Raw genomic sequence first — 72,089 nt, forward strand, 5'->3', positions numbered from 1 at the left:
ATTAGTTAGAGAAAAAAAAATTAATTGCACAGTTTAACCATCATAGAGTGAAAGTGTATAATTTGCATGTGTTTTAAGTCCTGTCAGTTAAACAGGGCGCGCTTGACAGGGCATATACAAGAACGAGCAAAGAGAGAGAGAGCGAGCCCCGGCCGCGCGCGCGCACTCAGAGCGCTGTCTGTTCTCTCCTGGTTCTCTCTCTCTCCCTCGCGCATATTAATCAAAATCAATTAATACGATGGTGTCGGGAAAAAAACTCTCCAGTGAATACAAGATTCCCCGTACTTTTTGACAGGGCGGCCATAGATTTTTTGCAGCTCAAGTCGGCGGCGTTGTGAACGTACAGTCAGCCGCCAGCTGCAGACCAACACACACTGCAGTGCTTCACGAAACTCCCTGCCAACTCCGAGAGGACAAAAAAAAAAAAAAAAAAAAACTCGGTCTATCGCTGCTTTATCGCCAGGTAGCTTAGGGGTAGGACTATTAATCATTTTGAAAGAAGCACTTTATTTTCATAACTTGTTATTCTTTAAGTTACTGAGTCTGACTGAGAAATATAGATGTTTTTTTGTCTTCACCGGTTGTGTTCTACATGATATTTGTGGTAAACTGCAACTTTATGGGAAATGCATCTATTTTCAACCATTTTGTATTATGAAGAAGCACTTTTTTTTGTTCCAACTTATTTTATAGCTATATGAGTAGCAATTGAGAACCAGACAATGTTTTTGATAAAAGGCACTTTCCTGAGAATTTAACTTAATAAATGTGAAAAAGACACTTTAATGTCTCCGTTTGTCATTCTGTATAGCAAAGCAGATGAGAGTAGATCATGATCAGAAACCCGATTAGAAATCATTATGGATAAAATCGAATCGTTTTGAATCGAAAATCTTTTTGAATCGAAAATCGATTTTGAATCGAATCGTGGCCTCAAGAATCGGAATCGAATCGAATCGTGAGATGGTAAAAGATTCCCACCCCTATGGACAAATGAGACGGATTAAAATACCAGGTGTATACAGGTATGTTTCTCACATATACCTCATGTACCAGGTGTAAACAGGGCCTAAAGGATGAGAGAGGACCAGGCCTGGACTTTATGTTGGTGCTTTATTTTATATATTCGGCAGTTGTCCGTGAGAGGCTGCCACTTTACTTTCATTTTGTTCTTTACATTAATTTTTTTATCCCACCTCCTTGTCTAAGCCTTTAACATGGTTACAGTGGCCTTTTTATCCTTCTATGGCTCCTCCGTGGGACTCGAGAGCGGTACGGCACCATCCTGCTTGCCTGAGTTACATTTTTGATGGTATACATTCAAAAAAAAAAAATAAATAAATAACAGGTTAGTAAATTACTTGTTTCTAAGGCCCCAGGAGAATGGGATTTTTGTCTATATGGGGTTTTAGTTGGTTCAAAATTGTATCATAAATTTATAATAAGTTTTAGTGAAACCTTATTGATGAATCATGATTCCTGGAATATGTATATATATATATATATATCATTAGCCACAACTAGGTGATGTCACGTTAGCTAAATTCTGTAGCATAAAAAGTTGTCAAATTTTGCCAAGTACGATGTTGTCTTTTGTCAATATTGTAGGTATATTTGAAGCACTGCTCACATAAAAGTCACTTCCAAACATGACCAACTGGAACCCGTTGCACAATCGGTATTGGAAAATATTTCACCCTCTCAAAATTCCTGATCACCTGGATTCTTATTGAAAGGAATGGATTTTGCCTGTGATAATTCATTAAACAACAGTAAATATGACCGCACCGTTAGCCTCATGTTTTTAGGAATCCAAAAGCTTGACGTTGAACATAATACCCTCAAAAGGAAGCTTCCGTAGCCAAGTTATGATGTTAGTCCCTGTCCTGTTATCAACAACCTTTACTAGCAAAGCATTTGGAGTTTTATATTGGTGTGATTTATGTGGACTTGCGGCACATTAATGATGCTAGCAAGACTCACCCTTCATTCATATTCATGAACAACTGTGAGGAGAGGGTGAACAGAGGAAGGGGGAGGGGAATGCAGATTCTGCCAAAACTCTTGCAGGCACAATCCTAGAGAGCAACAATGCCAGTTTACCAGCCCACAACCAGGTGCCCACAAGTAGGATTGTCCAAGTGCTCGAGTCAGACCGAGACACAAAAAGACTACACTAATGAGTTTAACAGAGCTAAAAAATAAAAAAAATTAAGGCAGCACTCTATAACATGAAATACTGCAGTGACTACGTCAACGATTGTAATTTTCATTGCTTTTGAATTTATATTTACCAATGTTAAAGTATATGCATAATAATAAAAAACCTGACTATTGGTCTGATTCAGGGTAGACAGTATAAAGCTACATTGTGTAGGATTTTATCACATCTAGCGGTGAAATTATATATATGACTACCAACTGAATATTACTTTCTAGCCCCTCCCACTCCGAGGCCGTTTTAACTCCTACGGTGGCCGTGTTATTTCAAATCTGCCGGCAGTCGCGAGTAATCTCCCGCTCGCATTCGTCACGGTGCCACTGAGTGTAAAAACGCGAAAGGTGAAGCTTGAATTTCCAGGTATGTCCCTCTTTGGCTAATGTATTTACACGATGGAGGCGCAACATGGCTTCCGCCATTCGAGCGACTCACCCGTATGTATTATAAATGGCAGATTTACGCTTACGAGAATACTTGATTAGTTGGTAGAAGTAATTATACATTAATGAGCACATATAATTTTGAAAGAACAAAGTGGTTTTTGCTAAGAATCAACTTTATTTATTTATTTATTTATTTGATCAAAAATATAGTTAAAAACAATAATATTTTGAAAAATAAATTTTCAGCATTACTCCAGTGTTCAGTGCCACATGATCCTTCAGAAATCATTCTCAGTTTCTCATTTTGGCCTCAATAAATCTACTTCATATTATTATTAGTGTTGAAAATATTTGTAAACCGTGATAAAAAATAAATTTTTCAAATCTGGATTTAATCATAAAATAAATTAAGTTAAAGCATGCAAGTTAATCCCAATGGGCCCTGCAAACACAAACTCCCATCCAACTCTCTGTGCCCCATACGATGTCACTTCCTGACCCAGCTTAGTATCATCTATTTCAATGAAGGAACCACCAGAACTTCACTTCTTATTAACCATCATGTCCTGATCAATGAGCTGTAGTCCTAAAACAGCTGACACCTAATTACAGAGGTAGTGTGTGTGCGTGTGTGTGCGTGTGTGTGCGTGTGTGTGTGTGTGTGTGTGTGCGTGTGTGTGTGTGTGCGTGTGTGCGTGCGTGTGTGTGTGTGTGTGTGTGTGTGTGTGTGTGTGTGTGTGTGTGTGTGTGTGTGTGTGTTCGGCTGTAACAGCAGTCAGGTCAGTCAGGTAACCAGCGGTAATTAAACCTTGGAAGATATGTCTGTCCAGAGCAGCGAGGTGGGAGGTAAACTAGACAGTTCAAAATGAATGGTTAGCTTGTCTCCAGAGCCAGTCTAATTTGCTCCACCAGACAAATCAATAGAACAATTTCATCTCAGGCACTTGAGGAACAATGAACACAAAAAAATATATAATGAAACATAACAGCCACATCTTTGGGGAGGAGGCAGATTTACATCTTTTTATAAAGCCATCAGGAAAACAATCTGACAGGTTTACTGTCCTGAGTTCTAGGCGATTTTTACACAAATTCAGCTGAAATTGTAAGAGTTTCAAATGTTCATAGCATTCAGCAGAGGTCACCAATCAACACTGAACATTTAAGCCATATTTACTGAAGCTGTATTGGACTATGACAAGGTCCATGACATTTAGTTGCCAGACAAACAAATGAGATATACATTTTGCTGACAAATTTGTTGACTACCATTCCGTGCAAAATCCTAAACAAAGTTCTAGTTCCATGACATGTTGTCATGTTGGCTCTTTTATATTCACTGACATCTCCAGCCATCAGTTTGATTTCTCCAGGTCTCAGCACTTCAATGTGTGATCTGTGCCACAGGGTGAGGACATTCACAACTATTCATCCCGTTCAGTTTTTGAGCTTACAGTAAAACAGAATTGCACATCACACAGCAGTGCTGAAGTCAGCATCATGAAAGAGCATCCATTAAACCTAGTGTTCTGATTTCCAGCAGCCTTGGGGATTTCCCTACGTTTCTTCTCATCAAGCAATCATGCTGTAAAAGTAAAATAATTAGCTATCCAGCAAGTTATGAGTTTCCTTAGACCTTTTGAAATTGAAGGCATGAGAACGGCTGAAGACCTGGCTGAAACTCTCGCTGTATTATAAAAGGTCAAATGGAGTGTTTCACTCACTACTTGCTTCATATAGGAGAATAAGATGTTCTGGCAAGATCAAACATGAAACCATATAATTGGCCTATATATAAGCACCTATTGCTGTATAAACTAAAAACTATTTCATTTGTATGCTCACTTTTTTAGTGATTAAAAACTGTACAGTAATGAAACACTACTTCAGACAGACAGACAGACACACCTTGTTTCCCCGTCGCTTGTTTCCCAAATAATAATGATTTCATAATGTTAATGAGATGGAAAAAAACAGGAAGGCACAATTTAATGAATAATTTCTCTGCTTATTTTAATGCGGTGTGAATTACTTTTGCTCTGCACAGCTGCATCTGAGGGTTAGACATCCATGCATCATTTTATCAATCACTATCTGTCCTCACTTCAAAGAGGAACAATGAAAGATTTGTTCCTTTAAAAAGGTATTAATCTGGACAGGAACCAAGACATATGCAAATAAAATTACTTATTATACTGAGGGGCAAAAAACAATGATTTTTCATGGCGGAAAAACTTTGGGAAAAAAAAAAATCATATGCTGGTGTTTTGAGGGAAGAAGGAAGGCTGGCCAGCTTTACAGTACCTTACCTACTTTAATGTTCAAACTCTTCTCATAAAGAAAACATTTCTCACTTGAAGTTGACTCTTCTGCATCTCAATAGGTTCAAAGCACATACTTTCCCTTTTCTCTTTTGCTTGTATGTGCAAGCAGCCAGTTTGTTTGCCAAAGAAGGTTACAGTATGACCTTCTGTGCATTCTGCTGTGGGGAAGCAATCAAGTCGCAGCCAAATCAAATGTCCACCTGCGAATGAAGCATAATCAGGAATATACGCCTTCCAGTGAGAAGAAGGTCTCAAAGAGCACACGAAAATAGACTCAATTTGTGCATTCCATCTGAGAACAAGTAAGACTCATGAATACAATTCATCTTATCATGTTTCTATAATGTAGAGCAGGCTGTGAGGAACGAAATACAGTTAACCTGTGGCTGAGATCAGAGAGCACTTTGCCGGCTTTAACAATATAACTTTTAGTCAAACATCATTTGGATGGATGGATGGATGGATGAATGGATGGATGGATGGATGGATGGATGGATGGATGGATGGATGGATGGACGGACGGACGGACTTACAGAAGCCTAACAGACAAATTAATAGCTTATGTACTCTGGTTTATCCCATTTTGATGGTACATAGCGGTGAATAATTACATTAAGAAGGTAAGGACATAAAAAGTACGCTTTTAACAATGATCCCAGGGTGTAAAGCTGGTTATCTCAGCAGAGAAATTATACGTCATCGGAAACAACCGTATTAATCAGTTCTGCTTGACTGTGAGAGGTTACATGACCCTCATTCCCTATTGCTTTTCCTGTTGTCACTATTACATTAAAGCGGTTTAACATGCATGAAGAATAATCCACCCACCAAAGATGGTGAAAGGTGACAAGTAAGACCCCCACACCGCCTCCCAGATTTAGCTCCTCGCTCGATTCTCTCGGCCCCTTTCCGGCTCACTGAAGTGGGAAGAAACAAGGGTGCCACTTTGCCATCATAGAGCCCCAGCCCACCAGATGGCAGATGCCGGAGCCCCATGCAAGGCCAGCCCGCTCAATGAAACTTTATTGAGGAGATGGCCATACGAGGTGAATAAACGTCCATGGACAGGCTAATTAAAAGGGTCTTTTTCATTAGAGAAGTCCATCTGTTAGTAGCACAGGGCCCAGTGGAAGCTTCTGGTAAGGATATTCACACTAGCTGCCATTAAATCCCTGTATTAGCGTGTCGATTATATGGACTCCTCTTATGGGATTAGAGATACTGTATTTCATAACCTGGCTCCTTGCTGTTACCTGCACAAGTATCTTAGTTTAATTGTTCCTTCCAGTATTGTATTTTCCCTGATTAAAGTATAAAATTAAATTTAGGTCTGTAAGATTTTAGAAATTAATACTTTTATTCAGCAAGGAAGCATTAAATTGATTAAAAGTGACATTAAAGGCATTTAAATGGTAGTATACTGTATACAGTAAATCTGATTATAAAACTATGAATCTGAATATATATATATACAGTATATATATATATATATATATATATATTTACATATATATACATATATATATACATATACTGCATCCATATATATATCGCTGCACATTAGAATACATATAAAAGTAAAAATCTGCACTAATCATTGTAAACCTGGTTATATTTTAAAAACAATATCAATAGCAAATGATCAGAAATAATGCCAGACTTTGACTCATATGATAGTGAATGTTTGTGATATATTTTTCGTAAACAAAAAAAGACAGCTAGAGGAAGTGCCTTGCAGGCTAGACGTCATTAGAATGCAAGACACACTGAATCTGCCATCACAGCTGGTTGTTCTCGCCAACTTCTTTCCTTGTATGCAAACAATTTAATACTAATTTATTTCCTTTCACCATAAGACACTCAAGCTTTTGAAATCAACATTTCCCAAATGACCAGACCTACAAACTTCATAACAAGCCGAGTGCAGTTGTCTGATGCTAATCTCAAGCGCTCTGATTGACTGCATTCCAAACACTGATTATAGTGAAGTCATGTGTGCGGTCTGAAGGAGAAAAACGCTGCCGTTGAAAGCTGTAGCTGTCGCGCAACAACTGTTTTGTTCCCTGTAGTGTGAAGGTCACATATTTCACGACATATGGGGTTCATGGGTGTCTACGACAACAGAGAGTAAGCGACACACAAATCAAACTCCAGCAACCTAAGTCATAATGTTTTTCATGGTGTGAGGTTCTAAAACTCAAAACGTGAGCAACTGATGCTATATTTGCTCATGAGGCAATAATTCATCCCGAAATGAAAATTCTGTCATCATTAACCCACCCTCACGCCATTCTAAAACCATACAGCATTTTTTCGCTAACGGAAATGGAACATGCTAATTATTTTTCAAGGGTTTTTTGAGGTGAAAAACATGTTAAAAAATTATTACCTGCTTCTTCTGGTGTTGTCACACTCCAACATAAAAGGTGCATTTCCCGCCACCTACAGGACTGGAGTATGAAGCATGGAATGACATACCAGTGGCCACCATGATTTCTCCTTCTTGATTTATTATGGTGATTGATGTCCAACAAAAGGTTCATTACTGTCCCTTCCTGTTTAGGAGAGTGGATTTGAAAGAAAAACAATTCTTAGAAAAAATACATTATGTCTATTGAACTGCAGCCACAATTTAACTGTTAAAATTGCTTAAATATCAGGTTGCTTTTCACCAAAATCAAGTAAAAAGAAATTCTGCAAAAAATGCATGTAAAAATTAGACTGCTTGAATAGAACAGGATTTCATTCTCTAAAGGAAACATGAGTGGTGCTTGCCTATGCAAAGCTCGGCGCCACACTGAAAAATGTATAGTAAAAAGTAAACACTTCAAATAAATATATACTATCACACATATTTTCATATTCATATATGAAATGTGCAACTATGCAAACAATAATGTGAGATAAACGTTTATGAATATATTTTCAACTTTATGTGAACATGTGTTAACTGAATTTATTGAATTGTCAAAATGTAGTGAATGTTTGTCTTCATTACTACATACATGGTTCATGCATATTTAGCAGTAAAATGGAAAATATAACTTCTAAAGCACTAGTTTTTATATGGAATTATGTAATAGCACTATATTTTCCAGTATATTCCCATGTTTTTGTTTCTTAAGGGAGGAGTTTGTTCAGATCTCATTTAAGGATTTTGTTAAGTTTGTCCAAGGTTTTGCAATAAACAAACTGATTATAAGATTCGTATGTTAAAGATACACTTTTGGCCCTCAACAAACAAAAAACTAAATTGTATTGAGCGGAAGAACATTGTATTGGTTGTGCTTCGGCTCTGAGAGACTGTGCGGATGAATATGGTTATCATATTTGTCATAAAGCATTCACTTAGGTGGAAAGGACCAAAAGCTGACTAGCTGAATATATTACTGTAGAGCCATTAATAGACACGATATTTCCTTGAAAATATATTCCAGCACAGCGCTACAACAACCATAATAAAACAACCCTTCACAATGCCTTAAAATGAACTCTGTTTTAGAACTACATGCCAATTTATCTGTTCAAAAAAATACCTTACTTAGCCTACCTGTTGAGGAAAAACACCATCTCCGCGCCGCTTCAAATCCCCCGGTTCCCAAGCAATTTTGTTTTCTCTTTTCGGCGTTTTCCTTTTTTCAACGGATTTCTCCTCTTTTCTGCGTTTCCTTTTATTTTTTAAACGGGTTCGAGATTTAAGCGCCCAATCATGTCAACGGTCCGTGTATCATCCGATCATTTCATTTCCTATTTGGAATGGAATAACGAGAAATGAAAAAACAGCTCGTTTATTCGTTTTTTTGTTTATTTACCCTTGTGAAAAAGAAGTGTGCTTAATTGTATTGAAAGCGTACTTTTTTTGTGCTTAATATCATAAAAGTATACTTGTTGAAAAGTGCACTTGCAGATAATATAATATAGTTCAAATTAAATACCACTTAAGTGTACTTAAAGGGAATGCACTTTAATGACAATATTTCTTAACACACTTAAGTGCACTTTTTACAAATGCACTTTGTAATAATGTCTAATTAAGCTTAACTTAAAGTAAGTACACTTTCATCACAATATTTCTTAACACACTTAAGTGCACTTTTTACAAATGCACTTTGTAATAATGTCTGATTAAGTTTAACTTAAAGTAAGTACACTTTCATCACAATATTTCTTAACACACTTAAGTGCACTTTTTACAAATGCACTTTGTAATAATGTCTAATTAAGTGTAGCTTAAAGTAAGTACACTTTCATCACAATATTTCTTAACACACTTAAGTGCACTTTTTACAAATGCACTTTGTAATAATGTCTAATTAAGTGTAACTTAAAGTAAGTACACTTTCATCACAATATTTCTTAACACACTTAAGTGCACTTTTTACAAATGCACTTTGTAATAATGTCTAATTAAGTTTAACTTAAAGTAAGTACACTTTCATCACAATATTTATAAACACACTTAAGTGCACTTTTTACAAATGCACTTTGTTATAATGTCTAATTAAGTTTAACTTAAAGTAAGTACACTTTCATGACAATATTTCTAAACACACGTAAGTGCATGTTTTAAAAAGGCACGTTGTAATAATGTCTAATTAAGTTTTACTTAAACAGTTATTTTGATGTATTGACTAATATACTAAATAAAATAACAATTTTAATGGAAAATATGGAAAATAATTGTTTTTAATTTCAAAAACAATTTTTTGTTTGTTGTCCAAACAAACAAAGTGTGTTGTCCAAAATTATTTTGTTGATGTATTTTAAATGTGTTTAGTCTATAATATATTGTGTGCATTAATGCACTTGAAATGTATTTTTCCTCTAAACTGCAATACATTTGTTTATACAGTATACTCCAGTACAACTTATTGTTGACATTTTTATCACCAGCTTCTGCTCTATGAACTCAATTAAAAGTGTCAGTTTTCTACATAATATTTGACAATAAAATGTAATTTATGAGAGGAGTTCTTAATGTAATATTAATGTATTGTACTTTAAATCTGTGTAGAGAATACTTTTAATATCATTATGTTGATCTAAGTAAATTAAACACATTTAGTTGTGAGCAAAGTTAAACAAATCTAAACAAAATTAAATTGCATTTAAATTCAGTTAAAATACATTTAATTTAAATTAGACTACACTACACTATAAAAATGATTGACTTTTAGTTAGGTGAATGAATCCAGTTTTGTGAACTTACAGAGTCTAACAACACAATGAGTTTGAACAGAAATTAAAAAGCTGAAATATAACCATGCATGAAATATATTAACTTTATTTAATGCGCATGCGCCAGAAATACTACGTCACGATGACGCACTACTTCACTAGAGTTTGAAAAATGCACTGTTATGTTTCTGTAATCGCGATTCGTGAGGAAAGGAAACTGAAGCTGCGCAATCAGGAAGAGAACGCCACGTTTGATTACAGATGAGACGTTATACTGCAATAATGAGTCAAGTAAGTATATCTTGATGCTTTCTTTATTTTAAAATTTTCACCGTAACATGGCAGTTGTTATTGCGATTAAGAGTGTAACACATTACATTATTTTCATCGCAGACAGACGCTATAGACTCGGGAGGTGAATTAATCAGGTTTTCAATAATTTATCTATGATTGCATTCTAATAATTTCTTACATCATAATATGTTCGCGTGTGGGTGTGTTCGACGAATTTGGCTGCTGAAAAAATATATAATTTAATTAAACCGACTTTTTAAATCATTTAAACATTACTAAATGACAAATTTGCTAAATACAGATCCAATATTGTAACACTCGAAGACATTATATGCATTTAATACATATAATCAATGTTATAACCACCATAAATATTTAATATATCACTCTAGAAATAATGCTTGTAATGTAGCATTATTTTTTTATTTTTGCATTTGAAGAGTGAGTTGTTCAGTTACTATTTGTTTTGGAATATGTTATTTTTTTGTGCTTATCTGGAGTTACACGTTCATTTAGCAGGATCAGTTCATTTGTGATTGGAGATACAGTGCAAGCGGTGTGGAATCACAGGCCCTTATTGATGAGGTGATGTTAACGTTACATAATTTGTCATGAATTGTTGCACAGACAGCACACCCTGATCAAGCTGAAACACTGCTATCAAGTCACTTACTATCCCTATAGCTTTTAAATACTTTAAATCTTCTCCATTTGTAAGTAATAAATTCCCACCTGTGCATTTACAGATGCCCCTATAATCTTCATATATTTTACAGGTATCAAACCAAAGGAAGAGGGCCGCAGAATTGCTGTGTCAACCGTGGTACCAGTAAATACAGGAACATCCTTCATGAAGATGTGCGCGGTAAGCTGAAACTTACAAGCCAAGATGAGGAAACGTTTGCATGGGTCTTGGGTATGGAAGTAAAATAATGGCAAATGTTTTTGAAACAAAAAAAGCCTGTTGAATTGCACTACTTGAAAAAAAAAAATGCATTGCATTAACTATGCTTGCATTTTAATGCATTGTATTTTTAGGGCTTGCATTGGGTTGAAATTTAAGCTGTGAATATTTCGATTAAAAACATTTCAAACCCATTTTCATTATTAAAAATCCAATAATCCATATTCACCTTTAATATTTTACTTCAAAAATATTCAAATGATTTAAAAATACAACCTATAATATTTAACAGGTGATTTTCGGTCAAAAAAATGTTTCCGCTTCGCAAATTCAGTGGTTCGAATTGGACAGTAAATTCAACTTTAACATCCAGGAACTGCTAGCCTGGAAATCCAGACCCAAATCCAAAAGATTAAGGGTCTGGCATTGAGTAATATAAATCACCCAACTCGAGGGGCGGCACCAAGCATGTATTTGAAAATCTCACTGCACGCAATTGGATAATACTAGTACGACCAATCACAACTAAGCCCCATACGCCTAGCTACCAGCGGAGCTAACTGGTATATTAGAATCTTGCCGGCAAAACAGTAAAAACATCCTTCTTGCAAAGGAACGTTTCGAGCACCGTCTTCGGTTCCTCTTTTAGATTAAAGTCTAACTCTTGTTCATTGTAGCGGCCAAAGCTGTTTCAAACAACTGGTGTTCATCCACAGCCATCTTGCAATGTTACTAATGACGAATAATTTGTATCATTATTTTCGTCACCGACATTTTTTCACAGACGAAAACGAGACGATAACTAAATAAAAACCAGTTTTAAATGACGACAACTATGACGAAAATGTATTGACATTTGATTGGGGAATGAATAAACTGCTTCATCAGGGCAATACTAAATAAAAAGAGAACACAATTTTGTGTTATCCCTCTTATTACTATAATTATTAACATTTTGCAGATACTGCAAGGTGTATAACTTTAAAGCGCAACTGTATATCTATCACTTTCATTCAATTGAGCCAAATATAATAATGGACTGGATCTGTTTTTATAAACAATTGTTTTCCTTCTGTTTTTGTTTTCTTTCTTCAAGGTATTTTTTCTGACTTTCCTGCTTCTCTGGAACATTTCCATTCACATATACTCTGGAGAGCTTCTGGGACATAGACATAAACAGCACTTTCCAACAACTTCAAAACATTTGGTGACAAACGATTTTGGTTTTCTTGTTTTTATGCTGTTGGAGTTCTTCAGATTTTGTTTTGTTTTTTGTTTTTAGACAAACTTACATTCACTGTAATTGAGTAAGATTTTAGAAGAAACCATTTGGTCCTGTTGGTGCTAGTAAAGGTTTAAGAGCTTTAATATTTTTACTTTAATATTAAGTCTCATTTGCTAACATTAGTTTATACATTAGCAAAAATAAACTAACAATGAACAATTTATTTACTGTATTTATTCATCTTTGTTAATATTAGGTGTGTGTGCGTGTGTGTGTGTGTGTGTGTGTGTGTGTGTGTGTGTGTTTTTTTATGGGGACCAAATTCCAAATTACCCCAAAAGTAGTAGTACCAGTAAATTACATGGAAACAAAAACAATTTTATATATCATACAGAATGTTTTCTGAAAATGTAAAAATGCATAATGTTTTCTGTGATGTTTAGGTACCTTTGTATTTGAGGAAGAAAATGATTGTGCATATAAGCTTCATTGTCCTCCAGACTCTTTCTAAAGGAGTTAAAGTGTTGTAACTGTTTGTGTTTATGTATAGTGTTTCTTTTGATTGTAACTAGGTTATTAAGAGATTTTTTTTTTATTAAAATTTGAAATGTACTAAATGACAACTTTATTATATATTTTTTTTATTATAAATGTATTTAATTATATAACGAACGATGTACATGTATATTACATTAAAGTATATTTTAGTTCACATTAATTGCGTGTTAGTATATTGTGTAGTGCACTTAAAGTATATTTTAAAGACACTAGAAGCTGTAATGAAAGTAGATATAAAGTTGTATTAAAGTCCCACTTAAGTTGTTCCAAAAAATCACTCTTAATGGCAACTTATTGCATTTTATTTCAACTTAATATGTGATACATTTTAAATTAATTACACTTAATGTGCATTGAGTGCGCCCAAAACAATACATTTAATTCACACTTAAGTGTATTTTTAACTGACATTAAAGTATATTTTAGTTCACATTAATTGCGTGTCAGTATATTGTGTAGTGCACTTAAAGTATATTTTAAAGACATTAGAAGCAGTAATGAAAGTAGATATAAAGTTGTATTAAAGTCCCACTTAAGTTGTTCCAAAAAATCACTCTTAATGGCAACTTATTGCATTTTATTTCAACTTAATATGTGATACATTTGAAATTAATTACGCTTAATGTGCATTGAGTGCGCCCAAAACAATACATTTAATTCACACTTAAGTGTATTTTTAACTGACATTAAAGTATATTTTAGTTCACATTAATTGCGTGTCAGTATATTGTGTAGTGCACTTTAAGTATATTTTAAAGACACTAGAAGCAATTATGAAAGTAGATATAAAGTTGTATTAAAGTCCCACTTAAGTTGTTCCAAAAAATCACTCTTAATGGCAACTTATTGCATTTTATTTCAACTTAATATGTAATAAATTTGAAATTAATTATACTTAATGTGCATTAAGTGCGCCCAAAAGATTGCATTTAATTCACACTTAAGTGTATACTTTTAAAGTATATTATTTGTGTAATAAGTACACTTTATAAAAGTACACTAAAGTGCACTTTTTTTTCACAAGGGTAAAAAAACGAAAAATTAGATTTTGGCTCGATTTTTCATTTTTCGTTTGTGGTTTACAAATCGGTTTATGGGTTCGATATTTCGTCCGCGCATGTGGGCGGCGCTGAAACGCCCCTTTCATCTGATTGGTCAAACCGCTCCGCCTTCAGTACGAGCTTTTCTTTCTGTCGGCAGAATAAGAGTTAGTACGAGTGCGGCACTAACATTATTGCACTTTAATCAAATAATGTCTGAAACCACCACTCACTTTTAAGTTACTATGCACAATATTTGAAGCAGAAGTATGTTCCAGCGACCCCATTAATGTGAGCTACAGTAGGCTAGGCTATGACAGATTATTTTAGCATGATGTATTTCTCATTGATAAATACAGTGCAAATAGCCTAGTTCCGTCTCTTTGGATAAAAGGGAAGTGGAAATAAAAATCAACATAGGCCTATAGGTTGAATTGTAGGCTACCATATATGTCCTTAACATTAGATGTCCGTAGATCTATAACTGTTAGCTACGTCAGGGATAACGCAGTTTGTACAGTAATAAAATCATCATGGTTCCCATAAAACATGAAAACCCAACAACCCAATGGGATAATATCCTTGTTGTGTAAAACATCTGTTCATAATCCGTGATTATACCATTTCAATAGGCTACGAATAGCACCAGGAGGCGTCTGGAATAACTGCAATGATCAATCCGCATTTTTAAGACAGATAATTTTATAGGCTATAATATTCAGAATGTCCTCGTATAATGCCAACGACCGCTTCCTTTGAGAAATATAGCAGACCACCTTTTTTAAACTGTTATTTCAGATTATTTGTGCATAAATATTTGTGCATAAATGTCCGGACGGACAGATGGACCGACAGACAGACAGAAGTTTAAATGTGTTAGGCCTATATAAATGTAGCCACATATAACAAGTATTACAAACTACAATGGCCTAAACAGAACATGGCAAGCCATATAGCCTACTTAAAAGGAAAACAAATTTGCTGAGTAAAAACAGAGCTTGTGTTATTGAATCATATTTTTTCTAGTATATCTTAAAATATAGAGCTCATGACAAATAAAAGTTCCAGATGGACAAATTTAAACGCAAAAACCAGTGTGAATAACAACATCAAACTTTGCAAAGTTTGTCACGTCAAAGAGTGGCAAACTTTGAAGTAGGGTTCAAGTTTTAATTAGTTGTACAGCTTGAAGTATAAAGCTTCTTCGCATACACAGATATGGCCTATTTATGAATGAAATTCATGCATTTATTTGTCATTTAAACTGATGCAAACAGGAAAAGAGAGTAGAAAAGACATATTATCCTGTCGCCCCCTCTAGTGGAGAGCATTAACCATTACGGCCTTCATTGATAATGCAAGTCAATGGATTTTTTGGGAAAGTATGTCTGACCAGTTATAAATGATATAAGCGAGTCAGACCAGTCTGGAGGTCTGAGCTGAGTTTGGTGAAGCATTAAAGTGAAGTCAATTTCTCATAATAAATAATAATAATGTTTAAAATATGCTGCATGGCTTTCTCAAGTCAACATAATGAAGACAACTCAGAGAAACATCGACCAATTCAGAATGTAATAAAATCGTATTAGTTTTATAATAAAACTAATAACATTTTAAAGGTGCTGTGCTCTTCAACCGACATGATTTTAATCAATCCCAAACCCTGCTAATTTTGACAGTATTAACGTTCACTGATTTTAGCTTCTCTCTTTTCTTTCTCTTTATTTTCATGTGAACTGAGTAGGCTACACATGCTTACATTCATAAATATAAACTTTATTTCTATTCAATTTTTCAAAATTATTTAGGCTACATGTGTCACACACACACCAACCTGCCTTTTGATGTAAATAAAAGACGAGAATGGTAAATGTTACACACTATAATGGTGTTACATATAATAGTAGCCTACAGTTCAGCCTATTATTGATTTTTATTCTACTTCCCTTTTATCCAAAGAGACGGAACTAGGCTATTTGCACTATTTATCAATGAGAAATAAATACATCATGCTAAAATAATCTGTCATAGCCAGCCTAGTGTAGCTCACATTAATGGGGTCGCTGGAACATACTTCTGCTTTAAATATTGTGCATAGTAACTTAAAAGTGAGTGGTGGTTTCAGACATTATTTGATTAAAGTGCAATAATGTTAGTGACGCACTCGTACTAACTCTTATTCTGCCGACAGAAAGAAAAGCTCGTACTGAAGGCGGAGCGGTTTGACCAATCAGATGAAAGGGGCGTTTCAGCGCCGCCCACATGCGCGGACGAAATATCGAACCCATAAACCGATTTGTAAACCACAAACGAAAAATAAAAAATCGAGCCAAAATCGAATTTTTCGTTTTTTAAACTAAACAAAAAAACGAATAAACGAGCTGTTTTTTCATTTCTCGTTATTCCATTCCAAATAGGAAATGAAATGATCGGATGATACACGGACCGTCAACCTTTGTCGCTCGTTGTCACAACGAGCTCGAGCTCCCACAGCATACAACACACGTCAAAGTAACCGGAACAACTTTTCAAATAACGATATGACGAGACACGCACGGGCGAGTGACGTTATTAATTTCCCTTAAAAACAACCCCTTCTGTCTATACTTTTATAGATTTTAAAAAAAAGGAAGAAATATTTGATTGTTGTTAATATTATTATTATTATTATCCTTTAGCATCCTAACTTGTATGTTATGTTTCTCCTTTGAAGTAATCTTTTCTTGTAGGCCTTTTCTTGCTTTCTTGCTGAAATATTTAATAGGCTACTCAATTGTTTCATTATTTAAAAAAGAAAGCTTACCATACAGCTTACCATCAGGGTATGACAAAAGCATGTTTTGGAAGGATTGATGATGTAGGCCTATAAACTCATTATTTTATATATATATATATAAAATACATACACACACACACACACACACACATATGAAACAACAGAGAATGACCATAAAGATATGAGCATGTTTGCTTCAGGTTTGATTGGTTATAAGCCATTGTGTGGGCCTAATTAGCATGTCTTCCTCAGTGGTAGAGCTGCAGTTTCTATAGGGTCACCTCTCTCTGAATTCTCCTCCAGCAGTGATACTGTCTGACTGTATGCAGCAGCTCGGTTGGGGGGCGAGAGGACAGAAAGGATAATGAAGAGGATACACCAGCCTTGCCGGCTGCTGCCAGGTTGCTGTCAGCTCGGATCAGACCTGTGTCTGCCACACATCTCTATTACACAGATTGTGAGTGGTGGCTGGGTGAACGTTAGCATGCCAGCTAAGCTGACAGGTCCTCATCAATCCACACAAAGTCCATATCACACTTGACCAGCCACATTTTACACTAATAGAGTATTAATAATGACCTGACTTTAAATGGGCAGTTCACTGAAATATGAAACATTCTGTCATTTAATCAACTTCATGTTGCTTTAAATAGGCTATTTTTGTCTGGTTGGCTGTGAAGCTCCACAATAGACTTGGTATCATAAAAGTGGTCCATATGACTAGTGCACTTCATTACATGTCTTTTAAAGCATACAATGTCTAAACACTTTTTTACAACTCTATATTTCTAATAATTTGACGTGTTTCAAACCTAAAAGATTGTTCCTTTTTTTTTTTTTATCATGGACAGACTTATATGCCATTGACCCTTCTAAAGCCTGACAAAAATCATTAAAGCCATAAAAAAAACTCTTAAATAACTTCATTCTTCTTCTATGGAGTGTGTTGCACTGACTATGCAAACATATAAGTTCTCATATGAACACACCAGGTTTGAACATTCTAGCTGCCTTTTCCATTTGTGTGTTCCTATTCATTTAATAGTACAACTTAGGGCTGTAACGATTAATCGCGATTAATCGAAATCCAAAATAAAAGTTTGTGTTTACATAATATATGTGTGTGTATTGAATATAATTATTTTGTATATATTAATACACACACATGCATGTATTTATTTGAGAAATATTTGCATTTATATACTGCATATATTTTTATATGATTAATATTATATATAAATAGAACTATTTATATATAAATAACACATTTGTATTAAATATATACATGCATGTGTGTGTATTTATATATACAAAATAATTATACACAATACACACACATTTATTATGTAAACACAAACTTTTATTTTGGTTTTCGATTAATCGCGATTAATCGTTACAGCCCTAGTACACTGTAAAAAATGTGGCTGCGATTAGTTAAAATTTGTTGAGATAACTTAAATATCCAACTTAACCAAACTAAACTAAAGTTAACTAAACTTAATATTTTAAGTCAAGCTTGAACACATACTTTTTAAAGTTGAAACAATGTTGGATTCTAAGTTGTGCTAAATAATCGCAGCAATTTTTTTTACAGTGTACAACTACTTCTTTTATTTGATTTACTTATCAAAATTATGTTCGCTTGTAAACTCTTTTTGAATAAAACCTTCAGTGTAACCATATTTTCCAGTATAAGAAAGCACCATGCAAGAGAGCACCACATTCACAGTCCCATGGGAAGTCTCAGCTTACAGCAGTGTAGGACTGACCCGCTGGACAGTGATATGTGTGTTAGTTAGGGTCTGTCAATAGTTACAGCACCCCAGAAGCAACCCAAGGCAGGACGAGGCATGTGCGAGCATTAAATCTAACCCACACACTCGGGTAGTTTAAGGTCTCTTTCTGAACCAGCTTGTTTTAATTACTTAGAGTAAGTGGTAGCATTTGGCTGGGTTTATTGCTCTTCTTAAAAGAGCAGGCCCCTGCTTTCCAACGCGAACTCTGCCTGATTGCCAAGCTGTAAATCCCTAGTCTTGCAGCTCCTCTAACAATGCCCGGGCCGGCTTCTGTACCCCTTGACTGGAGGGCACTCGTAAATTCTCTTTTAATTTTCCAACTCGCAGAGACAATGGGTGGCACAAACAACCCCACAGTATCAAAGGCCAAAAAACAGTCTAGGACTGCATGTGGAAAAGGAAAGGGGAGGCAAGGAAACATATCCTAAGATGTCAATTGGAAGGGGGGTGGGGGATAATTCTATTCTTCATGACTTTGTATTTAGTCATTGGTATTATGAACTTTTCAAAAATAAAATAACTTTATGTATAGTTTGTTGTTTAACAATGTGAACTTTGTGAATGTCTAATGTGTATGTGTCTAATAATAACGTGAATGTGTATTCTACTGTGACTAATGTGAACTTTTGGATCCTCTATTCTGACAGATCCTTTTAATCTTTACTCAACCCAAGAAACATGATGCAGCGTAAAAAGTCAAGGTGTGGAAGAGAACTTTTTGGATGGAAGTGTAAATACTGCTCTGGCTAAATTAAACCATGAACCTATCATGTTAGGTGTAAACCAAAATAAATTATAGGGGGCATGATAATGTTTTCCTTGATCTACCTAAGCAATATAGGGATTGGTTTAGTTCCCTCGCAAATCAACTGTGCGTTTTTATGGGAGTGACCGATTGAGAGACCCTGTGTCATTAAGGTGCTGAAGGCTCTACTCATTAGAAATGACAAGAGGAAGTAAATCTAACAATCACTTGCTCTTGGTCTGTGCACTCTATATTACTGGGAGCACCAATAATGTCTCTCGGCTGGTAAAAGCACTTCACAACTTACATAAACAGTCCTTAAAAAATGAACATTGCGGCATCTTTTACATTTCCAAATGGCTTCTTTTCTTCCATGTAATAGAAAAAAGAGGACCATAAAAGTGGTTCATACAACTTGTGCGCTATATATTGTATATCATACAACTTGTGTGCAAATGTAAAAATATACTTCACTGTATAAATTAAACTAAGACAAGACTAAAGCTAAGACAGCGTGCGAATAAATTGAACTAAGACTAAAGCTAAGACAGCGTGCAAATACTAAACTGAGCTCTCGTTCATGTCTTCTTGCATTTGAGCATGTCAATTTCACACAAATTATGTAAAAAATACTAAATACTAAAAACGCGGCATTCTGGGCGTGTGCTTTGGATGTGTCCGCACAGCCGCACACAAAACTTTCCACAGAGTGTGCAAGTAAAGAAATGAGGTTCCTTTTGAGTCTTTTTGTGCTTGAATATTTAAATTGGAAAGGCTTAAACTTTTGTGACGATGCTGGCTCGTCAACTGTCCCGAGTGTCGTTCACGTTTGTTGACGTTCATGCATTGTTAGATTTCATAAAAATGTTATCGGCCAACTGGCAAGAGACACTGTTTTATATACTCGCCATCGCCGATTTTTACTCGCATTTGGCGCTTGGCGAGTGTTCATTTTAGGCCCTGCTTAAATCCCATCTAGGCAGGTGGTGCTAGGGGAGGTGGAGGGTTTCAGAGGAACTCTGATAGAGCGCTTCAAAACAAAGATATAAAAAAAGATTATTGGAGTAAATTTTACAGGAAAATAACCAGTTTTATACTTTCATGTTTAATTCAAGAGTTACTTAAACTTACTTTGTAATTGTTTGTGAAATTTAATAGCAATTTTAAAAAAAAAAAATCTAAAAAATTTATTTCACACTTCAAACTCAATTTAATATCTCGTAAACTGCATTTGACTGCTGTGGTTCCTCCTGACTTTTCCCTGAACTCCTCCTCATTGCATTGCCGTCACGTTCTATCCCCTGCAGGAGCGTCCAAAGGTTCTCATTTCAGCATCAGGGTCAAAATGGCCCTTTAAAACTGTAGACTCAGCAGTGTAGCACATCTCCCTACAGCAAATGCAGAATGTCTCCGTAATGACGGGTCCTTCTCTGATGGGTAGAGTTCAGGAGCTGTGGCCCTTTCTAAAAGCTGAGATCCCTTAGTGTGAGAGCTGGAAGGGTTTGAGAATTTGAAGTGGTAAGACACACACAGGCACCAGAGAAGTTTGCTACATAAGTGAATAATGCATGAGCATGAATAGATATAAACTCAACAGGAAATATGACATAAATGTGACAAATATGATTTCTACTATCTTGAGGGTACTATCATCTAGTACCTGCAGAAAATCCAGTAAAAAACAAGGAAATATTGTGTTCACATACACACTAGGATAGCTTTATGTGAACGTGTATGACAGCGTGTGTGTGTGTGTGTGTGTGTGTGTGTGTGTGTGTGTGTGTGTGTGTGTGTGTGTGTGTGTGTGTGTGTGTGTGTGTGTGTGTGTGTGTGTGTGTGTGTGTGTGTGTGTGTGTGTGTGTGGTTTGTAGGCACAGTTTTTTAGCATCTACCGTATATCTATTGTTTTCATGAGTGGCTGTCACCTTTTAGACTTTTGCATCAAATCCCATTCCCAACAGTACACAAATGCTTGCTATATTTTGCATAGCTGTACTTTTACATAAGCTAATAATAATAATTTAAGTTTTAATAAAAAAATAAAAAATTGTACAAAAAATTGTACTCTTAAGTTTGAGCAATACATGCTTACCTTTTCATGAATGAAGAGGATTTATTCGATAGTCTGTGCCACATGAAATAGTAAAAGTAAAGATATCTGGTTTAAAATCAGCCCAAGATTATATGTTTTGACATATAATCTGTAATAGTCTAAATTTAACATTATATCACAATAACATGATACAACAAAAAAATTGTTAACTCAAAATATGACATTTAGGGGACGTTTACACGACAGTGATGTACTATAAGCAGAAACATTATTCCTTTGTGTTTTTCGAATACAGACGACAAAGTTGTCAAAATGATCTCCATACACACAGATCCCCAAAAATGTATAAAAATGCTGTATTATTTATGCCAGGCCAGTTGTTGGAGATGTCTTGTAAAGAAACAATACCTCCCTATGGACTGAACACTTATACGCATGCGTATGATGTCACCGGTTTCACAAATTCACATTTTTGTACTTTACAGAGAGATGATAATGGTACCGTTTTCAAAAGTTAGCATTTTCAGGCCCCCAAAACGCGTTGTTGTATAAATTAACCATTAAAACATAAAAAAGTTAACTGTCTGGTTACCAAAATTCTTCAAAATATATTTATGTTCAACAGAAGAAAGAAACTCAGACAGGTTATTGATGACAAAATTAAAAATTTTGGGTGAACCATCCCTTTAACACAACTACCGGCATTTTCATTCAATCAGGACAAACACACACTTTAAAAACAAGTTCATTCAACTTGCACTATATTCCTGTATCTGAAGCCAAATGATAGCTTTGATGAGAGGTTTAGGTATTCGTGTTTGGAACGACATGAAGGTAAGACTAATGTAAGCCTGCATGATGACATTTTAAGTAAACTATTCCTTTAAATGTATTTTAAACAGATGAGACATAAGCTTTAAAGTATCAACAAAAATCCTGTGGTAATATGCCCAGAAACTATAGCCCTATAGTCACTCCCAGTTATGGTGATCATACCAGCAATAACTGACACAAAAATACACATCAGAGTCCCTGAATAAATTGTGTGTACATTTTAATCATTGTCATTGGAGTGATTTGGCGCTCTTTCCTGCTGTCAAAAAGCACTCAGGGCTCGCTAGGCTAAAGGCTACAGATTTGATTAGCGATACAGTGACCAGCTGCCGCAACACAATAGCCAAATCATTACTGTTGCTTTCAGTGGAATGAAGACAGAAAGGGTGAGGGAATTATGGGCCCAGGGAGATGTCAACATATGTACAATGGAACCTGCCAGCATTAGCATGCTGTGCGGCTTGGTTAAAGACCTGCGTTTTATTTTAAATGATGGCTTTGTGTCTTTTGCATGTGCAGTGTGCATTGAAAAATACCTGAACCATACACCACCTCTTTGTAGAAGAAAAACAAATTGTTATCTTAGATTGTTAGGTTGATAAATTGCGAGAGCTGTGCTTTTCGCAGTAATCGCCCCCATGGACGTGCGTTTGTGTGTACGCCCAATCAAATCGAGTATTCGTGTGCGGAAATCAGAGCAGGTGACGAGGTGACAGGACCATGTTGAACGCATGTGCATGTGTTTTTGTGTGAATCTGTGCTATGGTTTGCAGACACAGCTCATCACTTTCTATATATTTATCTCCAACACCTGTGGATTGCTGACATGTCCCTCATTCTTTATATAGTTCTGTGTCTCGCTGTGTTTACCAAGATGGGTAAACGAAAATGGGGGTGATTGATTTATAAACTAGAATTCCAGTGTGTTTTTAATAGCAGCTCGGCATTGGATTGGATTTCAGCTTTGTGTATATTAATACTCAACAGACTATTTACGATTTAATAAGGCTCAATGCTTAGAAACAGAACTAAACAACTTCTGGCAGATATATTATAGTTTAGTTTAGCCATAGGTTTGTCCTTGACATTTACCATATTTGAAAGGCATTTCATAATAATAGCCTATATATGTAAACATGGAACATAACACAAGTGTTCTTTATTTACAAAGAAAGCGTGAGGGATTCATTGTTGATATGATAATTAAATACATTCAGACACCAAAATCTGCACCGGTAATTTTAGTCTGAGTGTAACAGTCATGCTGCTTTGCAATGTGTCACAATGTTTTGTCCAATGACTGATGAGATTGCAGATCTGATAGCTAAGCAATGGACTTCAAGAAAAAGACTGCAAACATATAATAATATTTCAGCATTATATTTTATATACTCATATGATTTGATGAATGTTTGTATGTGAATAAAAGCCTAAATTCAGTCTGTTCATCATATAAAGTGATTGTCTCTTCAGACAACTTGGTCAAAGTAGGAGTTGCGTAGCTGTCAATGGAGGGACAGAAATCGTTCAGATTTCCATAAAAATATCTTAATTTGTGTTACGAAGATTAACGAAGGTCTTACATGTTTGGAACGACATGAGGGTGCGTAATTAATAACAGAACTTTAACATTTTCTTCATAAAATCTAATTGAGACTGTAATCAAGTTTTTTACTTGTGAAACACTAAAAAAGAAACATCTTAATGATTAAGTAAATATTCCAGACATATAGAAATAGACTATATAAGACAAAGACAAATAAGAAGGACATTTTTATTCACAAGAAAAACAGTGTTATCCCAAGCTGCCATATAATACATTTATACAGAGGGTCAGAAAATTCTTTACAAAACAAACAAAACAAAACAAAATAAAAGTTAGAAAATATGATTTGATATGAAACATGACGCAACATACATTGTCAGCTTTCATTCAAAAAAAAGTTTCAGTTTGGTGTCTTTTAAACCCATGTTCATAAAGTGTAGTGAATGCCAGCATAATCAATACAAAATTCAAAGATGAAGAATAAAGTCTAGAAAAAAATACAAATCTCACGCAGCATCTTGAAAAAGGGCCTGAGAGTGTTTATAAAGGTAAATAAATCCAAGAAAAGGTTTTGATTTTCTTTAAATGTCAAATGAGATCTAAAGGTCATTCGTGGCCTTTGATAGACAAGTAACAGGAAAGTAATTCGGGAAGCTACAAAACACTGAATCACTTTTACCAGCAAAGTTCTGTAATGGCGTCTTTGACATCAGAGAAATGCAGGTGGTCTTTTACAGCAGTTATTAAACAGCAAAATGAGCACTGAGAATATTGATAACAGATCTTGTGAAGGCTAGCCATCGAGACAGTCATTTGTGCTAAATGCTTCCTGTTGCAGTTGCTGAGGTTGTTTGTTCAAGACCATGATTACATGGATGCATAGGTCTAAGGCTTGGATATACATCCACGGTGTAGTTAAAAAAACTGCGATGCATCATGAACTGGACTTTATTCATGTTTGAAGACATGGACTGACAGTCAATATTTTTATGACAGCATCAACGTTCCCTTAGTCTATAAAAAAAGGTGTATTTTAGCATCCAATATGCATCAAATAGCATCCAATATGCAATTGAGCGGGCCACAGTGTTTAAAATCTCATCAGATATTTTTATGGTTACTTTTAGGATGCTGTTATCTGAAAAGTTATGGAAAAGAGTCCTTCCAGTACCGCACGAATGTCACCTCACCCCATCTTTAATCACAACCACAGCTCTTTTAATGCAGCACACAGTGTGTCTACTGAGAAAGGCTGAGCTAGACATGTCAGGTTACACTGATGAATGCCCTTTGCCAAAGTGTCTATTTAAAGTAAACAAGAACAAGAGGCCAATCTGCATTTTAATAGATCGCACCTCTCTAGGATGAACACACATCCATCGCAGGCATAACAATGACACCGACTTGCATGTGTTTATGTGATAAGAACCAATAACAATGCTAAAGATTTTTGTGCTGTTCATTAAAATGCTTTAATGTACATTCAACGTGGCTTAGCATACGTAGTACCAATTCAAATCACCTATTGGATTCTCTGGGAAATAAATATGTTAAAGGTGCATATGCACCATTATCAGTACAGTTTGAAAGGTTTGGAGCCAAGGAAACCAAACCAAACACTTAAATGAAACCTGGCTTGCATCACATATGACTGTCAATTGCTGAGTGATACTGTGTTTCTTAAAAAAGACTTAAAAAGACCTTTGAAAGATAGAAAAACACTCCGACAGGAACTACAAATACAACATAAGGCTCAAAAGGTTTAATAACAATATGCTGACAGAGGTGATAGTTCAGGAGGCAAAGGCAAAGCATGGAAGTTCAGCTTATTGCTCTCCTTTTGCACCCAAAATTATATTTCACACACCGTAAGTTCATATAAATACACTATACAATGCAATAAAATAAAAAAATGGTTCGGCTTGAGTATGCTGGTCATAGCACTAGCACCAGTAGAAAAAATAATGATTGACAACAAATGTACAAAACAGTCATATGAAAAAGGCACTTTGTGGCGTGGTTGAATAACTCTTCGGTAAGTGAGAATGATTCTTCTTTTTCCTTTGGGTAAGGAAATGTGTCAAACGCATCAAAGCTTGTTGGCTTTCGTTTTAAGCAAGTCTATTCCATGTTTGTTATGAGGCACTGCATACAACCAGAACAGTTTTGTCTTCTCCAGAAGATAAGTTCCTACTTCATGCAGAATTCAGTGTTCCATCTTATTATGAAGGTCATCCTTAGATCCATGAGTTTTCTCGGAATCACTGGACCGGCTGCTACATTTCATTATCCTTCCTTTCAGACATCCAGGGTCCTGTCTTCCTCCACCTCTTTCTCATTTTCCACCGATCACCACATCACGTTCTTAAACCTCAACTTCTCGCGGCCCTTCCTGCACGTCAGATGCTACTCGAATATCGAAGCAGGTCACCATCATGACACGAGACTTGCATAGGTTGACGCAGTATTCCAGTTCAGCCGTAGCCTGCTCCAATGCCTCGAAGTACTCCTGCGACTCCTGATCCAAATCCTGATCCACCTCAACTGTGAAACAAACCAGAACACAGTTATTTCATGAAATGGACTGGAAGTATTTAGCATTAACTTTTACCTTTGTCTACTAGAAGCACTAACAGTCACAAGTTAGTGTGTCCAAACTAGTGTAAAGATATAATACTTACACTCTCCTATCCACTTGCTGGAATCCATCATTAGTCTAGACTTGGTGTCCTCCAACTCTTCTTTCAGAGTCTTATGCTTGTCTGTGAGATCTCTGATTTGCTGCTGTCGTTTCTCAAGAACCTTCAATTTAGTGTTAAAATACATCAGGCCCTGTGGACAGAAGTTGGACACGATGATTAAATTACAGTTCCATGCCACAGTCTTTTTTGACTGTAAGAATGAGGTGAAATCATTTTGGGCTTATCGAGTGAGACCGCATTTCACTGTGTTGTCAGGATTGGTTAGAAGAAGAAAAAATAGTACAATGCTGATTCCTTAAATTGCTTTAACCTTTCCATGACATTTGCTGCACAAAAGAACCATAGGATACAGAACTATAATAATACTGTGATATTTTTCAGGCATTGAAATGGAAGAATATAAGCTTTCTCACGTTACAGTCTGGTTCACTTATACAATCGAACAACATTTATTCCAATTATTGAATATGCCTCCTCAACATCCTGAATTGACTGTTGTAACAAAGAGGAAAAGGATGTAAGAATCTATACTAAGTGGAGATACACAACATACATGCACACCTATTATCCAATAATGCTACAATACCCAGGCACATGATTCCATTGCAATTCCAACTGGCCTTAAAAAAATACACTGACAGATAAATTGAAGATAATCTTCTTAAATCTATTTGATAACTTCACCCTGCTCATTTAATGATAGAAACGATAACAGATTATTTTACTACAGAATTTCTCTCCTGCAGTTTTACCCACAACTAATTAATTCCAGATAGTTAACTGCTTTTCATCCCTCCAGTGTTTCAAATGTAACCAAAAAAGTATTTCCTTTTCAGATGCAATCTTCTAGTAGCATACATGGAGAGGGTTATGCCCCAACATTATCATTATACTTTTAACAAGAAGCAAAAAGCCAAAACCTTCATTCGATGTATAGAGTTTGAATATGATCCATAAAGGATGTTACTCACCGAAAAATATTGTTCTTTAGATTAGACAATCTAACTCAACCTAGATCAAAGCAATCTTTGGGAAGCTACTAGTGAGAAAAAAATGGTATCTGACATCTCTGCTATGCACTGCGCAAACTTATAACACAATTAATCAATTTATATTTGAACTTTTCTCTGTAACATGTAAACGCATATCTCACATATTTTACATTCCCATGAGAAAAGACTAAAGTTAAATATAAATGGATCTCAGTTTCTAAAAAAACACCCAGAAATCCCATTCTAACCTCATCTGTCTTCTCCTGTCTTCGACGCTGAAGCCGCTCCACGTCATCAATTTCATACACTTTGATCTCAAAAGGCTCTTTCAATGGTCCGGACATAGGGGGAAGGTCCACCCACTGGCCTGTGGTCCCAGACTTCCCCAGGGAAGAGGTGTCCGGTAAGGGAGCTGGGATGAGGCGCCGCCTCTGGAGGCCTGATCCATGAAGAGACAAAGTAAATATGTGAAAACAGAAAAGTTTGAATGTAATTGGGACACAGAAACATTGCAAAACTAAAGGAGAAAAAAGAGTAGTTAAAAAGATGGATGGGTAAATAAAAATAAAGCAAGCTGTGTCTACATAAAATGCATAAAAGAAATAAAGTACAGATTGTATACCAGAGCTTTACAAATATACTGAGGAATACTAAGATGTGATAGCTATTTGTATGTGTAGGATGATGCAGGCTGGATGGAGATTCAAACCTACTAAACTACATGTGATGAGCAGCAGATGTTAGAATGAACTGTCTTAAATAGGCACGTATTTATACAATAAAACTGTAATAAAATGTCGCTGTTTCAAAGCCAGATTAGCTCTCAGAAAGAGTTGTGTGGACTTCAGTATAGCACAACTCATGACAGGCATATATAAAAAGTACAAAAGCAATATAACCTTATCAAACGCTTGATGTCTTTATAGAAAACAACAAGTGCTACTCACCATTTGACCTCTTCTTGGGTGCTTTGGAGATCCTTGTGCGACCAGAGGAGGACATCCCACTCTCACTCATAGAGTCATGGGCTGAAGAAGCACTTCCAGTAGCTTCACTGTCACGGATCATGCTTTCATATCCACTGCTCCCTCCACTATGGTAGAAAAGTGCAGTTCGTCCCATAGCAGGAGGCAACTCCCCACTTAATACACTACTGTTATCACTTCCATGCCCACTGCTGTAGCGCTGAGGTCTTCTTGGGGCTGTGATCTTACTATATGGAGATGGAAGAATGGGGATTGGGGTATGCTTGTCATCGTTAAGGTTCACTCCACTGTCATTGCCACTGTCTGAATCACCTGAGCCCCTTGTATGTTTCCCAGAAGTGTTGGCCAATGCCAACTCACTAACACGACTGTTTGCTGCCCTCATTGCTTGCTTGGTACCCATGATAGTTCCTCTTGTGGATTTACCATTACATCCTACTGTTGCTCGAGGTAATGCAGTTTTTCCTGAAGGTGGAAGATTGGCATTCCTTGTTGCAGGTGCCACAAGAGACTTAGTGGATGAGCTAAGGGCTTTGGAGTTGTTTGCAGATAATGTACGAGCTTTGTTCGCATTAGCAGGTATTGGTCTTGCATTAAGGCTGCCTTTGACAATTCCATTTTTTACAGTGCTTACTGGGTTTATACAAGAAGAAGGAGAGGTAGCAATTGGGGAAGAGGTGGAAACAGGTGATCCAAACCTACTGACGGACTTGCTTGACTTGCTATTGAGACTAGCACCACTGTTCTCTCGACTAAGAGCAGGTTTAGACCCCAAAGATGATAAACTGTCACATCTGTCTAGAGATATCTGGCTCCCATAAAGCTGTCCTGTATCACTTCTAACTCCTCTAGCTTTCAGACTGGAGGTTGCTTTTATCAAACTATGTTCTGCCTTTAAGTTAGATGCTCTTAAACTATTTGAATCACCCCTAGAGCAAATATCAATGTCATCCTCTAAACCTGTAGCCCTTGGTGCTAAAGACTTTCCTGCATCATAAGCAGACTTTAAGGCACTTGAGGGAAACAGGATTCGATTCTTTTGATCCAAACTGGATTTGCGAACTGGAGGTGGAGGTGGTGATACATTTCCAGGTTTTGACATACTCTCCTCTTGCTTGCTTGCTTTTCCACTTTTTCCTAAAGAGGAGAACTTCAAGCTGTTTGTTGAGGAAACAATATCTTGGGCAATCTTGACGTCAATGGACGGATGGATGACTGGAATTATCCCAAGCGTTGTAGCACCTCGTCTGAGCTGTGGCATCCTGCTTGGGGACTCCATTTTCCTGTTGTTGATGGTTTTTTCACATCCGTCCACCACCCTTTGGGACGGGTTTGACCCCAGTGTTTTGGGCATTCGAGGTACACTGCTGCTTGTGCCTGCTTTTCTTGCAGGAATTCCACTCATTCCATTTTTTACCAGTCTGGACGAAGAACTTGAACTAGAAGTTAAAGAAGACTCCAATGAGCTATCTACTCGGTTCCATGGATCTGGGATGCAGTCTTGCCTAGGTGGCTCACGTCTCCAGTTGCTACTGGAGCTGGTTCCACTGATACTGCTACTATGGGCTATAGATGAGGTAGGTTTTAATTTCCTGGAAAGACTACACTGGACAACTTGAGAGTCTTGAAAGGACTTGGGATCAGCTAAATGAATGGTATTTGCCTTTGCAAGTTTTGGCAAATTTTTGGCATATAGTTGTGGGGCCTCTGGAGAAGATGGGCAGTTGCTAAGTGAAAGTTTGCTTGATACAGCACTGTCGCTGTCCAAATCTGAGAAGCTACAGCCACTATCATTCAAAGAGTTCTTGGGTTGCTTTTGAGGGCTGCTTTGGAACATGCTTAGAGAATCAAGGTAGAAACTGCTGTCTAGACCAGTATGAGTACCTTGAGGGAGAAAGACATCTGCTGATTGGGCACCTTCACTCTCCAGAGTACAGACACTTACTTCACTGAGCCATGAAGTGATAGAAGAACCACGGCTGCCAAGCGAAGCAAATGTTTTATCCTGTAATGGAGCCACCATTTTTATGTTTGCTTCAGAGGTACCAACATTGCATGTATAGGCATCAAATTCATCATTGATGCTACTAATGATGCTTACTGGTCGTGACCCTGAGGCAAGGGCCTGTAATGAGCAATCACTATTGAAACTCACGATACTTGAGGGCCTCCCATTGTCCACAATGCTACCGATTGATAACTCTTCCACAAGAGTGAATACAAGCTCATCCTCTCCGTTTAGCTCCACTGGCTGTTTGAGGGTTACAGTTGTCCTCAATATGTCCTTCTCCATGCACCTCTCCCTAAGATTGGACCTCATTTCCCCAGGAGTCCTGGGATTAGGATGATGGACTTTAACAGGTGAGTTGCTATTTGAATCACCTCTTTTTTGATGGCTCATCCCAATTGGTGGTATCCTTGTGGCAGACTTTTCTTCAGTTTCACTACTGACCCTGCCGTAGTCTCTTTGTTGTGGCGGTGGGGGAGCAGGCTTGGGTAACTTTTTATTGAAAAAAACCTTTTCCCTAACCACGGGCTCTGAGTTTTGGGATACTATTGGTTTTCCTGGAGTACATAGGGATCCAGTGTCCATTTGCACCTTTTCACCATCTGCACTTGTCCTACACACACTCTCAGACATGTCTCTGAGATCTTTGTCTGATTGGGCACTTTGCAATTTGGGATGTTCTAATTTGTGTTTTGGACTGCTGGGCAGTTTATTGACCACATGAATTGACTTTTGGGATGTGCTGTCCTGTGTTGATGAGAGTGCTTTGGTAGGAGTCTTGGGAGAAACTGAAATACAACTAGAGCCTTCTTTCAACTTGGTTGCACTGCGGTCCATTTTAGGGCTTTCAGAATTTTCCCCAGATTCACCAACAAAGGCTGTAGGTTCCTCACTACCATCAATACATTCTAATCGCTCCTGAAGCTCAGCAAAGGTGTTACATTTGAAGTGATCATGGTCAACTGGCCCATCTCTCCCTCGTTGCTTACGGTTAAGAGAAGGGATGATAGGAACAAAGGCAGGCGGTCCTTCATTGTCACTAAGTTCTCGATCAGAGATGGAAGCACCACCAGGGCCAACATAAATTACAGTGTCGCATGATTGCTCGCTGCTTGAAGAATAGTCAGGATCACTGAGGAATGATGGTAGATCTGGGTCAAGGGCCACAGTCCGGGGATGGAAGGGCCGCAAATGTGGTGGTCGACGGATCCTTCCCTCATCACAGGAACTCTCCCCTCCAGAAGAACTTGATGCATACTTGACAAAGACAACACCAAAAAACAACTTTCTGTAAAAACTCTGGAACTCTGATGTAATGGTATTGTTGTAACCTTGTCAAAACTTATGCACAAACACATTTTGTTATGTCTAAGCAGCTGATGCATTGACTGTACTCTGAGGGCAAGTGTTATACAAATCCCAAGACAACAATATAACTGCTAAATTATATTATTAAAACCATTTAGCTGTTGCAGGACTACCTCAAGGTCAATACATCATGAGACTTTTTCTATGTCTCTTAACAGTGAAACTTATGATACTCAATTATAATCCTAATCATTGTTGCTGTTAATATTCACTAAACATATTTATGTTGTTATCTCTAAAAAGTTGATTTTGTTTGGTATAAAACATATATCAATTTTAAATCAAATTGAAATCTTCTAAGTAGAATATGCAATTATTATTACTACGAGTAGTCTTGAATTCTAGTTCTAAAAAGGTACCTTGGATTTCTTTTTCCTCATACGATGGATTCGGGAGGCCAGCTGAATGGTGGTAAGAGACTCAGCATAATTGGCAGGGGAGTCAGAGATGTGAGCAATCATGGTTGTCCTACAGTTGATGTTCCCCAGGGAATCTCGCAGTAACATTGTGAGCTTGCTATCCCTAGAAAAATAAATTTTCATTGTCAGCATAAACACAGGATGATAGATTGTCAGCAGAAAGTGAGCTGTTTACTCAAATACTGAAGGAGCCTGGCCGTTAAATGTTCTCTAAAAGTGCAGAACCATCGAAAGGTTCACTAAACTCTTCTGCCATGATATTAATCAAAAAGCTACAAAATGTCTATATTGCAATTCTTCCAAATGTGCATATGTTTTAGAAAGGCGAGAAATAAGGTACATGTGATCCTGAAAAGATATCAGTTTTTATTTCAAAAAGAGAAGCACGATCTATGAGCTCATCATCTATGATCTCAGCAAAATACAGATAAACAGCAGTGCATCAGTCAGACAATAAACCTGTCAACACAAAGATCACAGGTTCAAGCTTGTTGCTGGCATCTTTGATTATGTGTTCAAATGCTTCAGCATTACATATTCTTTGTAAACGTGACAGATCCAAGCACATATTCAGAATTACCATGAACATTCTGCTAATGGTCATACCTGCATAAGATATGTATTTGACATTATAAAAATACCTTATATTTTATGCAATATTCCACTTGGCTGTTATGCTAGTCAATTGTCATTATGTCAATTTGTCAATATTGATTACTAGTAGAAAAAATATATACTAAAGATATTGGCACCATATCTACATATTTTAAGCAACAGAACCCATTTCAATATCTTATTTACATTTTCTTACCTGTATGGAACGTGTTTGGCTCCGTTGGCCAAAGCCAGTATGACATTTCCCAAAGCAGTGAGAGAGAGACACAGACCACCTCCTGCGTCCCTACTCTTACAAAGCACCTTCTCACAGCTTCCCAAGTCAATCAGATGCAATCTGCTCCTACCACCAGACACTGGAGGGGAAAAAAAGAGAGAGAGAAAATGAGAGGTAATATCTCATTCGGTAAAAATACCAGATTAGCCATCCTAAAAATACAATGTCAACCCCACTCATTACTGATATCACTGACAGTTTGAGATGTTGCCAGTGTGGTTATACCACGCTGATGACACTCCCACACTGGGGTAGTGTCGGGCAGAGTGAGGAGTGGCAAATGCAGAGACATATTAATAAACACCCCCAGAGAAGACCTGCGACTGACAAGACTGTGTGTGATTTATTCATGAGTAAGTTGCACAGCCCACTATGATTCAAAGACAGATCAACCTGGCCTAGATAAACACCTATATTCATACTATGCACAACATGAGACATAAATACACATGTCTACTCATTCGCTGCCCTATGAATATAACAGACCATTGATATACACTTGGAGTAACAAAAGGTTAAATGCGTACACATCTGGGTGCTGTACAGATGAGGAACTGTTCCGATGATTATATCCTCAGCTATGTCTAGCAAATAACTACTAGTGAGAAACAGACATTGTTCATACACAATGGCAGAACACAGAATACAGAATGACAAAGGGTAAATTGACTGTACTTACACACTGCTATTACACAATATGTTATATAGAAATGTTAGACCTTGAAACACTATATCATTACGTTTGTGAAAAGCAGGAGGAACCTATTTACTCCATTCCTAGCCATTTTTGTCTACCCTTTGCAATTTTAAAATCAGCTTTTAAAATCAGAAGACTTGATGAAGCCATTCAAAGATGCCTCCATGGCAATTCCACTGTTAAAAGATAGTGACCAACACTGTATTTACCTATGCAAATTAGCACTGTGATGGCGTCGTGACAGGTACCTCTACTATGATTAGAGCTGTTAGCTGCTCATGAATTATTACTCTCTGTTAAAATTCCCATTAAAGTTTAATGAAGTGGTCAAGGCAGACATGATTGATTTCCCTCCTACCATGATGGAGCGAGAGGAAAATGGAAGGGATTCTGGTAACTCTCTGATTCGCCCTGTAATATCACAGCTATTACATTAATAAGCTTGAGATGCATTTTACCTTTCACTGGGTAAATGAGGAGGAGGAGGAGAAGACATTAGACTAGACTGAGTATAATCGATTTAGAACATGCAGAGGCTTCAAAAGTAGCAGCATCATTTCACACAGTGCAAACACAAGACTTACTTCCACCCTTGCCGGTCTTCTCCATGCGGTACTGATAGATGTGTAAGGTGAACAGCATGTGCGAGTTGCGCCGGTCTTCCTCATCTGCATCCGGCCGGTTAGTGCTACGTGCAGCGATGGCGGCGTCAAGAAACAGGGCGGCCTTCTCTGCAGTTGGAGCCCTTAATTCGCTCTGGTTCTGGAGCTGAAAGAGGAAAAGGATGTTGAAGTATATGTGTGAGTAAGTGTGGGGTTTATTCTGTCCACTTTCGACCACTTCCAGATGTAGTTGAAAACGCATTCATGTGGTCGAATGCGTTCGAACAGCCACAAAAGACCGCCTGCTCTCCCGTGTAAACATCCCGGGAAGCGCGGTAGCCAGACGGGATTTAAACTTTGTCTGCTGTAGACACCAAGTTTGGTTTGAAGACGTCCCAAGCTCAATGTTCTCTAACCATTCCTGATTTCTAACACACACTCACACACTAACTCAGTTCAGCGTGATCTTGCGGCTATCAGAGCAGAAATGAAAGCTGCTGCTCTCTGTACGTTTTTCCGTTGTCTTCGGTGCGTTCATATGTAAATTGCATGAGCTTACTTTGTCCATTAGTTCGAAAGATCTGAAAAAAAAACATATCCGCATTTACCCGCCCATAGATCCTTCCCTCAAAGAAACCAGGACAGAAGTGGTTGAAAGTGGAAAATAGAGATGAATTAAAACACCAGGTGTAAACGGGAATGTGTCGACCTCGTCTACTTGTGATCCGATCGCCCAAAACGCATCTTAATACCAGGTGTAAACAGGGCCTAAATTACCATACAATAGACATTTTAACAGTACAATACTGTAAATAGTTATGCTTTTGGATGTAAAATCTACTATGGAATATTTTACTATGGAATATTACAGTAATTTACAACATTTTTTTTTAACTAAAACATTACAGTAACAGGTTTTATTATGACTACATAAACCATAAAAGTCATTTTAAAGGCCAGATTTAATCTTAAAGTGTACATTTCAAACTGTACTATTTTTCAGTCTATTGTCATGTGGCTCATCCCTAGTTGGAGTTGACGAAGAAGGAGACCAAGATAACTGAACCTCTTTACACAGTTCTAGGCAATTAAATAGAGTCTCTGGGGCAATCAGAGAAACAAACACACCCATAGAGGGAGCAGGATTACTGATGAGAGAGAGTGGTGGATAAAGAGGGCAGAGGGCAGCATCTCTGATCCTCTGAAAGTCAGAAATAAGATGAAACGTGTGTTGGGCATATTTATGGTCTTCTTCAAGGAAACAAGCAATTAGGCTGAATTCTGGACAACTGGAAATTCTTTCTTGATTTTCCTGCGATGCTTAAATGTCTATATTTCAAAAAGCAGGCATCAAAAGCAGGTTCCTTTAGAAAAATAGCGGGCACTTTCCAGCAGTGCTCGCCAACAGCCTGTGGCCAACGAGCCGCTCTAAAACTAGAAAGAGAAGAGAATGCTGGGAGAAGTGATGGGCGTATAGGCCCACTCCCCAGATTTGAACTTCACAGGCCTCTAGGCAGTCTTTGATGTGCTGCTTCATATGGACCCCCAAAAAAACAACATCTGATGCCAACACCTGGCAGGGCTTTTAACTACCATCTACCTACCCCCAAACACTACCTACCCCCTCCCGATATTTACCCCCTTCCAGCGGAAGGTAGGAGGGGGAGGGTGAAACCGAGCAGCAGCTCACCCAGATGGATCCTGATGGTGCACTGAGTAAAAAGCACCACCACAACATCTGGCCTTTAATTTGAGATTTTGTGATTAAAATCATCTAAAAATATTCTGCAATAACTTCTACTGTTAAGTGAGGTGCAGTGAAAACGACTCAACTGACAGAACAAATATGATACAATGATCCCATTCCCCACTCGCTCTCCAAAAATAGACTCTCTACTGTCTCGTGAAATAAATATATTCAATATATGTTCATTACATTGCATACTTACTGAATACAATTATTAATTTATTTTAAAACAAAATCTTACTGACCTGAAACAGCATGTTGAATATATTTTGTTTTATAATTTTTATACTGTGAAATAATAAAGTATATAATATAAAAAATATATTTATATAGTAACATTGTAAATAATTATAAAATATTTTATTATAATATGACAATGATAAAATATATTTTATAAATGTAATTTATAAATGTTTGTATTATTGTTTATTTTTATTGTATGTATTTTTGTTACTGTTCAAAAGAATGGTGACAGTAAGCTTTTTTTTTGTACAGAAATGAAAACTTATTTAGCAAGAATGCATTAAAATGATCTATTAAGACAGAGGGAGGGAGAGAGAGAGAAAAAGATGATGTAAATACAATTTTATAGTATATTAAATATTAAAACATTACAATACAAAGATTTAAAATAGTAAAATATATAACAAAAACTAAAATTGACTAAATTTGCCAAAAAAAAACAACAACACAAAATTAAAATAGTTGATTATCCATTGACAAAGCTGTAAGTACAGTTTGGAAATGACAAAATGGACATGGTTTTTGGCAGTTATTATTATACTGTAAAAAATATATCTCCTCACATTTGCTTTCATTTATTTGTATTGTGTGTATATTGGCAGTATAATTGCCATTTCCCTCCCCTGCCCTCCACATGTTACCTTCAACCTATCGGCAGCCAATTGGAAACAACTGTTTATTTTCCCTTACTGTGTGTTAATACATAACAAGCAAGACTGGGAGTGCTTCATCAGGAACAAGCTGCCAAATTTGACATCAAGTTACTGACCTGTGTGCCACAGATGGGGTCCTCACGCAGGTAGACCCCAGGCGACTGGCCGTCCTGCAGACTGCCTGTGGGGACATCAGAAAGCAGGTCCTGCAGGCTCTCGTCCTTGCCGTAGATTTCCACGGCTGACACCCGTACCGAGAATCGCGTGCCCGTCTTCTCCTTGCGCTCGTTGATGAGCTTGAACAGCCAGGAGATGGCACAGGGCGCAATGCCAAGGCCCTGCATGGAGCTGTCTGTGCCAATCATGGTGTACGTCTTGCCTGGAGAGAGAGAGAGAGAGAGAGAAAGCTGTTGATTCTGCCAAGATGATGATGAGCACTCAATGAGCAGTTTCAAGTACAGGTATTTCTACTACTGATTTCATAACACATTATTAGTACTTGAATAGAATCTGATGAGTCTGAATTCGTAAATTTGTGAATTCTTTTTTGCTGTACCCTTACAGACACTTTATTATCATTTTTATTATTATTAGATAAAATCAAATCAAACCTGGTCTCAACAAATCTTACACCAATTGCGAATGATACATAACACTGCGTTTTGTCGATATATGTACATTTTCAACAATTTAGACCACTTCTATTATTGATTGCTATTAGGATGTAAAGAGAGTATAACAAAAAAACTGTACAACAAAAAGTGTTTATGAAAAACATTGCCTACCTTTATATTCTGTTTTATACAGTGTATGTCACATTATAGAAGTTAAAAAAACACCATGGTTTAGAGCATAATATATACATAAGAAAAATAGAGATGAATACTGTTCCATATGGACAGTCCAGGCTTTAAAAGAGTCATAAATAAAGCTTAAGCGCTGAGACCACATGTAGTAAATAATGGAGGAAGCCATTGAAATGTCTTACAACCATAATTGGCAATAGTACAGTCTACTGTGAGGGTCGATTAGTCAGCTTTTAATTACACTCTCTAGCCTCGGGCCTCTCATACAGACACAGACACACACACACAGACTTGACTTGAATGCCCCACACTTGCCATTTCTGAAAAGAAAAGCTTTTTTGATCTTCAGTCTTAATATTAGATATATAAGGGCCAGATTTACTAAAAGCTTGGTCCAGTGCAAACCCTGTTTTGGCGATAAAAAAATACTTTCAGGATTTACTAAAGACGCAGTCAAAAACTAGCGCTGGAAAGACGTGGACAGGGTTATTTTTGCGGCTGACCTCATTGCATATGTATTTGTAGGAGTTTCCCTTTCAGACGCAAAATATATGAGAGGAGAATATTTTTTTTTTTTTTTTTTTTTCCAACTTTTTTTATTGAGTAGATTTTATTTTAAAGGTGACAATTGTATAATTAACAATAAACATAACAAAATGGGACCGAGATGACACCTGTACTGTACCCGATCCCCTCCCCACCCAACCCATGAACTAACCCACCACAGGCCCATAAACGAAGACAGACATACAGACCCATGCATACCAACAGACATTCACCAATACAGGCACGTACAAAAAAAAATAAATAAAAAAATAATAATAATAAATTATATATATATATATGTACATACATACACATACTAAAATAATAAACAAGAATAAGTAGAAAAAGAGAGAGAAAATATATATATATATACACACACATAATAATAAAAAATAAATTAAAAAAATAATGAAAATATAAATGAAATAAAATAAATAATAATAATATTAATAATAATACTTAGAGCATTAAGTCATTAAGAAGTTAAAAAATAAAATGTAGGGATTCAGACCTCCAAATCAGGGGACAGGTTGAGGGAGTTAACATGCCTCAGGAACGGGTTCCACGTGCTCATAAATGCTGAGGTAGAGCCTTTCAAAGAGGATCTGAGCTTTTCCAATTTCAGATTGTCAAGCACTTCTTTAATCCAACGATCATGTGTGGGGGGGTAGGGAAGCTTCCAGTTGAGCAAAATCAGCCTTCGGGCTAGCAATGATGTAAATGCCAGGACCCGCTCCAGCGCAACAGGGAGGTCAATGTCGTGGGAAATGCCAAAAATGACTAACAAAGGGCTGGGAGGGATAGTGTGTTCGTAAGCTTTACTCAAGGTGTCAAAAAAATTAATCCAAAAAGTTGTCAGTTTAGGGCAGGACCAGAACATATGCGTATGATTGGCAGGGGACTGGTTACACCTGTTACAGGCGTCTCGGACATTAGGGTATATTTTGGACAATTTTGCATTTGTGTAATGAACTCTATGAAGGATCTTACACTGAATTAGACCATGACGGGCGCAAATGGAAGAAGAATGAACCATAACCTGAGCATGGTCCCATTGTTCGTCCGTAATAGCCATGTTCAATTCGCCCTCCCACGCAGCTTTTGAAAGGGCACCAGGGTATGCAGAGGTCGATCCTAGTGACTCGTACAATACAGAAATGCATTTTCTACGATTGGGGTCTGTTGCTAAGAGGGAGTCAGTCAGGGTTTCGGGGGGGCAGTTTGGAAATTGGGGAAATGTCTTCTTAACAAAGTCTCTAATCTGAAAAAAGCGGAAGAGGTGTGATTTTGGCAAGTTGTAAAGAGAGGAGAGCTCTGTGAATGATGCAAATATGCCATTCTTGTATAGGTCCTTAACGCTAATGATACCATTACTATGCCAGGCCCTGAATGCCAAGTCTGATTTTGAGGGGGTAAAGACATGATTTTGGAGCAGCGGTGTCAGGATGGAGGGGCCCTGTAAACCTAGGCACTTCCTAATCTGACTCCAGATCTTCAGCGAGAGGGATACAATCGGGCACAAGCCTGCAGGTCCTGAAGGCAAAGGAAGTTGGGAGCATAGGACCGACCGCAACGGAAAGCGTGCGCTTGATCGCTCCAAGTGTACCCAAGCAGGAGGTGAGGCATCCCCACCCATCCAGTATAAAAGTTTTTGTATGTTAGCTGCCCAATAGTATCGTCTAAAGTTGGGGAGGGCCAGGCCCCCCTCGGACTTAGGGGACTGTAAGATCGTTTTGCGGATCCTGGCAGGTTTGCCGCCCCACAGAAATTTGGATATTGCTGTATCCAGCTTGTCGAAAAAAGATTTGGGAATAAGTACCGGGATGTGCTGGAACAGATAGAGGAATTTGGGGAGGATAACCATCTTAATCAAATTTGCCCGGCCTACGAGGGAGAGTGGTAGGACCGCCCATCGGTCGAAATCACTTACAGTTTTTGCGACCAGAGGCACAAAATTTTTGCGGAACAAGTCAGACACGGCCGTTGTAATATGAACCCCCAAGTAGTTAAATCCGTCGTTACTCCACCTAAATGCCGATAGTGAGTGTGGGAGCTGCTTAGCCAATGAATTTATCGCCAAAAGCTCACTTTTCTGGTAGTTGAGCTTATATCCGGAGTACGTACCGAACCGTTCCAAAACATTCAAAATGACAGGGAGTGAGGTGACAGGATTAGAGATATACAGGAGCAGGTCATCCGCGTATAGTGAAACTTTATGAGTTACGCCAAAACGTGTGATGCCCTTGAAGCCTTCCTCCGCACGGAAGGAGAATATTTATATGAATCATGAGAGGTGATTTACTAAGGTTTGCACTCGTCAATTTACTGGTATTTGCGCCATTATTTACCACCCAAAAAAAGCAGTTCTTAAACCAGACGGTAATTTGTGGTAGATTGCGTTGGTCATTATGGAAATGATTCGGCTGCGTCTGTGTTCTTTCATTTGTGCGTTGTCAGTAGATCACACACAGAACGTTCCACTCCCATCTGCGCTTTTTTGGAGTTGCGCTCTCACGCTAAACTGCCGTTTGGTAAATCTGGCCCTTCTTGCCATCTGCGAAGTGCAAAATCAGTGGCTGTCATATTCAGTTAAATTCCAAACATTAAGAATAACTTACCGACTTTGACATGACCGAAGCAGAAAATACACCCATCAGCTCCGTTGACCACTGATTGAATAACTTCAGCCACAGTCCCTGAGCAAACTTCAGCCTGTGGGAAACAGTGGGACACTTAACACTCAGATCTGGTATTCTTATCAGTTAACACATCGTGGTGATGTGACATCAAGTCAGCTATGAATAAAGTCAACAGGGTCCAACATTTTGTGGTGGTATAGATGAAAACCATGTAGACATGCTAGATCAATGTAAAACAGTACGATACTGCAGTTTCCAATAATGCAAGTTACCAGCCGACTGGTTTTATTTACTCGCCAAAGTTAATTTGCTTGCTTGGTCAGAATTCATTTTACACCTAAGGGCCAGTTGCATAAACTTAGCCACGGTTAAGAAGGTGTCTTAAGAACTGTTTATTTAATCAACAGTGCACATCGTAGTCTTAATATTCAATGTTCTAATGGTTTTTAACATTCAGTTGAGCTGTGAAATGTAACCAAACCTCTCTTTTTTTTTGACAGAAGAGAGTACCTAATCTTTTCTCTGATCCGGAGATCATTGATTTTTTCACTAGCAAAAGAAAACCACAGAAAGCATCAACGAGGCAGCTCCTCATCACAGATTCATCAGACATGTGGGGCTTTACACTGGCTGCACTGTGCGGCCATAACGCTACAATCTGTTCCACTAGCCCAAGTCCCTGGAGACAATTTGGGACTGCAGCAATTTCCTCCCATACATCACAACACACACACATACACACATTCTCACAAAAGACAGAACAACAGCTCAGTGCTTTGCTAAGAAATATGTCCCCGTGCTCTCACTAAACCACACACACGCTAGATTTGGAGGATTTACAGTTACACGACTTCACTGGGCTGGTACTGAGATCTAAAAGCTTTCTGCCGGCCCTGAGTAAAGGAACTCATAATCGATAGGCTGGTGTCTATATCTTGCCTTGTGCATGTGAGTTTACTAAAAATCAGAGTATATCACAGTTCAGTTCCTAAACCCAGTGAATTGCTTTTCTGTCCTCTGTACACATAGGGAACTGCTCAAAAGCTTGCAAACTGAAACAGAACCTCAAAAATGCATGATTTGGAAGCCTATTCATAGGCAGCAGCTTCATTGAAGTACCACCAAAGACTTTATATACAGAAAGACAGTTCACTTCTATTATTTATGAATGGGAGAAAGTGCAACGTGCAATATGGTGGAATAAGTCCCGCCATCTAAAAAAAAGAGACAATCGCTGAATGGTAAAGTCACCGCGTCACTACAGCTGCTGTTACAAACTCAGGTTCCATGTCGAATAAAATAAATATATTTAGAAAATAAAAAAAGGAGCTCCAGTTTCTCTAGAAACAGTCTGTGTTCTGAGACGCACATTTAGGACTGCACATGCGCATTAGCTTGTTCCAGCCTGAAAAATGATTTGTTTTGTCATGATTCAAGCCTTTGAAAACAAAATTTATGAGACTGTTGCTGTCAGATTTTGTTGATGATTTCAAATATGAAATGTAAGTGTAAGTTTTAGAGAATTTGATGTTTACCCGTTCAAAAAGATAGGAGCTGCACTTGCATGCCCAAGAGGTGTTTCAAAGATGGTCTTAAAGAGACTTTGGTGTCACATAAACTAAGCTCCTTACATGAAGTGTAGAAGAGAGTAGTCTTGCAATTGATTCTAATAGAGTTTGCTGTTAGCATGTTGCTAAGCAAACAACACTCTACTTAAACATAAAAATACATTGCATGTACAAATATTGTGTGAAATTTGATTTCTTTTATTTGGTTTAACTTCTTTTTATTACTATTTTTCAGTATATAATTAAATGTATTGTTTATTAACATTTCTCTTAAGTTGTCTGTCATTTTGCATTTATTTTTTACTTAACATTGCAGTTCATGCCTTAACCCCAAATTATACTTCAGTTTGCATGTGTCGAGTGACTGTATTCGCACACACTGTCAAAGGGACTATATTTGAATGGTTAGGAATTCGGATGTACATATTCTCTAAGCGTTTGTTCCAAAACGTACGTATATTTTGGTCTTTAGAATTTGGCTTAAATCTAAGGTCTTCTAAGGTATCTTAAAAGCCACCACAATGTATCTGCCTGGCTTTGCTTATGATACATTTTGAAGCAGAACTTAGAATTTTTGGCTTTTCTTATGGCTCTTTACATAAGTGCTTCAATATGACAACCTTATTAGTCTTGAAGTGGCTCTTCGTCAAATCTGAATTGTTCACACTTAATCCTCTTCAAGTTTGTGTCTCCTAAAGTTTCTCTTCCCTATTTGTGTCCATTTGTTAGCCACTTATCTTAAGATGGATGCCATTGCAGCTTTGGAGAACAGATAATGAACTGTGAATGAGCTGCTAGATATGCAAGTCTGGAATTCAAACTATTTTCTATACTTAAAGAAACAGCTGTTGGGCTCATACTTTGAAGAACGGTGGTGTCTCAAAACAGGCCTTTTTGCGTTAAGCCCCATGCCCTGCAAAGAATGTGTGTGTGTGTGTGTGTGTGTGTGTGTGTGTGTGTGTGTGTGTGTGTGTGTGTGTGTGTGTGTGTGTGTGTGTGTGTGTGTGTGTGTGTGTGTGTGTGTGTGTGTGTGTTTCTCAAATATCTTCTTGACACTAACTAAATGTTTTCACTTCAAAACTCAAAGGGAAATGCAGACAAAATGATAGCATCTTCACAGTAGCTCTTACTTGAGAGGCATCTTGGGAAAAAACAGCATCAAAGGCAAACATCTTTGGGGCGGGCAGCACTGCTCGTCTATGCACTGAGGTGGGCTGTGTGTTGACTGAAGGATCGTAGAGGGTCAGTTGTTTCTTACGAGTGTCCACCTTCAGAAAGGACATGGACTCCGATGAATCCACAACCCCCAGAGATGGACAGATTCGCATCATCACTTTGACCTGGAAATGGTACATGGTGGAACAAACAGAAATGAGTAACGATAAAATGATAAGCAGAAGCAGAGAATTACAAACAGGCATGTTTTATAACAAAGGCAATGACGCTGTGATACAACATTGTAGGGCACATAAAGTGATCGATAGGTCAATGACAAGCAAGAGTGTCCAAAAAACAAACAAGGAAAACCCTACTTTAAAATGTATCTGCCACATTCTTAGAAATGTACTCATAAATACAATCTGTGTTTATAGTTTATTATTATAATTTTTTTTACTTTTCAAGAAAAGATTGAATTTAATTACTCTAAAAATGTCATGTGGTATAACTATCAGGTAAAAATCAATAACATATTTTCCCTTTATTTTTAAAATATATTTTTAAGCTGATTTTTCTTTTCAAACACCATTATGAATGAATAAAATAACATTGTTTTTGAGAAAGTATATGTATATTATATTGGTTGCACCACATGACTTTGATTTGGGAAATGTTGCTCCAAATATATATATATATATTATTATTTTTTACAAAAATCTAATTAAATTATGTGAATTTTAAGAAATTAACTATTAATATGATTATTTCTTAATATAAGTTTATCCTCACATTTTATACTTAATAAAAAAAAATTGTATTAATTTGTATACAGAAATGAAAAACTTGCTAATCATAGAATGTCTATTTAAGCCATTGACTTATGACTATATATTAATTAAATAAATAAATTGGCCATGACAAAAAAAGTGTCATTAACCCTGATATCACGAACAATATTGCCTTAGCACTTAGGACTGTGGAGTAGCTGTTACTGCTTCAACAACAACTCATTTTTCAAGTCAGACACAGCTGAAAAAAGGGAGGGAATTTTCGTCATATCATTATCGTATCATCACAGTTGACCACACACAGAGTAACCTAACAAACCAGCCATTAACAAATAGACTGCCTTCAGTAATGCTACACATTATCAAGATAGCATCACGGAGCACCTCTAAAACCATTTGCAGCAAATACAGTAAAGTAAAACAAACATACTGTAGGAGAACTTCATGCCCTTAATACAGCATTCAGAGCTGCACAAAGCCACAGTATTCCATGGGTGATTTGTAGCAGAGATATAATTACAACATTCGGGCTCCAGCGCTATGAAACAATGTCTGCACTGCTGATCCTATTCCACGGCACCCGGGGCCGAGCGGCATGCCTGCGCCACAGCGGCGGCCCTGCGCGAACTCCCCCTCACCGCTCCACAGGGGCCGATTACACTGATGGACATGTGCACGTGGTGAACGAATTACGCTGGCCGTGACATTGGAAATAGGCTTCCATATATGACTGGCCCCCGAATGGGGCCAGCCACTGAGACACCACAGAAATGTGGGCTTGGGTTGAACCGTTGAGTTTTACATTTGTTGGCAATTTGATACGTGACGAGATCCCTTTAGCGCGGCTGCTGGCTTCACACCTCCTAAACTCTGGTCTAGAAATGATGTCCCACAAGTTTCTGAGGCAATCCAAACAGCAATTAACTTGGTGTGTCAAAATCGACCAATAACTGGTGCTCTGCTATAATTCTGTGTGGAAAAGAACAATTAAAAAGAACAGTTTGAGGCATATACGATAGCTTTATGTGAGGAACAGACGAAAGGACGGGACACACCAATGAACGGTTGGTCGTCGCCAATGTCGAGCTGCCATTAAGTGTATGTCAGACTAGTTCAGGGTGATCTGCAGTGGTTGGACCACTGTCGTGGCTTTTTGGCCATAAAAACTGCCGACGGAGAGAGATCATTCTGGCTGTTTAGCTTAGTGAACCAGTGCACAAGAATTGCCGAAAGTAAGCAAACACAGGCCCTTATTTTTCTTCTCATCTTCATCTCATCTGTGATGAATCTGATCAAATCTGTCTGTGGTGTGAAAATGGTAAGCAAGTGTTGATTTGTTTACGGTTTGTATATCCACAGTCCTAGCTTTTCTGGTTTCCCTCCTTGAATGATTAATAGAGGTTTTTTCCCCCAAAACGAATAGAACTGAATTACTTTTTTCTTCTGCGTAACACAAAAGAAGATATTTCAGTTTTATTCTCAGTGTGTGTTTTTTTTCTTCTTTTGTCCATATAGTAGGGACCAATCTAGTTTGGACCCCATTGACTTTCATTATATAGACAAAAGGAGTTAACATTAATCAACACATTATATTTTGTATTCTGCAGAAGAAGAAAAAAGTAATAAAGAACAACATGAAGGTGAGTGCACCCGCAGCTCTCTGCACCCATTCAAACCTGGCATGTCACAATTGAGAGGCGTGAGGACCAATGGTATTTGGCATCAGTAAATGGGATTTGAGAGCTATGGGTGACGTATTTTCAGCTAATTTTTTTTTCTATTTCTCAAAGAAATCTATTGCGTGGCTTCTGAAACCTTGGAATATAGTGCAAAAGTCATGGAACCACTTTTATGCAGCTTCTGTTTCTTTTTTTTCAATTGATTTTTCTTTCTTTTTTTTGGTTAGAGCTTGAAAGCCACTGCTATTACGACACATGTCTTGCATCCTTCTGGACAATTTGGTCATTGTGCAAACAAAATGGTTACACAGACGGCTGGGCCATTATTCTAATGCCTGTAGCTTTTTATAGTTCTCCCAAAAGCTGCCAACAACTGGAGTCCATTCAGGCAGCATCGGATGCGTGTTTGCAGTAGTAGGAAAAGGAAGCTCATTAGTGAGGCTGGGATGTAATGAGTCCATTCTCAGTGGGTACTTATCAATCATTTCTGCAGGCTGCAGCTTCTGGCATGTTGTTCTACAATCATCTCTCAGAGCAGGTGGCATCTAATCTGGAGCAAATCCTCTTCATCACGATATATATATATATATATACTGTAATATGTTGCTAAAGACAAACCCTCTGGACAATGAGGAGGAGGACTGGTGCATGGATGCTGAACAACTTGCAACTATTGGCCAGGATCCCAATCCGAGATCTCAAACACACAATCTGTTCACCATCAGCAAAATAGCCAGTCGTTTTCTATTTTGGTACGACATGATAATAGACAGCCTTGACATTGATGTCTTTGCTCACCAGCCACTGTGGCTAGTGGTTTTCCAAAGTTAATAGCCACACAGCATTTTCACTGGCCACAATTTTGACATCGATTCCATGGGGAAAAGCTGCCATATAGATATTTTAAATATTATCTCATAATTTGGCAGCAGGTATATTAGGCTAGCCTGGCACCGCCCTCCTGCGTACTTCCGCTCGATTTCATTTCTCTTCAGTACTTAGTCTGGCCTCTCTCAAGAGAGAAACGTTAACTTCCTGGTAGGCGGGTACTCTTTTGAAGTTCAAAACTATTGGATCTGCCCTGAGTCACTCTGGATCTGTCACAACCAATCGCTAGCGTGTGGTCGTGACGTATGGCATGCGACGGAACTGGCCGGAAACAAGAACGAAGTTTTCAAACACTAACCGGGAAGACATTTCACTTCATTCCCTAACTTCAACAGAAACATTCTGTCCAAGGTCAACTTTAAGGACTTATGGCAATGGATGCGTGCCCGGCTGAAAGACTGGAGAGCTGTAGCACTTTAACTACTTCCTTGCATATTTTGTAACTTTGAACGTTGATGTACATGTTTAATTATTTAAGAGTAAATATTTAAACAATGTCTATACACTAAGTGTCCCTGTATATAATGTTACTTTATCGATTATAATTAGCAATCAATAATCTTACTCTGTGTGCAGGTGTATAATAAACGGCACTTTTTCTTATTACGTCTTATTTCTTATTTATAAAAAGGAGTTTGCAGAGTTTTATTTGACATTTATAGTTTATTAAAACACATTTTTTAAACATTTACAACATGTAAAACTGACAGAACAACCAGGTTCCTACAAAAGTACACAAGGAAATCAAAGCCATTTGTTGTTTAGCAGCCAGGGGCTTCCGAACACCAGGCTAAAGTTTCCGTCCAAAATGTCACGGTCATCGTGAACGCCGAGCTGAGCAGCACGAACTCCTTACTTTTCTGCCTCTTTCACTTGGTCCTCCATTAGTGCAACAAGAGGGGACACGACAACAACTATAGGCTTAGCATCCCTATCCTTCGCCTTACTGCTGCAACATACCGGACGCGAATAGCGCGTCCGGCGCGAGTGATTTCAATGTTAAGTCAATGCAAAGACGCGTTACACGCGTTTTACGCGCGTAACGCGTCTTTGCATTGACTTAACATTGAAATCACTCGCGCCTGACGCGCTATTCGCGTCCGGTGTGAACGCACCATTAGCCAACTCATTCACCACTAGCGGAGTGAGCTGGAAAATCAAACTTTTCCCGAACCCCGTGGGGAGGAGGGCCACAACATCATGGCCACCAACAAAACTCAGCAAACACTGTTCTTGCTCCGGTTTTAACTTCTGGATATTCTGCAGTGTTGCAACAACAGACCTAATGGCTTCGCTCGCATCTATCTCCGCAGCCATTACTGATCTACGACTCAAACTGGCGCTTACATCAACGTCATCGTTCTCAGCCACTCCCTCTGTTCGTTGATTGGCCCGAACAAAAAACAACTTCTGGAAACCTTAGAATATACAGCGAGACCAGACTAAGTACTGAAGAGAAATGAAATCGAGCGGAAGTACGTAGGAGGGCGGTGCCAGGCTAATATTAGGCTGCTGTCACATTAAGACCTGACTCACGTCATGGACACATTATACTGTTACACATGCTTTTACTTTCTCAACTGTTTACGCTCACTTAAAACATGACTGACTGTGTTTACATTCTGACATTATTGTGTGTGTATTTGGCTGTTTAAGTGCAATGAGCTGTGAAAATGGACTCAATTTAGTACTGAGAGGCGGTTTTATGTGACCACAAAATCAGCGGGAATGAGTAAATTTTTGCCCAATACACACAATCCCACTCCGAAATTCTAGCAATGTAACACCAGCAATATTCATCCGGAGCAAATTAAACTAATGAGTGAGGGGACGAGGGTTTGTGTGTCAACTTGATGTGGGAGAGATTTTTCAGTATCGATATGTAGCCTACATAGATTTCTATTTTTGACAACACTACATTGCTTTAGTTTATTATTTCAGATGTCTTTTATTTTTATTTTAAAAGACTCAATTGAAAACATTGATACATTACATATAAAATGCAGGTTTGTAAGGTGTTAATGTGTCAATAGATACTTTGTTTTTCAAAGATTTCATAAAAGACTAATAGTGAGAACTCCTAATCAACACTTGAATGGTGCAGTTAAAAGAGGAAGAGTGTCTGACCTTGCCCATGCCAGGGTTCTCCTTGGCCTTTGACCCCGCCCTGAGCAGACATGGTGGAGCAGGTGGAGGGGAAAACTGGAGGACAGAACTAAAGTTAGTAGGGTAGATGGAGGGCTCCTGGGGGTATACCAGTGGCGTCTGCTGCTTCTTCCTTTTGGATGACAGATTCAGCTTCTGAGCAGCCCTGGGACAACAGACAAAAATATGTCATGGATTAGGAGCTTATAATATTGAATGAATGATCAATGAGAGAACGTTTTTTGTATTACTTTTGTTCATTATTTTATAGTTTGAGAACAGACCATCATGCAATTCATGTCAGACCGATAACATTTGACCACCCATGTTCACAAAACAACATCTACTCAGCAACTATACCGTCCTGATGAACTCTGGCTGTATGTTGAGGTTATCCAATCATAACAGAGCTCATTCACATATAGAAATCTTAAAGATACAGTAGCAAAACAGCCTGTTGAATTCTAACGGTTGAGCAAAGGTTGTTTATAATAATAAATATTTTGGTGATTTAGTGCAAGAAAGAGACTATCAGAATTTATTGTAGATTCCAGCGATAAAAAAAAAATATGTACAAAGGTGTAGAATGAGGCATTCTTAGCATTAAAAAAAAAAGGTTCAACAAAGCAGTCCGCCTAAATCTCTCAATTCCAATCACTCTGCCAAAGGGGGTCCCATTAAAATTAAGTCAAAACTCTTTGTCACCACAGTGAAAAGTGATTTTCCAAGGAACCCTACACGTTTTCAGAAAATTCTTTTTCACTCAGACAGAAGAAATCATTTTGGTATTTTCCTGATTGATTTAATGGTAGAGCTTGACATTTAAAACTCAATGCTATAAAATCAGACCTGAAAGGTCAAAAGCCCCCTATCGCATTGCCAAAGTAAACACAGACCAGCTCCGTCTTTCTCCACAGGCAGCCTTCCTCCTCTTTATTTTACAACTAAATAGGCACACTGTGCACAGAAACCCTTGAAAAATGTCCTCTAAAACGTAAAACTGAAGTTAATGGGGTCAGCCCTGTAGTTAGCCTTAACATTAGCCATTTGCTAAGACTGGCTTTACAGTGACCCAGTTACAGTGTGGAAATTAATCTGAATATCCGTGTGAGATGTCACTGCCGGACTCCAGAAACAGTAGATGAAGTGCTAGTAATGTCTTTACCCAAGCAACAGCTACCTTCCCTACAAGCTATCGTAAGACTGAACTTGACAATTGTCCTGGTGATTGACTGAACCTATGAGTCAAAGTACAAAATGAGAGGAACAAATGAGTGTAAGTGGGGGGAAAGAGAAAGACTAGAAGTGAGGGAGAGAAAAGAAAAGTGAAAAACCAAAGGCTATCAAGTGACGTTTGGGGGCTTAGCTACCATTAAGTGGTACATTAAGGCTGTTCTCTTGGGCTGAAATGTAACAGTGGAGTATTAACTAAAGGAAAGCTGTCCACAGCGGTCTTTAACCATAACCAGACATAATCGCAATAAATGCAGAAATAATCAAAAGTGAAGTACAATAAAAATCACAATGCTAAGAGTACACATTATAGTAGCACATTGGAACTCAAATGTAATTGCTATGCCAGTCTTAATTTGTCATGCCTTACACATGTTTTGAATTGTATTAAAGAAGAGAAGAATAACACATCAGATAACCAAGTAAGATGTGACTACATGATGACTAATGTGACCATTAGGTGAATTACATGTAATGTTTGTAGTTATGTTGGTTAGAAAAGGTTTTGGAAAAAAACTTTTATGCCATTTTTAGGAAAAGTTTACATTTACTGATTGGGAGAAAAAGGTCATGTGGTGTAACCATCAAGTTATATGCAAGTTTCTTACATCTTGAATAATGTGACTGTACACATCTTAACCATTATTTTCACACACAAAAAAAATACCATGAATATAAGTTGCACCATTTGACATATTACAAACTAAGCTGACTTGAACTAAGGACAAATTATTTGATATTTTTAAGACACGGTTTAAACTTCTTTTTTCCCCAGAATGTTTCTGCAGGTTGGACACAAAAAAAAGAAGAAAAAATAATATTTTTTATAAATTAGTAGATACTATTATCTATTAAATACATTAATTAAGATACAAGGCACATGATTAACCCATTGTTCAAAGGTTTCCCATACAATTATGCACTTAATCTCAATTACTCCTACAATTCAAAAGTGATGGATTTAGAATTACTACGGAAATTATGGAATATTTGTGTGGTAGTAATGTTAGTATATCCCGTGATAAGATCAAATCAAATGAAAGTCAGGAAATGGGAAGGGCGAAAATAACACAAGGGGGACAGTGAAAATCTTTTTTTGGGGGGGGATACACAAGCCCTGATCATTAGTGTAGACTCTAGCTCTTTGGACATGCATGTGTGTGTCCAGTATTTCTGCCATTTCTACACCTTTTCTTTCTCTTCTCCTCTTTGCATCACTCCAGACCTCTAGAAGTGAAAAGCCCTGCCTTCCCCTTTCTCTCCCTTTATTTCTCAACCCCACCCCTTTTTTCTCTCACTCCGTCTGGCCCCCTGTATCAGCACAAGAGCGCACTCAGGGAACGGCTGATGAAATAATTATAACATCCACAAGGAATACAGGAGCAGCCCCTCCCGAGGGAACTGACGCCCACAAGAGGAAGAAATTGTGTGTGTGTGTGTGTGTGTGTGTGTGTGTGTGTGTGTGTGTGTGTGTGTACAGACGAAGGGGATTGAAGAAATGTGTGAGCGGAGCATTCAGAAGGCATTATGAGTGAAACACAGAGAAATGACAGAACGCAGGAATAAGAGTAAGCAACAGACAGAGAGAGAGAGAGTGAATCAGACACAGCAAGAGTTTTTGTGTGTGTGATGTAACATACAATGTTTTTCTTGTGGAATTATCTGCAAAAAACTGCTATAAATATATGAAATAAAAGAATATTCAATTGAATCGCTTATGATAAAATAAGAAATATAATCAAATCTAAACTAAAAAAGTTATTTGACTTAAGTGTAAGCTTAGAACAAGAAAGTATATATTGATAATCGTTTTGACCAAAACTGGGAAATCAAATGAAAAAAAAATTATATAAATTTTTTTTAAAAAATAGGCTGGAAATTTATTTAAAGAAATATAATTTTTTTACTAAATAAATAATTAATAAATACATATTTACCTTGCTTCAGGTAATGCTCAGGTATTTTTTAACCTTTTTTTTGGAGGGGGGGGTGGTCATTATGTTATACTATATTCAATCTTTGGGTAAATATTTGAACATTTGGGTGGTAAAAATGCAACCAATAAGTTGGAAATGTTTGAGATTAAATGCTTGTACAGTCATAAAGCACTACAATAACAGCTCAAGCATGCTCAGCACGCACACCTGTACACTAATGCTGAAATTAATTGCTTGTTGAAGCACACATGTTCTCTCTCTCTCTCTCTCTCTCTCTCTCTCTCTCTCTCTCTCTCTCTCTCTCTGAAAAAAACCCCTGCCACGGTTCATGAATGGAGAGCAGCTATAAAGCACACGTCCATGTGCTTGCACTTTCTACTTGTCCACCTGCTCAAACTCACTACAACACGCAATGCTAAACAAACATGCATTGACATGTCCCACATTTAAAGAGCAATCCATATCTCAAGTATGTATAAACAATCAGACAGCAGCCTTTGTAGAGTTTGGCAGGTGAGCTCAGGGGACGGAGCGAGAATTCCTGGCGTTAAGACGGGTGTGTTGCAACTGACATCTATGGGTCAAAACCCACTACACACACGAACACACAGAGAAAAATAGCTTTAAAAGTACTCACACTTCTTTCCAATCCATCATCTAATGTATTCACAACTCATTGCCAGAACGACGCAGGCGGGACGCATGAAAACAGTACTGTTTGTGTGTCCATTCCCACATTTTTCCATCAAAAAGGGGCAATTCAAAAACAAACTATTCATAAAGTCATTGCAAGTCGTTGTCCGTCGGTCACTGCCCATTCTCAATGCACAAACATCAGCAAATAAGTCATTACATTATCTCCAGAACTTTTCTTCTTGACGTTTGTCATTTAATTCCTCTTTACACCATCCAGCGAGCACTAAACCCTACTAGTACTTCTCTCTGTCCTAATCTCCCTAGAACACTCTGTGTCAGTTAGTCCACCTCTTGGGTCAGGCATCCTGGTCCCTTTAGTCATCTATCCCTGTGTTTCCCCGTCTCGCGGAGGAGAGGATTCGCCTCTTGCTGCCGGAGGAGTGCGGGCAGCTGCACTGCACTCAAACACACACGCACGTTTCCTCCCTCTCTCTTTCTTTACACAGTCCAGCCCCCTTTCACTCCCCACGGCCAGAAAAGGAATCAGAGCTTTGCGAACGCTCGCTCTCTCACTCACTCACTCACTCACTCACCCTCACACACACACATGCCCCTTACTGCATGAATTCTTCATGTGTGAAGGGGTCTCTTTTTTATTCTACCCCAGACTTCAAACAGATTTGCTTAGTATGTGCTGCATGCCTGTATCTATCTCTCTCTCTGTGTGTGTGTGTGTGTGTGTGTGTGTGTGTGTGTGTGTGTGTGTGTGTGTGTGTGTGTGTGTGTGTGTGTGTGTGTGTGTGTGTGTGTGTGTGTGTGTGTGTGTGTGTGTGTGTTTATGTGCTTTAGGTGTTTTGTATGTGTGGAGGATAATGAGTGTGTGTTGTTTTATGTGTGTGATTTAAATAATTAAATAATAAATAGATTTTTTTTTGTTACAATAAATAAATAAACATTCATTATTTGCTTTAAGGATATTCAGATTTTTTATTGGAAAAATTTTTTGACAGTGCATGTGTGTGTATCTGCCTTAGGTTTTTCAAATGTGTTTGGAGGGGAATGTTTATTGTTTTATGTGTGTGGTTAAAAAAATGATCTAGTAATCTTAAATAAAATGTTGTTAGTGCGTTTCCAGGGTGTTCTGGGCACTACAATATTGAACTATGTCAAGTTCTTTAAATGTAAGTGTATGTGTTTTTTCTCCCACTCGTTGTATTGTCTTTGATTCGCTTAGAACAGCAATAGCACACTTCTCTTAAGCAAGCCACACAATTTGAGGTACATTCACGCCTGTACCACAAACAATATGGGAGGAGTTGCACGCCGAAGGTTAATACTGAGCGTTAGTTGTTTGTTCAAATTAGCCTTAGCGAGCGCCGCTAACAAAAGGAGAATACAGGGCGAGAGGAAGTGTGTTTGTCCACGTCCTGCACCTGTGTTTCAGTGTGTGCTGAAAATCTCATTAAGTGTTTGCATTGTGACAAACATAATTGCTCTGACGGGTGGGATGAAGCTATTAATGATCACGAACCAGAAATAAGCACACAGCATATGCTAGGTGTGGCGTAGGAGAGCTTAGTGTGTTTAGGTGTAGAGGGGGGAACAAATTAAACATCTATGGGCGACCACCACTTTAAAATCATATTCCAGACACATACCGTGCTTAGAGATGCCCTTGGCCTGTGGGTAAGGGCAAGATGGGGGGAAAGCAGCAGCTGTAACAAGTCTAAGCTCTTTATGTGAGAGAGATCTATTCCCTAAACTGCTAATTTGAGCTGAGGAGCAGGAGTGAGACAGAGAGAGAGAGAGAAAAGGACAGACAATGTTTGAAAGAGACTCATTTTCCATCGGTCTGTAGCACGGCTTGCACACCACCGCCCCCCTAACACACTGCCCTACATATCTGCAGCGGACTCAGACTCCCACTGCCTCCCACTGCTAGCCAAGAGACGGGGACAATCAAAGCTCCCAAGGTGCACAGAATAGATGACTGGAATTATGTACTCTGATGACGCTTTAAAAGGAAAATCTGTCTTGCTGGAAAAATGTTCTTTGGCTTGAAAAGAAAAGAAAAAAAACAGTGGTGCAGAGAGCAACCGACAAAATGCTCTAAGATATATATATACACTCCAGATGCACAAAATGTATCCGCCAATACCGATAGCCGATTATTCAGAATGATATCTGCCGATAGTTTGATTTTCTCATGGAAAATCTCCCAAATAATGCTGCAAACTATACAGGGAACCCTCTCATTTGGTATGTTACTGTAATATTAGAGGTTAAAATGAACAACAGAGCTATTATATTTAATGGCTATTTATTTTCAGATATAATAATTACACTCAAATAAAAACTGAAATGTTTGTATACAACTATATAATGAACAGTAAATAAGCTCCTCTCTAGTGTTTTTTTAATAGCTAACTAACGAACTGTGAACATTGGATAACTTTCCTGAGGTAAATGCAACATTAAATCTGTTTTATTGACATCTTTCCGGGCTTGAAACACTGACAGAGCGATTACATGAGACAGGATTAATTTCTGTAAGTTGTACTGTATCTTTCAACATACCTTCTGATGTTCATGCATGTTTGTTTTTTCAAGATATAACTAGTATTAAAGAGGAAGAAAAGACTCGCTCTCCGCACTGCCGCTTGAACTGAGGTGCTACAGCGATCTGTCAACTCACATTTAAACCCTCAAAACATAATTTGTTATTTGAATTTCGTGATAAAATGGACAGAATTGGAAATATGAGAATGTTTCTTATCAGAAGTAACAAAGCACAAAGCTCTTTGCGATTATTGGATGGGAGGCACGCTGCAAATAATTTGGTGTAGGGAAAAAACGCAGAACTTCAACTGATTCATAGGGTCAAGAGCATGCACCATACTATATTTTGATCTTAATTTGAATTAATCAATACTTACAATGATCACAGTACTCATTTTGATTTCTGACGGTATTGAGTGATATTTTTTGAATATTACGAAACATTTGAAAGTAATTCCATGGTGCATGACGTCTTGTCCCAATACTCAAGAATCAGTGAAAGGCAAGATAAATCGGGTTCTTGACGTTCCTCTACAAATAGCATGGAAACATGCAAATGGCTAAAATAAATGGGATACATGGTTGTCAAGCAACATAAAAGGTGCTTTGAGCTTTTGTTGAAATCAGAATGGACTTGAGTGTGTGTGGACGTAGGGTTGCGGGCTGAGGAAGGGGATTTTGAGCGTGTGTGGATGTGTGAACCAATCCACGTATCATGCCTGGCTTGCTTATGTTCTGTTGTGAGAGCCAAAGCATTTGGCTGTTTGTCAATAATCTTTGCAGGCTGTCTGCCTTTCAGCTTTTGTCAAATTAGAAAGAGGAATTCCTCAAGCTGACCGAGTCATTAGCCTCGAGAGCCATTAGCTTGTTTGTAGGGATTTCAGTCTGTCTCACTGTTCGTCCAGATAGCCTTTGTAGCTAATTGCCATGTTGGCCCTATTTACCATCTCTGACATTTTCTTTTATAGTAACAAGGTCTTTTTTTCTTTCTCTTGACAAAGGATAACAAAGCTCCGGATGCTATGGATCACCGTGAATGATCTCAGACTACGTTACCAACGTTTCCATACCGATATCTCCAACTGTCATTCATCACTGTAAGATCAGCAGGTTGTTTACAGCAAACACATGTGCTTTTGATTCTTCTATGAGTTATCAAACTAAAAAAACTGCTCTGGGATCAATTAAGACAATGTTTTTAATACCTATCAAATAGTACGTGTGCTTTAGAAATACAAAGAAATAATCTAATAGTATTCCATAAACTCCAATAATCAATGAGAAACGATTCTATACCATTTTGCCAGCTTGAAATGATCTTCATTTTGAAACCAGAGCCAAAACATATTCAGTATGTGGATAAGTACTGGGAAAACAACAAATAATATCAGGTTATAGTCAGACAATGTTCTTCTCTTTTATCAATGAAGGTGCATTAACCCATTAATCACTTACTGAAGCATGTGCCAATCAAAGCTTCGCCATTTAACCTCTTCCTGTGATTAAGATATTATGACATTACTTCATGGGCATCGAAAGATGATGTCATCCTCTTTTACCCACAGCCACTGGCCTGAAACTAGATTTAGTAGTCAGGTCAAGAGGCTGAGAGTAGAAACCCATGTGTCACAGAGAGAGAGCTTTCAGCGTACAACAAGATCCATCTAGCTATTGCAACAGTTTACAGTACAGTAAGAGAGTGTATATGTGTATGTTGAGTTTAGTCAGGCTCTTAAAAAAAAAAAAAATTTCATTTAAAAGCCCAAACTAATCTGACTTTTGTTCTTGCAAAAAGGAAAGTAGCATGTACAAGATGCTCTTTTCCATACAATGAAAGTGAATGTTGACCACGACTGTTTCTATTCCCTAACCACTTCAATTGCATGGAAAAAAGCAGCAAGGACATTCTCTTAAACATATCCATTTGAGTTTCACACAAGAAAGCGAGTCATAAGAGTTTTAGTCTCGTACAGCCAGACCTTCAGACTGACAGCAGAAGGTATGGACTCCATCGCAGCTTCCATTGGCCAAGGACTGCCCAAGAGGACATTTGACTGACATGTAACACAACCAATCACAGTTCGTTTTGTTCCGCGCCATGTTTCCGAGTCCCTGAAATAACAGACCGGCTTCTAATAAATTAATTATAAATCTAATAAATTATAAATTCAAGAACGTTGTACAAGTTTACTGCAACAATGGAGCCTCAAATTTCACATACTTTAGGAAATCCAGCGTTTAGTTTATCCTGGTATGCGCTCATTGTCACAGTTGTAAACATAATGGCTTTCTTCTTCCATGAGGGGGGATTTCGGCTTTGTTTTCAGGCAGACTGTTAAGGTGATGATACACAGGGCAACTTTTTGAGCAATGTTGCTGGGCAATCTTGCAGAGCGATTATTGCTTGGGCACTTTCCCATTGAAAATGGGCAATTCATTTATATCTGGATCATTTAGATCGGTCGTGGGCCCTGTTTCTCATCTAGTTGCCCTTTGACGGGCAACTAGACAGCAACATTGCTCAACAAGTTGCCCTGTGTATCATCACCTTTAAAAAACGTGACACACACATTTCCCAGATAATGGTTTCCTGGATAATTCAACCAATCAGATTGACAACTTCGTCAATCCTGAAGTGTTTCCAGTTAAGTGTTTCATATGCATCAGACGATCAGCCAATGGTCCGTGGCTGAGACTATAAGAGTTTGGAACAATGAAAGAATGTTAATTTTTGGGTGAACTCTCCCTACAGTCTCTCATACTTACTTTAATTTTCACCTAATATTTAATACCGTTTAAAAGTATCTCCTAGCCATAATAGGAACCATAGATGCAACATAAGACATGTGAACAGGATTTCTTTAACCAAAGACATATGGAGTTGGTTATACAAGTAACCTGGAGTCTTAAGTTTCTTTCCCACGGAAGTGAGAAACGGTGTTGTGACAGAAGCAAATCCAGAAAGAGTATGTGAGAAAGTTTTGTGTTGGTCCACAGCTGCACATTGACTGAAATTATCAATCATTTGTATATTTAGAATACTTTCTCACATTATGTTTTAGAGGGTCAAATCACAAGTACAAAGCTTGTGTCACAAGTACATTGCTCTGTCTGCAGAAGACGTGTACAAAAGTAAGATAAGAATATTGATATGATATGGATATTCTTTTTTTATGAGCAGTAGGAGGGGGAGGGGGTAACCTCCATTACTAAACACTTCCTTGGGGCACTTATGACCTGAGGCTTCAGTCACCCGGTAACATTATCCCTCATTAAAACAGAGTGTACATGAGAGCATGCTGTGTGATATCTGTAAAATTGGAGCATTATGTCAATACAGATTTCACCACAGGGCAGCTTTGGCTGTTTGAGCTACTACTGTAAAATATAGCCAAATCACAATGCAGTGTAGCTCATAATTATTATAAGTCACTGAGATGTACAGTATAAAGTGATGGGCTACTGTGTTATTGCAATGCAGTGTAAATGAGATCAAATGCACTCTAGAGTTGCTTAGTCCTTAGCCTTGTGGAAATAATATATGCTATAAAAACTGGCCTGGTCACGATCATTAAATACATTTAGAGTTCAGGTTGATTGGGACATTTTTTCCAAGTCATCTCAATGGCAAAAAGTGCCCTATTAAAAATAATAAAACTACAGAAATTATTTTTACAACAGGCCAAAAATGTAGTCCGTAGATATTAATTTGTAAATAAAACAACAAAATCACAGAATATCAATGTTTCCAACATATGAACAGTCCACCAAGATTAAAAGAAAAGGATCCACACAACACTAAAATATTAAAAGAGGCATAAAAGTGAAGAGAGAGAGAGAGAGAGAGAGAGAGTGAAATCAAGAAAAAAGTAGGGACAAAGGACAATGTGGAAGGAGAATAAAAGCATAAAATTGCATCAAATGTGTTGAGAGCAAGAGAGAGACTGGAGAGACAGAATGATAGAGGAAGGGAGGGGGGGTTGAGTATGAGACACAGAGGTGAAAAACCAGAGAGCCAAAAAACAGAAAATGAGATGGAAATTAAAAAAGAAAGAGGGTGAGGACCTCCCGAGAGTGAAGAGAGACAGAACACATCCAGAAAGTGCGAAAGAGAGAGTCATCTCAAAGGTAGATAGCTCGAGTGCTCGAGTGATCAGTCTGGTCTTTGTGTTTTGGCTGGGAGCCAGTCAGCGGCTGTCTGAACGGAGGTAAATCATTTTTGAGCCCGAGAGTAGCACACTGAAAAATGATCGCTCAAGTCGGGTCGGGCTCAGCCAGGGATTGTCTCGTTCCCTCAGCGGGCCAGGGGTGGAAATCCCCAGCCAGACCCAAATAAATGAAGCAGTCTGAAAACGTTCTAATTAAAAAGAAAAAGGACAAGAAAATCCCCAGGAATTACTGAATTGGGAAATGCGGTGTTTCTTTAGACTGTATGTTTATATTTGCATGTTAATCCCTTTATCTATTTTATGCAAAGTAATTGAATGAACCCTTGCATTGTGTGAATTTTAAAGTGGAAAATTCTACACCAACTAGCTGGCCGACTTGATAAAATTTCCTTAAAAGCATTAAAGCAAATAGTTGCACCTGGGCTTTTCTCAAAATAAACTTCATGAGGTGCATTAGGGAATGCTTTTAACAGCATTGAAGGAGATCTCATGCACGCTGGTAATTGCAAACCTCTTTCCCTAAACCAACCTAAGCTGGTTTGCTCATCTACGTTGGTCTCCCAGCCTGGTCAGGCTACTTTGTCGGCTGCTTTCAGAAGGGTTTTGGGCACTTTTCAGCTGGTCAGGCCATGAGACCAACTGGCCACACAGTTAAACACCAGCTTGGCCAATCTGGTAAGATTCAACTAGATTTAACAGGCAGACCAAACTGATGTTTACTTATGCATACCTTACTACCAATCCCAATTTAACCCATATGCCTGTAGTTTTGTTAGCTTGTTAGTGTGTGTTTGGTTAGGATTAAGTCGAGAGTATACCTTGTCTGTCCAGATTACAGACAGTTCACATGACATAATTTTCACCATTAGCACAGTTCACTAATGTCCACGCACAGCTCTATATTTGTGTCTGCGTGTGCTCAACTGTGCACGAGTAGAAGCATTTCACATTACATTCAGTAAAATTAAGCGTTACCTTTTGGTCAAAAGTAATGTCCCAATGTTTAACTACCGTAGTAGCCTACTCTACAAGACTAGACTGTCATCCAATATGCTCTATTTAGCAAACATGTTCTTTTTATTAAGTGTTTACTGTAGGTTTACAGCCTATTGTGCATTCACTAGCATGCTTGGCTAGCAGATAGGTGCTAACGCTACAGTTCCTGCTTCCTGTGCTAGTTTTGTGGCTCATAAAACAGTAAAATAAAAATCAAAGTACCACCAAACATGTCCACAAAGTCAAGCCTATCACCTCCATTAATACCAACAGCAAAGAAAATAGAGCACGATTCTGTTTACAGTGCATGAAAAAAGGCCGCTAAAGCATTTTGAAGAGGGGCGAGCGAGTGAACGAGAGAAGCATTGTTGTATTTTTGCTGTTCCTAAATTACCCCCTCAATAGCATCCCTGAACAGACAGGATGTGTAGCTAATCCAGGCTTGGCTTGTTGTGACTTAGCCACGGTGGGGAGGCAGAATAGAAGCCATAAACGTGGCCAGGTTTTTTTTTTTGTTATTTAATGAGTTGCAGCGTTCAATCCCGAGCCCCTAGAGAAAAAGCTCTAAAGAAGCTAGTAATGGGGTTGTCATTTTTTGAAGATATTCTCTTTTTATTCATGCGAGGTGTAGCCTGGTTGCTCTTCCGGAGTTTGTTTAAAAGCACAGCAAGCTAACGTTTAAGGAAGATCAATTCCATTTTAGCAGAAAACTGACAGATAACCAAGACTCTCTCGCGTCTCTCTCGCGCACTCTCTCTCTCTCTCTCCCTGTTTACAAAGATTACCATCTACTTTCATCTCATCCGTGATACATCTCTCTATCTCTTCCCTTTGCACCGCCGGGATTTGTTCTACAGGTAGACAACCCGCAGCATCAGGTTTCACTAAAAGGGTGTAGAGGAAAAGGAATTTAATTACAGGACAAGTGCGTGGAATGGGATAATCCTGCCTACACACACTACAAAAAGCGCAACCCAAGTAAGGAAGGAGTCGGTGAAACTAGCTGACACCGCAAGGTTCGATCAGACACTTGACCAGACGTGCTCTTGACCAGGACCTTGAACTATGCTTGCGTGATTAAGATGTTTCAGCCATTTCAGACCTAAAACTAATTGCTTATAACTGACTTTTACAAATTACGGTCACTTTGCCCACTGGGTACAAACAAAAGCTTTGCAATGTCGGGTGGCCGAGTCAACAAGAGCATCCTACCGCTCCACCTTGCCTTAGCTCTCTTTCATTAATCACTGTCTGGCAGGGAGGACACCTAACGCTTATTTATTTGCACTCTTTTACTCTGAGGCTATTACAACAAACAACCCCGGTGGCTGCTGGGAATATCTGTGCATGATTAATCAGAGACAGCCTGGAACATCAGGGTTTAGAAATGAAGAGGGGAAAGAGAGAAAGAAAGAAGTGACCATGGAAGGTTAGAGGATAGGGGGAGAAACAGATGTTCAGGAAACAGGGGTGCGGAACGAAGGTTGTCTTTTGATTGTCGTGGGCTCGAGTTGACAATATGGAAGCAAAGGGAGTTTACAATTATAGGTTAAATTAAGGGCTGAGAGATAGTCATAGAAAATATTTATATATAAAAGTTCAATCTACTGTATATAAAATAATAATACAAATATATAAATAAAAAATTTCTATCCACTGGAAATGCGAAAAAAGAACTTGATGGATAAAATATGAGAGGAAAAAAACCTTGGTCATATTAGTGTGTGATGTTGTTGCGGCCATCCATCTCCCAGTGTATTCAATATGAATTATGGTGTTTTGCAATGTGGGTATTTTTTATTATAATTAAATTTCACCATTATTTTAAATGTACCATCTGTGTTTGATTTATAAATAATTAAACCATAAAGTGTGTCTATTATATGGGACTTTTTGTGTGCACTGCAGCAAAAATCAGGTTTTGATCAGTTTCTAGACCTCACGCAGAAGAAAAAGAAACAGTTCTGAATGTCAAACTGAAAAGATGCATTAACAATGTAAAAAAGAAAAGGAAAAAAAATAATTGCATATGCAAAGCATAACTTTGGCAACCCTAGTAAAAACATTTTTGGGTAAAGACAGGAGGCAGTGTAATCACCAAGGGACGTGAACATCCATCTATGCCATTTACATAATACATCCCATTCAAAAATGCAATAAATATGTCAATAGTCTTTATTGACTAATGATCATGTTGTCATAGACAGAAAGACGGATGCTTCCCTAACCATACAGGAAGAGAACCATACAGCTGCCGGGTTTATAAGACTAATAACATCATTCAATTGACTTCATATACCCACCAATGTATGAGAAGATTATTACATTCAGTGGTGACCTTCACACTGCAATATAATCATTACCATTGCAATGTGCATAGATGCGCTCTTAAACGGCAGGAATGCTATCAATCCATACCATGTGATGCATTATCACAGCTTATAGCCTTGCAACAGACAAAATCCAAGAAACTTGCCATTAAGAAACCCATAGGTTATAGCAATAACCCAAAGTATGTTCATTAATAACAGGCCCTAGACATAAGCTTTTATGAGCGCCCTCTGGTGCTAATGCAGGAATTCGGGTTATTGGTCCTAGCGACTTACTACTGAAATAGAGAGAGAGATAGCGCTAATGGGATTCTCAGCTCTCTGCAACAGGCTCTCACACATGCTGGGTCATGAACTGATTACAGGCTGTAATCCACTCCATTTCAGACAATCTGCATGCAGGGTAGCTTTCAACAAATAAAAACAGCAGATCAACTCTCTCTCTGTCTCTCATTTCCACTCCACCCCCCTCTTTACCACAAACCTCCACTGCCTTAATGTGCTGTGAAAACAATTCTACATCCTCAAAAATAAACATTAATACTCAGTGAACTAAAATGAATAAACTTTAGCCTACTGAGATTAGTTTTACAGACCATTTGCCTGAATATTTCCATGGGCTAGGAACAGCAAGTCAATGTATGGCTAACATGTAATGAACAATTTTGTTACCTAGGATGCTATGAGCTAGCACAAAAAAGCTACGATTCAACTCGATTCAACAGGCGGACAAAACTTTTCTGAAATGCTAGGAAAAAATGCTAGGGGCAGTAAACAAATGCAATGAAAACAATTAACCAAAATGAAGGAATAAATCAACCCACTGGTCCCGTCCTATTAGTAGAGGTATCATGAACAATTTGGTCCACCCGTTGAATCATGTGCAAGCTAAGCTAACATGCTGTGAGCTAAGATTCAACTTTATTCAGCAGGTGAACCAAATTGTTCATAGAACGCTAACTATCAAGGGGCAGCAAAAAAGCATTAGAAAATATCCTGGTAGCAAAACCAAGCACCCACGAGTAAAGATGGCAAATTTCAATTTCCGCTATAGAGATTTATAGTAATGATAACATATTCTGCAAGTATTATAGACATCCTTGAGGCGACATCTGTAGAGAGATTCAGGCTATAGCATCTCCTCCTTTGATAATAAAACTTTTCTTTATGGAATCGGTAGAATGTGTATAATCAGTAGTGTGTGTGTTTGTAATGACAAGCAACAGGGATCTCATTAAGTAGTCTGGAATTTTGCTTGAGTTGCGGTAAAACATGCTACATGAATAAGTATGAACTGTGCACTTGGGTGGTATTGGGCTGGGAAATCAGGGGAAGGTTGAACACTAATTAGACATAACGCTGTTTTCATTTTTTTTTTTTTTTTTGCTCAGGCTCAAAGCTTAACCGGGTGGATTGTGGTGGGATTGTGAGCTGCTGCTTTTGTTCTCTCCAGCCACAACAGAGGATATTCGGGCTGGATGACCTCATGGGAATTTTCAACTTCAACCACATATGCTGTCTGAAAAGACAATAGGTAATAAACCTTTAAATGTATATTCCACTCGGTCTGGTAACACAATTAATAACCTCAGTTGATCTGATCTGTATTCCACAAATCCGGGCAAACCAGAGGCCTCTTTAGAAGAGCCGCCGCTTCCCTCTTCTTCTTTATTTACCGTTTTCCCTTGTGAAATGGCTTTCAATTGTTATTTATAGGGTTTGTTTTAATCAGCGTTCTCGAGAAGTGCAAGCTTTGAGATGACTAATAAGGTGGCAACGGTGACTTGTCTATCATGCTTACTGTGCGAAGTACAGTGCTAAAGCAATTAACAATCAATTATTGTTACACCGCCGCACCGTGGGAAGCCTGAAAGCAGCTACTATATATATAGCTATTATGCAGAGTGCTCGTATGTAATTCCAGCCACCACGTATGTATTTTCAAACAATATACAAGAGATTAACTAGAATCCCAGTTCAAAAAATGCTTTCAAAGAACCCGAAGGCCTGCAAACAACCTCACTTTGGCATATAAAGACCCCCAGGCCATAAGGCACTCGGAATTTGACTGATTCGACAGCATTTATTTCCATAGTGCTGCAGCAAACATCAGCTCTCCTACAGGCCCACGTCTATTGAGTCCATAGACATGGATCAGCAGATCCATGCTGTCTGGGGGACTCGCTGATGCCTGCATCTCTTCCTGTGGTGACTGTATGCGAGTGGGATGCCTTGGCTTCCTGACACAGCAGTTTTCATGCTTTTCCCTGAGCTGTCACAGACCCCCACTGTATGCATGAAAAACACCAACTGTTTGCTGCTAACGTTCTTGTTTATTCAGGAAAAAGGTTTAGGTGGGTGCTATACTACGACCACTTTGCATAATTGTCCCCGGAAACCGGTATTTGTTGCCATGTTCTGTATCTTCTGTTCTGCCCTGTTCCATGCTTCAAATTTAATTTGAGCCCTTTTATACTTGGTATTAATCTATCATATGTGAATAAAAATACAGGGTCTGTATGGATTCCCTCAAACCACCTTTGGACCCATCCAGAGATGTATACCGCATTGCATTGTGCATTGTGTCCTACTTGCGTAAAACAACCATTGTGCCAAAACAAGCTGACATAAAGTGATGTACTACCATTAAAAAGTTTGGGGTATGTACATTTTTTTTCATATTTTTGAAAGTACCATATGCTCACCAAGGCTGAAAAAGAAATATTGTGAAATATTATTACAATTTAAAAGTACTGTTTTTTTATTTTATGTTATCTATTCCTGTGATAGCAAAGCTGATGTTCAGCATTATTCCAGTCTTCAGTGTCACATGAACCTTCAATCATTCTAATATGCTGATTTGGTGCTCAAGTATTTCTTTAAACAACGTTTGAAGAAGAGCATTTAAAATAAAAATCTTTGTAATTAAAATGTATTCAAATATAATGTTACTATAAATATTATTTTTTGTCACTTCTGATCAATTTAATGCATTATTTATTTTATTTTAAAAAATGAATGACCCCAACCTTTTGAACAGTAGCCTATAGTGTTTCTCCGCTTGCAACAAAACAGCATACGAGAAACATGCTAATACCAGAAGTAAACACATTTTTCTCGGCTGACCACTTGTGATCCGATCTTCCGAGACAGATGTCAATACCAGGTGTAAATGGGGTCCAGATGTCCTGCCACTGATGTTTGAATGCTGTCGTATCATACTGTATACTGTAAGAACATTTCATCCTGAGAAACAGATGTGCGAAAAGCTGTTCACAGCTGATGAGGTTTAGATATTTGGTTGTATTGCATAAAAATGAATTGCTGTCACTACACTTCTAAACAGAGTGGGAACATACAGTTAACAGAAATCAAGATTGTGACATATGAGAGAGAATCCATTGTGATGCTAAACCGCTGACAGTACATTTGTTTCACAAGTGCTTCAAAGGTGAGTCTGCCTCCTTTCAGACAAAACAAAGAAGCTTTAGTGTTCTTCGTGTTTTCTCGAAGGTGATAATCACCCCGGTGAGAACTGTTTGGGCTGAGAGACTCACAAAATGGGGGTTATTCACACAACCTGGGGGTGTGTAAAAAGCAGGAAGATCTGGGGAATAATGGAGAGAGTGGGTGGGAGACATTCAGCAGAGGTGGTCGCAGGTTACGGGGAGTGATTTTAAGTGGTGACATCTTGTAAAGGTGGGGGGGGGGGGGTGGACACAGGACCACCATCTTGACATCAACATGTGCACAGTGTAACAAACCACTACTTGTTGTATCATATTTCAATGTTATTTTGTTCCAGTTACTTTTATATTCTGTATATCTATGTGTTTGTGCATGTATATCTAATGTTACTAGTGCATTGGAAATGGAAAACATATTCAGGTAATTTTTCATCCCAAAATCGAAATAACCCCTAAGATACAGTATATGAGGCGCTAATATAGTTTGGGACATCATTTTCATAAGCACCATCCAATTATCTTTACCACAATGCAAAAAATGGAATTGACAATGCATTTCTATTGTATGGAATTTTACATTTTCCTTTTATTAAAGGAAAAAAGTAAAGAATATTATTCTGAAAAAGCAACTATATTACATTAGAGTCCTTTTAAAAAAATGATGACCAATAAAAATGAAAATCCTCTTCATAATGCAAAACCCTGGAATAATTTTCTTGATGCCAAATGTACTTCTCCTTTGATTTTGAGATACGATGTGACCCAAGCATCTTCTTGTAAGATTCACTCATACCAGAACACTAAATACAATAGATTAAGAAGGGAAAAAGTTTATTCTACACAGAAAATGGGGGATAGTGGTGTTAAAGAGTGTATACAGAAAACCTTGTGGTGTTTGTGGATCAGTCCATTTGAGCACATCAATACTTCAGCCCAAAACCCTGAGGACAGGAAGTGGGCTTGGCTTGAGCAGATCCCTGGGGCTGCTGGCCTAGAGTGATAGATCCATCAACACCTCCATCATCCACCCTTACCACCCAAAACCACAAACCAGAACATCTCACGGCCCACCGCAGGCTCTTCACACCTGGACATGCTGCCCAGAGGGCCCCCCTCCTTCCCAGCCTCCACTTCTCGAGTACCAGCCTCAGCTGCTCAATGACCATTACACACACACACACACTTACAGACAAACTCAAGCTTGACCGTGTGATTAGGAGTAGAGACCAGCAGCTGGAGGTTCAGCCAGAGTAAATACACGGTAAAACAACAAGGCACATCTCAACACAGCACTGTCAACAAAACTGATCCTATTACAGCTAAAGTCAACGATAAAGGAGAGTACACTACTTCTTTAAGAAATAAAAACTCACGGAGAAGCATTTGCTAAACCCAACTCATTTGAGGAATATTTCAGACTGAGCCAGTTTAAATACAATTATTTGATTCATTTAAGTCATCGCTAAAAATAAAGTAATATAAAAGTGTTTGAACAGCCCAGTTCGTTTGAGAAACAGTGAATTCCCTGAACCAGTTGAAAAACGATTCACTGATTAATTTGATTAAAAATCAAATGACAAAAGTTTTGTAGTGAAATAGCTGTGCTTAGCAAAATGGTTCAACTGAATCATTGTAAATAACTTTTACGTTCTGCAAGATCCTACAAAACATCATTACTCAACATAAGCCACCAATTTTGACGGTAGTCAGAAAATAATGCGAAGTCAAAACTTTTTAATCTCAAAACACAAGTTTTTCTTATATGGTGACTTACTTCAGTTTCATAGTGCCGCTCCAGTTACTTTCCTCCACAGTCCATGACTTTCTCTCCCTCCAGCTGGGAGTGTTGGTGTGGGGCATTAGTCCGAGTCTGCCCACCATGAGTGGATATGTGTGTGGATTCACCTCACTGCCTACCAACTCACTGCATCAATGTTTTCAAAGTCCGCCACTATCAGCCTTGACTGAAGTGCTCCTGTTTCCCGGCTCCCGTCACTCAGCGGCGCAGCAGGGCCCGGCTCCGCTCCAGGGCCCGACCACTCAGCATTAATCTGTTTTCCCAATTTGTCCCTGTCAGGGATTAGTGCTGTCACTCAAAAACAGCCATCCACATGGATCATTTGCCTGTTTCTTCCTCCTTTGCTGTTCTCCTCTGTGTACTTTCTCTATCTCTCCATCTCTCTGCCCCTCCTGGATCTCTTTCTCGCTGTAATCCTCCGCTGTGATGGGTGGCCTACGGAGCCGACGTTATCAGCTTTAGCCGAGAGCTGTTGTGACTGTGTGTAAGAACTCTGAACAACCCCTCTCTTCTCTTTCACTCACCTCTCCACTCCACAGTCAACCATCCCCCATGCCACCATCCCATCGGCTCCATAAGAGCCCCGCCCCCTTGTCCCACCCATCAGAAGACCACTGTCCACATTAGCATTGACACAGCATGTGGGTGGAAAGGTGAATGGCATCCCCCTGTTTACAACTCTTGGGATGCTTTATCATTATTGCCCCACTACAGCAGGAGAAGGAAGCAAATCGTCTGAACAATGAGATTAAACTGATGCATTTATGTACCTAATTGACTTTAAATTGGAACGCACAGTGAGAACTCAAGAATTAGGGGCAATGCTAGTCATAAAGGGTTACCCAAAGGGGTACCAAAATGCATCAACTGACCTTTCATTACAAGAGGAATAACTGTTAAATATCTACTAACGTATGCGCAGTTAGCTGCTCATGAAAGGCTACTTTAAAGCTTTGTAGTCTATACACATGCTAAACAAATCAAAATACAGGCCAAATGGAAGATATTTAAAGGTGTGTTCAGTGGTTTGGCGCAAATTTAAAAACGTTTTACATGAAGATTCATCTGAATGTGTACGCTCACATGAGATGAAGACTGGACTCATAATAGTGTTCTACAAAAAGTGTTTAAATTGTGTATGGTGTGGGAACACCCTCAATGTATGAAATCACATGACCCGCTTGTAGACAATGGAACACACTTACTATTGCGCTTTACCAGGAGAGACAACGGGAGACTCAGTATCCATCATCAAATATCGGTGTAATTAACATAAAACTCAGAGGCGATAATGCTTAACTGTGTAGATAGATAGATAGATAGATGGATGGATGGATGGATGGATGGATGGATGGGTGGAAATATTTATTTATTTATTTATCAGATGCTTTTATCCAAAGTGATACATGGCAAGGGTGGGTCTTTTTATTTAAATAAATTAACATAATTAAAGGATTAAAAGGGATTTAATGGCATAAAGAAGAAATAAAAACTGTAAAAGAAGTGCTAGGTCAAATTATAGCCTATTTAGTTGTGAAGTAGTCCATATCTTTGCAAATAACATTTTAATAAAAATATGCACACATTCACTCTTGTTTGTGTCTAATATGTCAAAAATGGGAAAATAAAATCGTATCTCGTCACATTCAGTTATGAGTTACATCATTTAAATGACTGCATTTTCTAAATGGCGAAATTACATTGAAAAGGTTGAGTGGTTTGCATCACTGTATGTTTCTGTGGATCGTTAAACATATCCATTGTAAAACAGCTGTCAAATATGAAATGTTTAGCTAATTATATCATACCACGCACGCACTCTTTCACTAAAATCTAAAAGTGGCGATTTGGAATTCACACTCATCTTCAGTGAACATTAAGTCCCGCCGCCTTTGATCTTATCGGCCATCATTTTGACATTGACGAGAGCTATAGGACCGCTGAGGCAGATCAGGCTAAAAATGTACATTTTGAAACTGTCTGCCATCCTAACAACAAAAGACTGGTGCGTAAGCATTAAGCATTAATAGAGCAGCATTAAGAAATATAAAATATTGAAGGGGACAATATGGCCATTTCCAATTTTTGAGGGGGAAACTTGACTCCCTCAATACCTATGGTCGTTACAGCCCTGGTAGATCATAAGAATGGAAATCTATTTTGGACTTGTGTATTTTGTAACAAATACATAAAGGATATGATGTTATGTCGGTGGTTAAATAATAATACTTTAAAATGTAGCCTACTATTCTAGTTGGAACAACTGTGAACTAGTGAATAGGAAAACAATTCAGATGTGTCACAAGAATGAATGTCATTGTCATTTCGTAGTTCATGTGGGCTAATGTCTCCCTTCCTTTTATCTTCAACTGGCAATGATGTTTATTGAAGCCACAACATAAACATCCCATGAATTAACTTCCCTTTGTTTCTATGGTTACTCCCTAAGACCAGCGCAACAAAGCACTTTGTCTGGTGAAAGTCTGGATTGTTGTTTAAGTAATTACAGTGGAATGTTTACTTCAATCATAGTCATTACTGTTTAAGCTCACCTGGACAGGCAACTAAAAATGAGTGCTAGGCCATAAACAATGTTTAACTTTGTGTGCTCAATGCCACTGCAAGTCCACATACCACCAAACAGCTGTGCCTCTTACATGCTGACCAGCATACATGCATGTACAAACATATACCCTCCGTTTACACACCTTGAAATTGCAACCCTAAACTTCGACTGGGTGGTCAACTAATGAGTTGTGTCAGCACTTTAAAAAGGAATTAATTTTTGTGAATTTCACAATGTCTATATTGGATGTGAATAGGCATAATATGTAGACAGACAGTGAAATCACAGTGCTTTTAAGCAACAGGAACAGTCTTGTCACCGCACAATAAACAACTCACTTCTAGTGTAGACACATTGTAAATTAGACTATTAGCATGCTAAAGCACAGCATGTTATCAGCATGCTAACAACCCTCTCCGAGGAGTGCTTTTGTCACAAAATTCGCAACCTTCAACAATACATTTGTTACAGTTAAAGGCATTATACTCTGTATGCAATCTTGTCATACACATCAGTGTTCAAAGAACCTTTCAGTTAGACCAATAAGCTAAACAGTGAAAGATTTTAATTCGGCACTTTCCCGTTTAAAACCCTCGACGCACATACGCTAGATTTGTATGCAAACCCTCTTTTGGCGTTAAAAAAACTACTGTCAGGGTTTACTAAAGACATGCAGTGAAAAATTTGAGCTGAAAATAGGTGTGTATAGGGTAATTATTTTTGCGGCTGATCTATTTGTATTTGCATTTGTAGGAGTTTCCCTCTCAGATGCAACATTTATGGTAGGAGAGTATTTATATAAATCAAGCGAGGTGATTCAATAAGGTTTGTGCTCGGCAATTTACTGGTATTTGCGCTATTATTTACCGCCCAAAAAAAGGATGTCCTAAACCAGGCGCTAATTTGCGTTGCTCTTGGTAGATTGCGTTGGTCATTATGGAAATGATTCGGCTGTGTCTTTGTTCTTTAATTTGCGTGTTGTCGGGAGATCACAC

General features: G+C 38.1%; 1 protein-coding gene and 2 long non-coding RNA genes across 3 annotated transcripts in view; 1 reads left to right on the forward strand and 2 right to left on the reverse strand.

Moving 5' to 3' along the window:
• LOC307009055 overlaps positions 1-8,622 on the reverse strand; it is a 131,421-nt gene extending 122,799 nt beyond the window's left edge. The window contains exons 1-2 of the long non-coding RNA XR_013799948.1: positions 8,479-8,622; positions 7,318-7,483 (exon numbers count right to left, since the gene is read on the reverse strand). This is a non-coding gene — a long non-coding RNA (uncharacterized lncRNA). The remainder of the gene's footprint in view (positions 1-7,317; positions 7,484-8,478) is intronic.
• Positions 8,623-10,259: 1,637 nt separating this feature from the next.
• Positions 10,260-13,143, forward strand: LOC307009268. Its single transcript, XR_013799976.1, has 4 exons — positions 10,260-10,397; positions 10,920-10,985; positions 11,177-11,265; positions 12,401-13,143. It is a non-coding gene; the product is annotated as an uncharacterized lncRNA (long non-coding RNA).
• Positions 13,144-25,560: 12,417 nt separating this feature from the next.
• Positions 25,561-53,678, reverse strand: LOC307009446 (kinesin-like protein KIF26A). The gene is made up of 12 exons (XM_079633213.1): positions 53,211-53,678; positions 49,386-49,569; positions 43,876-44,085; positions 41,157-41,250; positions 37,303-37,565; positions 34,526-34,709; positions 33,164-33,323; positions 32,293-32,455; positions 28,519-31,822; positions 27,820-28,010; positions 26,559-26,709; positions 25,561-26,421 (listed from the first exon to the last, which is right to left on the reverse strand). The coding sequence occupies exons 1-12, from the start codon at positions 53,228-53,230 to the stop codon at positions 26,243-26,245; spliced, it is 5,103 nt and encodes a 1,700-aa protein (XP_079489339.1). The 5' UTR covers positions 53,231-53,678; the 3' UTR covers positions 25,561-26,242.
• Between the last annotated feature and the right edge of the window lie 18,411 nt (positions 53,679-72,089).

Source organism: Phoxinus phoxinus (assembly GCF_949152265.1).
Source record: "Phoxinus phoxinus genome assembly, chromosome: 13".
Classification (NCBI taxonomy): Eukaryota; Metazoa; Chordata; class Actinopteri; order Cypriniformes; family Leuciscidae; genus Phoxinus; species Phoxinus phoxinus.

Bases quoted from the DNA above. Each gene is read 5' to 3' on its own strand.
- LOC307009446 (XM_079633213.1), bottom strand. From the start codon at position 53,230: ATGATGGATTGGAAAGAAGT. The intron at 34,710-37,302 runs GTCAGTAACTTG...TTCCTCTTTCAG, and splicing joins ACCCCATCTGTGGCACACAG to CTCCAGAACCAGAGCGAATT. The intron at 26,710-27,819 runs GTTAGAATGGGA...TTCTGTCCACAG, and splicing joins GACAGGAGAAGACAGATGAG to GGCCTGATGTATTTTAACAC.